Source organism: Dreissena polymorpha, chromosome 9, assembly GCF_020536995.1.
Source record: "Dreissena polymorpha isolate Duluth1 chromosome 9, UMN_Dpol_1.0, whole genome shotgun sequence".
Classification (NCBI taxonomy): Eukaryota; Metazoa; Mollusca; class Bivalvia; order Myida; family Dreissenidae; genus Dreissena; species Dreissena polymorpha.
This window is the reverse complement of record NC_068363.1, coordinates 54,792,936-54,865,024: the sequence shown is the minus strand read 5'-3', so window position 1 is coordinate 54,865,024 and position 72,089 is coordinate 54,792,936. Positions and strand designations below refer to the sequence as shown.

At 37.5% G+C, this 72,089-nt stretch overlaps 1 protein-coding gene and 1 pseudogene across 1 annotated transcript; one reads left to right on the top strand and one right to left on the bottom strand.

Annotated features, from left to right (window-relative positions):
- Positions 1-12,579: 12,579 nt before the first annotated feature.
- LOC127846057 (glycogen phosphorylase, muscle form-like) lies at positions 12,580-65,802 on the bottom strand (annotated as a pseudogene).
- A 1,738-nt stretch (positions 65,803-67,540) lies between these two features.
- LOC127846056 (glycogen phosphorylase, brain form-like) lies at positions 67,541-70,418 on the top strand. The gene is made up of 5 exons (XM_052377233.1): positions 67,541-67,645; positions 69,003-69,053; positions 69,253-69,308; positions 69,917-69,995; positions 70,278-70,418. The coding sequence occupies exons 1-5, from the start codon at positions 67,541-67,543 to the stop codon at positions 70,416-70,418; spliced, it is 432 nt and encodes a 143-aa protein (XP_052233193.1).
- The last annotated feature ends 1,671 nt before the right edge of the window (positions 70,419-72,089 follow it).

The window sequence follows — 72,089 nt, the reverse complement described above, 5'->3', positions numbered from 1 at the left end:
TCTTTTAAAAACTTGTTTATTTGTGTTGATCCGTTTCAAAATCCGTTGCTTAGTATTCACATTATTTTTTAATTACGTCTGTTGCGGGGTTTTCATGAAGAAAGTGTGTGGTACAAAGCGCTATTTATTACAGAACCTGAATCATTTATAAACTAGCACGGCGTTAAGTTCACCTTCTAATTCAAGTTTGATGTAATTCGACTCATTGCCACTGCAATACACGTTAATCAACGACCCGTCCCAGCAGCTATTCACATAATCACTGTTCAGCTCCATCATCTTCATGCCGTCTGATTCGAACAGGCGGTACCCGCTGTTGATTGTGTGTACCTTGTGTGATTGTTCCCTTAACATAACTTTCCATTTACAGGCATCGTACTGTTCAGGCGTAAGAGGCGAGGTTGGCTTCAGCTGGGACGTTATAGTACTACCCATGAAAGTCGGGGCCAACACGGACAGATTTGCGAAGGCAGTTCCTTTCGCAGTTAGTTGTACTGCTGAAACTTTTGACACGATATAAATAAACAAAAATACATTACAAACACTAAACACATATTAACTAGACGTGTTTCCGTTGGACACAGACGCCTCCACATTCCACCATTGTCGCAGAACTCACTTATGTACACACAATGAACCAAAAATACTGGTCATAGCGAACATGCCGTTTAAGATTTCATCACTATGCACCAATACGTTTTTAGTTACCTTTTAGCAAGTGAAAAAAGAATTTGTTTACTTATACTTTTTGTGCTTTAAGCGAAACAAGTAATAAAATTAATTTTGGCCTTTAAGGCCATAGCTCCAACTATATTGAAAAAATAACCAAAATATTGAGGTTCGCGCTTTCACATGCTGATTGATATAGTTCAATACTGTTTTACGTTCGCAATTGTTACAAATTGACATGTTTTGCTTGAAAAAGATCATTATTCCGGTTTTGTGAAAAAATCCAAACCAGAATATCGAAGTATGCCAGCTCAAATGCTGGTAAATAAGTTTATAAAGTTTCATCCATCTAGCACCAATACATTATGAGTCACACGTAATTCAAAATATATAATAATGAATAAGAAAGCATATTTAATACTGTCATATTAAATAATCATGTCATTATATAATGATATGCAATTTTCCGTAGTATGTATAAGCTACATCATTTCTTATCACACACGATAAGAGGTAGCTCCCCGTATTCCAGATCATTGTTATGCATTATTTTAATTTCATTATATACTAATACACAATAAAGTAAACTATTATTCCAAATTAAAAAAAACGTTCTTTCAGCCAACAGAAACGGGTATATTTTCTACGGAATGAATGCACAAGATTTCAAGGAATCTATGAAAGACACAATTTTATACTTAATTACCTTGTTGTAGTTAAATAAAAACAAAACGAAATGCTGCTGTTGTCCAAATCTAACATTCATGGCTTTAAATGTGACGGTAATGCTGCTTACTAATGGAGTGGTAATGGTGATTCATAAACCTCTAAAATTTGAATAGATATCCAGATGCAGATAATCGTATAAATTATACAATGAATTTTAAAGTTTAAACAATAATCCGTAAAAAGATTCTTTCCCTGCATATCCAGAAGTTTTGAACATATGCAATTCGCAGAAAGTTGCATGAAGTTATTGCACACATATGACAAAGCTAGTATTCAACTTATTTTTCTAAAAAGTAGTTTGAAAATGCATTTACCTTGACACAACAGAACAATGCCTATTTTGAAATATGCACGTTGTACAGGCCCCATGTCTTAAATAAATTCATCAGCCGATGCTCTCGGCTATACACGCTCATGTACGAGGAAATTTATTTGAAACTTCAATCGGAATTGAAATGCGTCAGCAATAAACAATTTACAATTAACAATAAACCATTGATCGTTGTGATTTGTGTAAAGTTATACTTTTCGACCAAAGATTATGGTTTGAGAATGTTTTCCTGTCACGAATATACATTGTGGAATAATCGTCGAGTGACTTGATTAGACGAAGGACAGCCATCTGTACAGCTGTTGGTCCCTCTGAGTACATTTCATATCAATAACAAACACGAACTCATAATCGTTAAGGACCTCAGTATATTTTCTCAAACCTACTTTCTGCGAGCAATAGTATAAATGCAATTTTTTAAAAAGAACGGCACAGGTTGAGGAATACGTGGTGCTTTTTGGTTGCTATTTTAATAATATCTTTACTAAATTTTCTTCAATATATTATGATTTTACATGATGGGCAATTAAAAGCAGACCGGTGTAGTAGGCCACAATCGTTCACCGCAGAGAATCCACCTCACACTCTCCAAATTATTGGGCGCAACCAGCTGTTTGCAGAAGGGAATAATGAGAATATGTGATCATTCGGAGTAGGGAAAAAATAACAGTTGTACCAAGGCAGCGCAATGTACGTAGCCGTTGCATCAGAAATAGCATCAGACATTGTATTTTTTGGTTCTTATTTTTTAATTACTATTATTATTTATTACTGCTTATTTTTGGAACAAGGCTTCGTTATGGAAGGTTAATGGCCATCTGACTGCGGTTTCTTATCGCCGGGTGTGAAAGTAGGTAAATATTAATAAACTGCTTCCGATTGGTTGATGTTTAATCACTATGTGGGTCCCGCTTTGGGAACGAGTGTTCTAGGATTTGTCTTACCATCGCCTTCATGAAAAACTGGTAACATTATTCCCGACAATTAAAAATGGTTATTGGCCTTTTAGGTATTCCGTCTACATTTACATTATAAACAGCCGATTGCAATGATTGTTTTGCCAATGTATCTTCCATTTGCAATGGTGAATAGATGAATGCCCTGTTTGAGAGTATGTTTGCAACGCCTGTTACAATGGTGGTCAAGATTCTGTATTTATTGGGCGTACTGTAATCTAGAAGTTTGCCGTAGCACAGAACTTCATTAGCAGTGGCGAGGTATTGAATGGTGAGCAATATTGGGATTTCACGACAGCGCTTCTTTAGGGATCCATTCCGTCGATAGAGAGAATGGTGTGTGTCTAGATGTGTGTCATGAATGACGTGTCGAAGGAGTTTGCTGTAGAAAAAAAAGGGCAACGGTATTGGCTTGAAGAGCTGCTTTCTTGAAAGCAGTAACCAATATAGTCTTCCTGTAGATTGACACCATAGCCTTTTAGAAGCGACGCCTCAAATACTGCACAATCATTTATATTCGCCGGGATGAAAATTCGTGCTTGTTCAAAAATGACAATTCATAGACATGTAAATTCGCGGATTTCTGATTATGCAAAAACTTAGTATTTGCGTCGGTAAGTCGGTTGATCTATTTTATGTTGATCCCAAAGATCATATATGACATATATGCATGCCTTATTTCAAATTGAACAAGCAGAAGCCTCTAGATTCATCAGCATCGCTTATCTAATGCACCGTTTAAGAGGAGAAGGGGAGATGCGGGGATCAGCGCAAGTTCAAACCTCAAATGTCAACGTATGGTTTTTTGTTCTCGCCGGTTTCATATACGATCCCGTTAATGCAGATGTTATTACATGCTTCGGAAAACGAAGCAATTTATTTATTTTACTTACGAGATGTAAGGTATAATGTTATATCATACAATATTAATATTCAAAATCAATAAATATGTGACAGTATGAGCATGGTATACTATTTAAATCAAGTTCAAAAAAAGAGAATATCACTGTATTTGAAAAATGGAATACTTTTAAGTGATATTTGGAACTTTTTTCGGCAAAGATATTGCATAAATATTTGGAAGTTTACCGCAAATGCACATGATCAAAACACGCACTGCTGGGTTGTGCGTGTTTTTGCGTTTGGTTCGCCTTGCTGATGTAGATGGCTTAAAAGGGCCTTAAATATTCTCACACGCGGTCTGTATGGCAACATTCGTTTGATGCATGTTCTTGCATGAAAAGAATGATTGTGAATGAAAGAATGAACACATTACTAAGTCAACGCTTATTGAAATCTAACCCACCATAGATGCCTATGTCGCCCCCCACCCCATCCCCCCTTTCAGGCCAGTCTTGTAAGGATCGTCTCTTTAGGTTTATCTTCGTCCAGAATTGCTTGTCACTTTCAGTGATGGTTTTTGTGGGTAAAGAAGTCATTTAGACTAGTGTTTTGTAAACATGAGGGTCTGTCTGTGATTAACAAAAAAGACCTTGTGTTCGCGCCAAATTTAAGGAAAACTAAACTTTTTGTTCAAATCCAATGTCAGATATCCTACATAATATACATAACATATAAACGTTGGATAACAGGGCTGTATAACAAATCAACCGTTATTTCTTGTACAACAATATGCTTAACAGTTGATAAAAATAACAATATATAGAAACTCAAAACAACAGAAAAGGGAGAAAATAAAGATTTCAATTTTATTTTACATATTGTAACAACAATCACATGTCTTGGGGCTAGATAAAGATAAAAAAAAATGCTTACAAAAATACATACAATTTATATAAATCTTTTATTGTTACGAAATAAAACATATTTCAGTGTGCGTTTTTTTGACGATGCGAACAGCATCGTCCAAGGTTTGATAACCATCCTAAGAAAATTCACAATGGCGGCCTATGTAAAAGACCGAGCCAGTCCGATTGAGATAACTCGATTTTTCAGTTACTTCCCTTTTGCATACGCCACTGCGTAGGAGCATTGATAACATTCTCCTAGCAGAGTTGTCTATCGTGTTTCAACATTCAACAATGGCCGCCTTAATGAGAGTCTCGATTCAAAACTTTCTTACTGCATACATTGGCTTGTTTCGCTATTTAGAAGCTGTCATTTAGGATATATGAATTATTTATTCAATAAATCTCCGCTTATGACAACAATAATTGGAATTCGAAGGATATATACTCGATGTGAATGAAGGACTTTCTGGATCGTAACAGCTTGACACGGCAAAACTGGCATACTGATTACTGGTATTTTTAGTTATCAATATAAGTCACATTGTGCTTTATAAATTGTATTCGAGCATTTTGCGACTTATTGAATGACTATAATACCCGATTTCAACATTTCATCGGGGATTTGCAGATCACCAAGCTGGTTAGTACTCTTTCTTAGACTAAGTAAGTGTTAGTACTTTTTATCATTTTAAAGTTAAATGAACTGTGTCACAGTAAAAGATACATTAAGGAGATTGTGGCCAGTTTGGATCTAGATCAGCCAGCAGTCGCTTGAAAGCTGTTTGCTTAAAAGCGTTTTTCTGACAATAACAAATAATTTAATTGAATACTGATTTGACTGCGCTTTTCCTGTGACCTGGCTAAAATAACAGAATTGTCATTAATCAAATTATTTATTTCGAACATTAATCAATTGTTTTTCTTGTCCCTCGGGATCAATGACTCCAGCACTTTCCTGTTGAGAACTGAATACTGCTAAAGGCGATGCTAGGGGGCGTGAGAGATGTTGCACCTTTCAGTATCGTTCGATTGTTCATTGTCGGCTCGGGTACTACGTACATGTAACCCGGGTACTCTTAAGTATACTTACATGTATCCCGGGTACGGTAAATATACTAAAATGTACCCGGGAAATTTAACCCTAAATCAGCCGTTGTCGACTCTTTTTTGTAATTATTATATATACACATTTATGTCAATTTTCTGTAGAATGGCCTCTATATTGTCGGAACACATACTCAAAAAGCATGTTGATGCAGTGTTTTTTGAAGAGAAGTGTGTTTAAGATATTCGGTTGCGCGTTTTACGACATCGGATTTTGGGTGCGAATACAACTCGGGTACAGTCTAATATGGACCGAGTACAATTACGTTTATTTACCGTATCTGGGGTACATGTAAGTATACTTAGAGTACCCAGGGTACATGTAAGTATACTTAAGAGTACCCGGGGTACATGTAAGTAGTACCAGAGCCGACAATGACCAATCAAGCTCCATTATCCCTCATGAACCGACTCAAAAAACCGAGTCGGCAATATTTGACTTAATTTTTGGTTTGGTTGCTCTCAAGGGATGGAAAAGTTCAGAATCTTCCTAAAAGCCCTACGGGTTTGATCCCCAGAAGCGACATTGAAAACTAGCATACTTTGTTATCTAAAAGGTTGCTAAACCTGATATACAATTATAATGTGAATTTTCTCTCACATGATGTTCATCAGTCATATTATATAAAAACTTACAGCAGTAGTAAACAACTGGACAATAATTAATGAATGCATCTTTAATTTGTCTTTGAAACTTTGATTTTGACATGGCCTAGATTTAAATATGTGACTGGACTTTACCAGCACTCTTGTTACAGAGCTAACGTTTAAATGTACCATTGAAGATCGCCTAAATCCAGAATTTCTATTATAGACGTGTGGAAAGTTTTAAGGGTGTGACAAGTAAGCAAAAATTGGTCATTACCCAGAGGCCACAACTGATCTATGACTGTATTAAAACAAGAAAAATCAGTGCCTGATTTAGATTTCCTTAGATAGTTAAAAAAAAACTAATTTCATAAGGCTGGTAACAGTTTAACGGTAATGCTACCAATGTGTCACACCAGGGCCTTGAATTTGAAATCTAGAACATGCATGGTCATTTCTTCATGAAATCAGGACACAAAATTGTATTTTAAGTCCTTAATTGACCTGGCTATAGTTCTCAGATTATTATAAGCTCAATCAGTATATTTATATCATTATTTATGCTTTGTGTATTGTAAACATATGCACAATCATGCAGTTACATGATAGCAATAAATAATATCAAAGCTACCCATACTATAAAGATCATTGACAAAGCCTATTGTCAAAATGTGAACACATTGAGTGTAATCGCCCTCTCGTGCCAGCAAAAACAACACGTTGACAGGTTGTCATTTTTGACAGTTCTACTTTCACAATATAAAAATATCGCCATTGCTTTTATGCTCCCGGTAGGGTGGCCTATATCAGTTGAACTGTCAGTCAGTCAGTCAGTCAGTCAGTGTGTCAGTCTGTCCGTCCGTCCGAAAACTTTAATGGCCATAACTTTTTTAATATTGAACATAGCAACTTGATATTTGGCATACATGTGCATCTCACGGAGCTGCACATTTCAAGTTGTGAAAGGTGAAGGTGAAGGTCATCCTTCAAGGTCAAATGTCAAATATAAAGCGTCTGTCTGTCCGAAAACTTTAACATTGGCCATAACTTTTTCAATTATGGCATGCATGCGTATCTCATAGAGCTGCACATATTGATTGGTGAAAGGTCAAGGTCATCCTTCAAAGTCAAAGGTAAAATATATGGGTTCAAAGCTGCGCAGCAGGGGGCATTTTGTTTCACAAACACAGCTCTTGTTTAATATATTTTCTGCACATTTCTTCAAAAAGCTTACATCAATACACGATTTTCTTCGTTAATTCAATCATTCCTGACAGACTTGCGTACATATTTCGCTTACATTTTGACGCGCGTAGGTAGGACCGCATTACCGCTTCCGAAATGTGTATTCATAATATTGCCTTCGATGAACTTATCTGATGTTTGACTGAAAGGGCCGAAAATGTGCGAGTGTGGGTCAAGTTTCCCACAGGTACTACTTTCCCGTTCCCCCAAATTTTTTTCCGTACCTACAATTTTTCGTACCCAATTTTTTTTCGTGACCAATTTTTTTTCCTACCCACGTTTTTTTCATCCCCAATTTTATTGTTCGTACCCAAATTTTTCGGTCCCAATTTTTTTGTTTCCTAATATTTTTTCGTACCCAAATTTGTTTTCATACCCAATTTTTTTTCGCAAAATTTTAGAACCAAATTTTTTTTCGTACCAACATACACAATTGTGGTGATTGTGGTGATGTAGATAAACTTAACTTGATGCTTTTATATCCATCCTCTCAAAAGCATCGTCACACCAGTACTGTCAGTACTTTGATTTACACTTTGGTTTTAACTTGTTACATTAACAGTAAAAAAGGATTTTTTTTTTTTTACTTTACTTACTGTTGTTCATGCTCCAATCGTCTTACATCCATTCAAGTGGTATATATGGCAATCATCAAAATTAAGTGTTTTCTTTTGTATGTACTTTTAAGTAAAGAAAAACAAAAATAATAATGGAACAGTTTTAAGTATAGATAAATAAAAATCACAGTGGAAGAGTTTAAAGTATAGATAAACACAAATCACAATGGAAGAGTTTAAAGTATAGATAAATCACAATGGAAGATAAAATATAAAAGTAAAACATAGATAATAAATGCCAAGTAAATAAGAGATTGACTCAATGGAAGAAACATCAAACGTTTGACAGTCTTGATGATTTCCTATTATGCTAAGTTTACATCTGGCCACGATCTCCCCGATTAGCCAAAGGCTAACAAATCGGGGAGCTCTACGATTAAATGGTATACTCCACGTTCTGTAACGCTTCCTTACGAAATCAGCACGTTTTGTTGCGCTCTACTCCGCTTTGCTACGATCGAGCCCACGATTTGCATCACGTTCTGTTACGCTTTGTTGCGATCAACACGAATTGGCTTCCACGCTCCACCACGTTCCGTTACGTCCCGTTAAGATCTCCCACGACAAAGCCGCTTTGTTGCGATCTCCTGCGATTTGACCTACGATTTGAGACAAATGACCACGTTTTACGTCACGATTTGATATTTAAACAAGGAATAATTCATTTTAGGCTTATTATTCGCAACAATTAACCAGCTGGATATAGACGATCCTGAATTTGCTGTTTTAATTTACGCATATATTGTTGAACGTAAGAAAAGGTCACAGCATACACGTGATATAAATATCGGATTAGAAGTCAGAAGAAGAAATAGAAAGCCTAGGTCATACTGGGTTAAGCAATGGTTAAGTGTTGAAAGTAGGCTTCAATATGGACATTACACACAACTATTAAATGCCGAACTCCGGTGTCGGGATGTCGGTGCATACATAAACTATCTAGGAATTGCTCCAGCCTTGTTTGACGAGATTCTGCAAAGAATATTGCCATTTATTGAAAAGCAAAGGACCAGATTTCGTGAACCAATTTGTCCTGGATTGCAGTTGGCGATGTCCCCAGACACCTGGCAACTGGGGATAAGTATCCATCACTGTCATATGCAGGATTGTTCCGACAGTGTGCAAGGCCATTGTAGCTGCGTATAAAGACGAAGTAATGACATGCCCAGTTTCAATTGAATAATGGAAAACTATATCGGACCTATTTGAGAAGCAATGCAATGTCCCCCATGCATTAGGGGCATTGGATGGCAAGCATGTAGCTATCAAGATGCCTGCGTCAGTGGATTGCTGAGAGATCAAGGAGACGTTTGATGTGGGAATCTTTGACTTGAAACTGACGACATTTCTGCGTTGAACGTCAATAATATGTGGATTGGTTCCACATATTATTGACGTTCAACGCAGAAATGTCGTCAGTTTCAAGTCAAAGATTCCCACATCAAACGTCTCCTTGATCTCTCAGCAATCCACTGACGCAGGCATCTTGATAGCTACATGCTTGCCATCCAATGCCCCTAATGCATGGGGGACATTGCATTGCTTCTCAAATAGGTCCGATATAGTTTTCCATTATTCAATTGAAACTGGGCATGTCATTACTTCGTCTTTATACGCAGCTACAATGGCCTTGCACACTGTCGGAACAATCCTGCATATGACAGTGATGGATACTTATCCATATTCTTGGTGAACTGGAAATTACCCCACACCCACTGGTCCGTCGCACTAAACACCTCGTCGCTCAGGCCAGACTTCTTTGATGCCTGCTTCAGCCTATAGCAAAAATAAAACACAATTCGGTTTACTGAAAATAAACATTAGTCAAAAACATTTTAATCATAAAACGTTTTATCATATACATAAGCATTTTTAACATGTGCATTTAACTACTGTAAAACGTTACCTGTCCATTTTTGGCTGTTATACCAAGTTTTCAGTTCAAGCACACTGGTCCCCATTTTATCAGCCTGTTGCTGCCACCAGCTTTCCTTGAGCTGCATATTTTTATAGTCAGCCCTTCTTTTTTTATATATGGAAGGGTTAGCTTTGAGAAAATCTTAAATTTCTGGTCAGTGTATGTTGTAGTTGTTCTGGGAAATTTCGTCTTCTTTGGAGCATCATCCTGGGGCGATGGGGTTTCCACCGGAAACAGCAGTGCTTGAAGTTTTGGAACCTTTTCGTTTCGCTGGCATGATTAAACTGATAGAGTACCAGTAGATAAAGCTGTTATGTATATGCAGCTTGCGTGGAAATCGTGGCTATCGTGAGGAAACGTGTTGGAGCGTGTCAGAGCGTATCAGAACGTGAACGACAATCGGGGATACCGTAGGAGAGCGTGACGGAACGTGGAGCAATAAATGATAGAAAAGTGTATATCGTAACAGATCGTGGTAGATCGTAGCAGAGCGTGGAGCTATCGTGAGACGTCGCAGCGAAGCGGGATGAAAAAATGTGTCCACGCTGGTCCCAATCTGTTGCGATTGTACTCCACGTTCTGTTACGCTTCGCTACGTTCCGTTACGTTTTGTTACGAAGGCCACGATCTGTCACGATTAGAAAATGAATCGGGGCAATCGTGGTAAAATTTAAGTTTGATTTAAAATCTGTCCCGATGCCCACGATGTCCCCAATTAAACCACGTTCCGTTACGCTCCCCCACGATCACCCCTATTCGACTCCACGCTCTGTTACGTTCGCCACGATGCTCTGTAATCGGGGACATCGTGGTAATCGTGGCCAGATGTAAACCTAGCATTATATAAAGTATAACAGGCAACTTAACAAAAAGTTACATTTCTCAAATACAAAACTTAAAACATTAAATTGTGTAAAATGGTACATTTATCTTGGTTATGCTAACAACAGCATTCGAAAAAAGTGTAGATATTTTCTTCATCAGACATATATATTCTAAATGCATTGTAAATTTGCCCACAAACTGGTATTATACCACAATTCATGCCTGCAATAGATCACTGAGCGTAGTAAAGTTTCTCTTGGTGGAATCCCAAAACATTGACCATGATTTTCACCCATAAGTCATCACAAAGTATATGCATTTGAGACAACAAGTGAACTATTAAAGATACTGCCTTTATTGAAACTGGCCACACAATTGTGTATTTTAAACACTTATTTATGTCCAATAGCACATGTCATTATCAAAGCTATGCAATGCTTGTACATTGAAGAGGCGCAATTAGAGCCTCGTTCTGGGAAAACCGTACACTTGTAAGGAAATGAAACAAAGAATAGTCAACAAAAAAATGCACTAAAAGATCAACAAAAACATTGCAGGAAATAATAAAAAAAGATCAGACAAAAACATTATAGGAAATAGTATAAGAAAGAAAGAACAATAATGCTTGATACAATAACTGCCTTCCATGGAACAGATACACAGCCCTTAGAGTGAAGGGTTGCAAAACTGAGAGCCTCGTTCTGGGAAAACTGGGCTTAATGCATGTTAACTAATTAATGTAAAGTGTTGTCGCACATTAGCCGGTGCAGACTGCAGGGACAACACTTTCCACTTTTATGGAATTTTTCGTTTAAAGGAGGTCTCTTCTACGCAAAAATACAGTGCAGGCAGAAAGTATCATCCCTGATTAGTCTGTGCAGACTGAATTAAGCCGTTTTCCCAGAATGAGGCTTCTGACATCTCAGAGTCAATGATATCCATGTGTTAAAATACAAACTACCAATGCCTGAGTTCACACTATAATACTAGCATTTACAGTCGGATACATTTGATATATATAAATATATAAACTAACAAAACCTGATTGATCAATGAATCTAATACAGTCAATCATGATGAACTTTTTTATGTGTTTTAAATACCATGCACATGCACCAATATTTTTATTTTTTTTCTTGAAATGAATCTGTTACATGAACAAAATAAAAACAACAGTTTGTTTCAATTTTCACACCAGTGATATTTTGGAAATCAGCCCCTAATTTATCTACTTTCATATACTTTAACTTATATCAATTATAGTGACAATCCATCATGTCATTGCTGTTTATAATTCTTTTGTCTTAAAATCATAAGCAATTCATGTTTTATTACGATATGAAAATTGTTAGCCTCAGGTTATCTTGTTACAACAGATTTAAGAATTTGGATAAATTGGGGCCAGTCTCCAACAAACTTTTTCAACAAAAACAGCTTTCTATAAACAAATCACAAATCAAGCACTGATTAATTATAATAAATGTACAAACACACACGACAGTCAACATAATTCTTCATCTACAAGGTTCTTTTAGTGTTGTTTTTCAATCGCACACACAATGATATGTTGACTTTCCTCAATAGGTACTTGTACTTTAATTAACTGTCAACCTACTACTCGACCACAAATGTTTGTTTTTCAATAACAAACATTATTTTATATTGACTTTCATAAATACTCAAACACAAATTCATAAATTGAGTTTACTTACTTATTCCTATATCCTATACAAGCTAATGCTCATCTTTGGCAGTCGAGTTTAATGTTGACTTTGATAAATACTTGAATACTTGTACATAAACTGTGTTCACTTACTAATTTCTGTATTCCTTTATCATGTAACGCTCATTTTTTGGGCGGTGCATTGTTGCTATCGTCGTATTCAAGCGGTCGTTCATGAGGCGCGAGCAGCTTGAACTTAGTGGACTCGGTGCCCCAAATGTCCTGAGCGTAATCAGATATAGTGCGGTCAATGGAGAACTTGCCCGACGATGCTATGTTGTGTAGACACATCTTGGACCATTTCATCTGGTCCTAGAAGGACAACAAAAATGGGCTTAATGCATGGGCGTAAAGCGTCATCCCATATAAGCCTGTGAAGTCAACACAAGCTTATCGGAGACAACAATTTCCACTTTAATGGAATTTTTGTTTGAAGGAAGTCTCTTCTAAACTAAAATCCAGTTAAGGAGGAAAGTGTTGTCCCTGCCCTCTGCAAAGGCTAATATGGGACGACACTTACTGCACATGCATTAAGCCCAGTTTTCCATGAACAATTTAAATAAATATTGTCAACCTATCAAGATTCAAATTACCTTGAACACTTCGCTGACTCTATCCTGGCACTTTACATCAAAGTCAGCAAATATCATGAACCTGAAAACCATGGCAACACACGAACTATTACACAAGTTATTGCATGATCTACAAGTTATTGCATGATCTATAGTGGTACTTTTTAACATGTATGCAAAGGATACAAAACTATTTCTTTCAATGCGTTGGTAATTGTTACAAGCAATATATGTCCCCTACCATTGTCAGATTTTTTCAAGTTTTTGTTTCCATAGCAACCAGACTTCTTGACTTAGGAACATAATTGAATAACGTGAATCTCCATATTGCCATCTGTCCATGTTTCAAGTTTCATGAAAAATTATGAAGAACTTATAAAAGTTATCGCAGGATCCAGAAAATTGTCACAGACTGACTATCAGACAGACTGACTGACAGATGGAGCGCAAACCTGTAGGGGACAAAAAAACATAAGAGGAAAACAGCACTTTGGAAAATAATCTCCAAGTTTAATACAAATTTGTATAGCTAAATTCATTTTAATTATTAAATACTTACCTGCTATCTAATAGCTACTTAATCCGAAAGGGTTGTTAGTTATCCGGAATTTCTGGAGCGCACCACCAAGATAGTAGGACGGATCTAGGTAACAGGTCAGAACGGTCACATAGTGCAGTGCAACCTCGTCACCAAAAACCGTCTACCCACAAATCACTCTTTTTCCAAAAAATAAAATAAAAAAAAATATTAGGCGAAGAGCGGGGTGAGAGGTTGGACTCAACGATAGCAGGTAAGTATTTAATAATTAAAATGAATTTTACTATAAAAATTTGTTTTAATATCATAATGCGTTACCTGCTATCTAATAGGTGAATTTGCAGCTGCGGAGGGAAGATTCGCTTATAGCTTTCCAATCCCTATCCGAGCAGAACACATATACAGGTTTATCAGCTAATGATAGCAGAACCCATATCAAGGGTTATCAGCTTATCTTTGTGATTACGGTATTGACATGACTTCTCGGATAAGAGTAAGTATGTCAATTTTGTAGAAGACATCGCCGTTTGTGGACCAACAAGGGGGCCCAATAAATACAAGTAGTCTTGTAGGCACTCAAGAGAACGTAGATAAAAGGAGAGGAAAGTGGTCGGCATCCTCCAGAAGGCATCTTGGAGCACGTCAGACAGTAAGCTGAAATAATTATACGCCCACGAAGATGACAGAGCTCGTCGTAATTCATGCGGTCTGCTCTTAAAAAGGGATGGATCCCTAGATGAGAGAACAGTAAGGCTTTAGTAGTTGAGGCTACCCAACGAGAAATAGAAGCCGAAGACACATCGCCCCCCCCCCTTTTTAAGGGAATGAAGATTATTTGTCGTAAATATCGAATGGACTTAAATCTGCTGATGTAGAACTCCAAAGCCCTGAATGGGCAGAGGAGTCTATCTTCATCTTTATGTCCACAAGTTCTAGAAAGAATTGGTACCTTGAAGGGTTTAGAAGCCATAGAGGGGAGTTGATATTTAGCAAGGAATCCTGGATGACACAACAAATAAACGGAGCCATCGGCTCAAAAAGAAAATGGCCATCTACGACAGAAAGAGCATGAATTTCACTTCTCAGTTTGACTGAAGCCATAGTAAGAAGGAAAACGGTCTTCCAGGTTAGGAACTGTTAAGAAGCCTAGTAAGCTAACAATGAACGCAAACCAAATCCCATTTAGTGGTAAGGGAACGAAAACAGGGCGTTGAAGTTACATGGCTTGGATCAGTTCCGAAATGGCTGGGTCTTCACAGACTTGTGATGAATTGCGAAAAGCCAAGGTATGCGAAAGCATAGATCTGTATCCGTTGATGGAGCTAAGAGAAAGTTTCTTATCATCAAAGAGATAGATTGGAAAAATCTCTTATGCGTCTAGCAGAGGGATTGAGCGATCAATATGCCCTCGAATACCCACAGAGAAGAGCTTCCAGACAGTTCGTAGACTGTTCTGGTGGACTTTCTCATTGCAGAGGCAACGAGGGTTGAAGCCCTAACAGAAAAAAAACGTTTCTTCCGTAGGGATGTCAGATAACGGCCAGACGTGTAGTGGAACATGTCTGGATCCGCATGAAGTCTGTCTCTATAAAATAGAAGATCTGACCTGTGATGAAGTTTCCTGTACAGTCGACCAGGAGACTGAGAAGGTCGTTGAACCAGAATCTCCTTGGCCACCAAGGAGAATCTGGCAAGAGTCCACCCTGATTTCTCAAAGATTTGGGGAATAATAATGGGTGAGAGATAGGAGCAAGTACCCAGTTGGTCCCAAGCGAACGAACGGGCGTCTACTGCCCATGCTGCTGGATAGTTAATTGGACTCACGTACAGAGGAAGTTTGTGGTTGTCTCTGGTCGCAAACAGATCGACCATTAGATAACCGAACGTGAGAAAAATCTGGTTGGCCACTTGCTGATTAAGTGTCCAATCAGACAGAAGGAACTGGTGTTTGAGATACAAACCGTCCGCCAGGTCGTTGAGACGACCTGGTATGTTAGGACGAGAAAGAGATGTTGAGGCTCTTTTAAAGAACGAGTTAGTTCCTGGTTTCCAGACACAGGGATTGGGAGTGTGTTAACCCCTCTGCCTGGATGTAAGCTACGACTGATGTGTTGTCGGTTGACACAATCACACAGGAGTCCTGAGGATGTGATTGGAAATGAGATACAGCTAGAAAAACTGCTCGCATTTCGAGATTGTTGATGTGCAGGTCAGACTCCTGAGGAGACCACATGCCATACATTATCATGCTGAGTGGTTCCAGGTGAGCGCCCCAACATTCCTTGCTTGTATCCGTATGAGATGTAAGGAAGATGGCGATGGAAGAAGCGGTACTCCTGCCTAGAGTCTCATAGTCTAGCCATCAATGAAGGTGGGGGCTAAGGACGGAAGGAAGGGAATCTGTGTAAGCAGATTGTCCGGAAACCATTTCCAACAAGCTGAGAGATAGTGCTGAAGAGGACGTAGGAAGAGACGTCGCAGAAAAATGACCGGTGACCGGTTAAAGACCGACCGGTTGCCGGAGACACGTGGTCAAGAACGGGTGGGGAAAAGTCACGACAAGCCGAACTGCCCCACTCTGACCAGAAATGAAAGTCGTTTCGACTAGAAAAGTGTTGAACACTTAAGTCTATGACTGGTCTCCTAGAGCCGCTTTCCTTATGAACCAGGAAAAGGTGACTGTAAAATCCTGGGGAACAAGGGTCGTGAACCCTTTCTACCGCCTGTTTTTCCAAGAGTCCGAGAATGGAATCTGGAAGTTGTGGATGCGGTGATACCAGATATATGGGGACGCGAGAAAGTGGGGGCCTTTTTCGAAATAAAAAATGAGGTTTTTTGTGACAAGGCAATGAACCCACGCGTCCGAAGTTATTTGAAGCCATCGATTTGCGAAGTGCAAAAGTCTGGCCCCGACTGGTACCTCCGGAAGTTGTGGCGGTAGAAAGGGGTGTGACCTAGGGCTGACCTTGGGAAGGTCCACCCTTGCCGGAAGAAGGATTGAATGACTTCTTGTCTGGATTGGGTTTGCCCTTACTCCAAGTTTGGCTAACAGACGGCTTCCGATAGGAAGATGTTCTGTTTTGAAAAGGTGGCCTATTAGTGGCCAGACGTGGAGTTGAAGAACGATTTGTAGGGAAACTGTTCCTATTAGCGTTCTTGGCCGGCGGGGCTGCCGGGGGCTTAGAAGCAGGGCGCCTAAAAACACAGGGCGCTGGCCAGAGTTGCTCCTAGCTAAGGAGGCAAGTATCTGATCTTCCCGATCAGCAGTTAGTGCCGCCTGTATTCTCCCTCCGAAAAGTGAATCTGCTGTTAAAGGAGCAGTTCGAAGGGAGTTAACGCCTGTTTCCAAAAGGAAAGTAATGGGCAAGGAAGAGAGGATGAGGTCTCTCCGAAGCCTAAACATCTTAGACATTGACGACGCAGCATTGTGGGATAAACACTGCGTCGTACGTGAAAGGTGTATCAACAAAGCACTGAGCTCCTCTGGGATTGAAACAGAGAGCTCCCAAACCATGTCTAAGGCTTTGGCTGGCATTAGATCTAGCTGGTTAGCCAGACCTATGGAACGGCGTTCTCTTAGCTCCCAATTTTCCAACAGGGAATACGGGACTGCTGTATGGGTAGATGATGAAGGCATTGTAAACGAAAGCTTACTAATGTCAGCATCAGGAACCGCTAAGGCTCCGTAAGCTACTTAGGGTCTTTTAATGGAGATAGCGAAGGCTTATTGGCTGGTTCAAGTGACTGGAACACAGCCATTGTGGAAGAGCCAATAGGGAGGCGGAGGTCAACTCGAGAAAACGCCTTGCTTATCCTGCCGGGCTCCCGTCTGCGGGCTACCTGTTATGTAACGGTAGCCGCAGATCCTGTAGGAGACAAGGAAGGGCGGCGGCAGAAGTCATCATCTAAGGTATGAAACATTAGTTCGTAAACCTGATTGAAAGAGGCCAAATATTAAGGTTCGGCCTCATTTGACTCCGAACCCGCCTCAATCGAACGCAGCCGAACTGGTTAGGTTAACCCATGCACCTGGAGCCTGATATGTATACGAACTAGTGTTTGAATGTAAATTAATCCCAGTGGTTGTAGGAACGGCTGAAGTGTGTGTTGAGGCCAAAATAGAGGCCGATACACGTGGAAAGGAGTAGCGAGATTCCTCAAAGAAGGATCGCCTAGGGGACCGAGGGGACCGAGGCCGCCTAATAGCGGACGGTCGATGTCCCTTATTCCTGCGATGCCGAGACACTGTTCGGCGACGCTGGGAATGATGTTTCCTGATGGAGTGTCTCCCCGATCGCTGGTGTGATCTCTCTTTACGAGAAGATCGACGCCGAGAAACACTCGGTGAGCGTGAACGACGTCCACTCCGATAATGATGAGGGCTAGTCGAAGTAAACGAAGAGTCATACGACGACAAGACCGAGGCGGAGGAGTCGCCGGAAACATCAGACACTAAGTGTTCACGTCTGTGACTCACAGTAGAAACGCGACTGCGCCTACCGTTGTGGAGCACTGACAAAGTTGTGTCAACATCTACGGTGACCGGAACGGTCAGTGACAGGTACCCGGTGACCAGACCGGTCATAGAATGGCCGGTGACTGGACTGGTCAATGACCGGTGACCGGACCGGTCATAGCATGACAGGTGACCAGACCGTTCATAACATGACCGGTGACCGAACCGGTCATAGCATGACCCGTGACCGGACCGGTCATAGCATGACCGGTGACCGGACCGGTCAATGACCGGTGACCGAACCGGTCATAGCATGACCGGGGACCGGTCAATGACCAGACCGGTCTTCGAATGACCGTTGGCCAGACCGGTGACCGGACCGGTCATCGAATGACCGGTATCCGGACCGGTCAACTGGTCGGTACCCGGTGAACGGACCGGTCATAAAATGACCGGTGACGTCACCTGGTAAAGACCGAAGTATGGCGGATGCCATATGGTCCGACGTCGATCAATGCAGAGCCAAAGCTCCGTGATCAACGTCCTCGGGCAAAGACCGACGTATGGTGGACGCCATATGGTCTGACGTCGACCGACTGACAGCATATAGCCCGTTTCGGTCAACGTCTTGCCCGGATAGCCTTGTTGTCTGACGTCGATCGATGCAGAGCCAAAGCTTCGTGATCAACGTCCTTTGGCATCGATGTAAACATCATCTCAACTCTTGTATTTCCGACCATCATGTAGATCGATTATGAAAAACAAGAGCAAAACATATTCATCAATAAACTTGTCCTTGAGCCGATTGTCATAAGGCACATAAAATCATTATTTTCCCATAATGAAAATAATTAACACTCTCTCAGTTACTAAGAGAAAGCCAATAGAACGTAGAATACCATTGCCGTAGAGCATAAATTAAACAATAGTTTAATTCGAAACAGATGAAATAATACAATGACCATCAACTAGATCGTCATATAGAACGTAAATTCATGATTTGCACACAAGCAAATGATAAAAATTCTTCAATGAATTAAAAGAGCACGCTTTTCACGTTCTCGCAATGTATAACAAGAACACTTTTTGCACGTGCTCGTTCGCGCCTGAAAAAAACAGCATGGTAGAAATAAACTATTGTTTAATAAAAGCAAGCATTGCTTACCTTTATATTCAAACAAAAGTATATTAAAGGCGCGAACGAGAAATACGAGAAATTCACGGTAACATATTTGTAAGAAAAATTGAAAAATCTATACAAAAAACCAGCGTAAACACAGAAACAAATTATTGTTTCTTCAAAATGGCTGTGTATTTATACTCATCCGGAAGAAGAGTGATTTGTGGGAATACGGTTTTTGGTGACGAGGTTGCACTGCACTATGTGACCGTTCTGACCTGTTACCTAGATCCGTCCTACTATCTTGGTGGTGCGCTCCAGAATTTCCGGATTTATAACAACCCTTACGGATTAAGTAGCTATTAGATAACAGGTAACGTATTTATGATATTTAAATGTTTTTAATATAATTAGAAATATTGACCTCTTTTATGACAAAAAAACAACAACAATTCAATAGCCTTGGCTTAAATGTTCCCAATATGACAGCAATATTACCTTTCATGATGTACTATAGAGTTGTATATATCCCTGAACAGCGCAGGCTGGTCGGGGTTGAAGTAGCCGTTGTTGATCTGATCAATGATCTGCCGAGTAGTGGCGTTGTTCGTGTAGTAGTCCTCCGGTTGTACCTGCAAAATAACACATTTTAGCCATGCTCTGAAAAATAGGTCCTTAGTGCTTGTACCTGCCAAATAACAAAAATATGTTGTGCTCTGAGAAGTAGGAGCTTGATGCATGTGCGTTAAGTGTCGTCCCCGATAAGCTTGTGCAGTCCACACTCTCGACACTTTCCGCCTTAACTTGATTTTTGCTTAGCAGAGACTTCTGTTAAATGAAAAATACCATTAAAGCGGAAAGTGATGTCCCTGATTAGCCTTTGTGGACTCATATAAAACAGTGTTTATTGTGCTTTATTATTTGTTCAGATTGATCGGGTTGTATAATATTATATCAGCAATGTAATGGAGGTCAGTTGACCTACTGAAATTTTTTTTCTGATGAAGTTTTGTCGGTCTAAGCAATAACTAGTACCAAATGCACTTATTTTTGCCAACTTAATAATTGAAATCTTTGATTTTTTTAATTCTCACTAGGGACAAGATTGTAACTAGCAATCATGTTTCCTGGCTGTGTCTTTGTTTAAATGAAGTTCTGTGGCATTTTGCGTACTTTATAATAAATACATGCACACATATAAAGGGACTGTAAACCACGAATGACGAAAAAAGAAAAGTTCTAAAATACCGTATTTTTTACAATAATTAGTTTATATTGATTAAAAAAATCACGACTGGTATATAACATTACTTGAAAAAGTTCATATTTACAGTATATTCGGTAATACAATTTTGCGATGTGAAATCGAAAGTACATCACGAAAATAGGTGACATAACGATATACACACTATAAATAATGCAAGTAGATTGATCATTTTATTTATAAAATATATACAATTCACAACGCATGCACAATTTGCATTCCTGGGTTAACCACGTGACGATGATGATCAATCTTCTTGCCTTATTTATAGTTAACTGGTAGTTACCTGGTAGACATACCTAGTAATAATAAATAAATAAAAAAATAAAGTAAAAAATAAATAAGTTATGTTATAAACCAGTCCTGATATTTTAATCAATATAAACTAATAATTTGAAGAAAAAAAACGGTATTTGAGAACTTTTCTTTTTTCGTCATTCTATTACAGTCCCGTTAAGTAAAAACTTGATTAATAATTGATAGCTGAAATTATATATTTAAAACATTACAGTCATATGACTGTGACCTTGATCTTCAACTGTATTAATAGGATATACAATTATTTGCATACTCCTTCTTGTGGAGAGCCTCAACCTCCTCCACAGTCATGCCGAAGAGGAAGAAGTTCGTGTAATATGATATAACATTATATGTGCCACCTTCTGGGAAAACTGGGCTTAATGCATATACATACATTGTTATCCCAGAAAAGCCTGTGCAGTTTGCACCGGCTTATCAGGGACAATATTTTCCCCTTTTATGGATTTTTTTAAAACAAAAATCCAATCTAAGAATTAAGTTTTGTCCCTGATTAGCCTGTGCCAACTGAACAGGCAAATCTTGAATAACACTTAACGCAGATGCATTAAGCCCCATTTTCCCATAGCGAGGCAAAATATTTGCATACCCCTTCTTGTGGAGTACCTCCACCTCGTCCACTGTCATGCCGAATAGAAAGAAGTTCTCTGCCCCCATCTCCCTCATCTCAACGTTGGCCCCGTCCAGTGTGCCGATAGTGAGGGCTCCGTTCAGCTGGAACTTTATGTTGCCAGTCCCTGATGCCTTGACAAACAAAGATAACACGGTGCTGGTGTGAATTAACTCTTTCAGCGCTGGAACCAACTTTTGAAGGCCTTTGCAAACAGTTTGGATCAAGATGAGACGCCACAAAACGTGGCGTCTCATCATTATCCAAACTGTTTCCTATTCTGATAGTATTCTTTAAAAAAAAATCGAAGAAAATGCTAATTTTAGAAATTCAGCCGACGACATTTTAGCAGACGACAAATTTCTAGGCATGCAAAGGGTTAATTTGAGAATCGCTTTAGTAAAACAGAGCTTAATGCATATGTGTAAAGAGTTGTTTCAGATTTGCCTGTGCAGTCTACTGTAGCGTAGTTCGTTCGATGAAAAATGCCATGCATAATTTGAAGTTATGACAATAAAGCAGAAAGTGTCGTCCCTGATCAAGGTGTGCGGATTGCAAAGGCTAATCTGGGACAAAACTTTATGCACATGCATTAAGCTCCATTTTTCCAGTGTGCCAATGGTGAATGCTCCATTTAGAAAAATAAGTGTTACCTGTCTCTAACACCTGTACAAATAGAAAAAAATGTTGCTGGTGTGGAAAGGATTTTTTGTGAATTAAGTATCGTCTTAGATTAGCCTGTGCAGTTAACACTTGGTCATCAGGGACGACAGTTTCCGCCGAGACTAGATTTTTGTTCAGAAGAGACATGCCGAAAACAGGTGCAGACCGCTCATCTATTTGTCAAAGTATGAATCAAATCTGATCATAAATAAAGACGTTATGGAAGTTTAGCAAAATTGTGGGGGGAGGGGGGGATGGTCATTAATTACATTATCTTTCAAAAATGAAAAAAATGGTGGGGGAATGGGGGGGGGGAATTCTTGGTCCGGATGGTTGGACGGTCTTTCAAAAATGATTTTTTTAGCCATGTTTCAAAAAAAATAGAGGGGGGTGAGAGGGGGGTATGGGGTGGGGGATAGTTTGGGTGGAGTCTATTGTGGTATGTCAGGTAAGTGTTGTTTTGTCCAAGTATGAATCAAATCTGAACATTAATAAAAAAGGTATGGCAATTTTAGCAAAATTTAATACTGTGACCTTGGCAGTCAATGTCATTCATAGGTCAAGGTCAAAGTCAACTTCCCAGTTTCAGTACCATCATTATAGTAAGAAAGTAATTTGAAGTTTTAAAGCAATAGCCTTGATACTTTAGAAGTAAAGTGGATCTAAACACAAAATTTAACCAAATATTCAAAGTTACTAAGTCAAAAAAAGGGCCTAATTCTTTCAAAATGCCAGTCAGAGTTAATTACTTTGCCTGCACAGTCCCCTCATGATAGTTAGCAAGTCTATCAAGTCCGAAACCAATAGCTATGATACTTTAGAAGTTAATTGGACCAAAGCACAAACCAAATTTTCAACTTTCTAAGTATAAAAGGGGCCTAATTCTGTCTAAATACCAGTCACAGTTACATATCTTTGCTTGCACAGTCCCCTTATGATAGTTAGTAAGTTTTGCAAGTATGAAAGCAATATCTCTGATACTTTAGAAATATAGTGGACCTAAACAGAAAACTTAACCAAATTTTCATTTTTTTAAGTATAAAAAGGGCACATACTTCTGTCAAAATGCCAGTCAGAGTTATTTAACTTTGCCTGCACAGTCCTCTCATGATAGTAAGTAAGTGTACCAAGTATGAAAGCAATAGCTTTGATACTTTATGAGAAAAGTGGACCTAAACATAAAACTTAACCGGACGCCGATCAGGTGATGACAATAGCTCATTTTTTTCAAAAAATAGATGAGCTTAAAATCCCATAAAACTGGAAAGTGTCGTCCCTGATTAGCATATGCGCACTGCACATGCATTTAACCCCATTTTCCAAGAGCGAGGCTCAAATGTTGAAATGTCCCATATCTACAATGCTCCTTAGTGAAATCTTATAACTTATCATTTTGCCAACACGTTCGCCCACCTCTGTTCCGGCCGTTGAGATCTGCTCACTGAGATCAGCCGCCGGCATGATCTTCTCGGCGAGGGAGACCCGGTAGTTCTCCAGGTAGATGACCTTCAGCTTGTCCCCGACAATGGGGTCGTTGTTGACCACATCGCCCACCGTGTTGATCAGCTTGATAATCAGCTTGGCCATGTGGTAGCCTGGGGCCGCCTGAGAGAGAAGTCAGCAGAGTATAATAAAAGTTCCTTTTGTCAAAAAAGTACTTTTGCCCAAAAAGTATATTCGTCCCAAAAATGTGTAAGTCTACTTTTCCCAAAACTTTCTTTTTCTAAAAAGGGAAATGCCCATTATTATTTTTGTTGCTAAATAACTGTTTCAAACCATTTTATATTATAACAATTAAAAATTATTATTACTGTAATCTCTTATGTTGTAGTTTTTAAATAACTTTTACATTTTAGGCGGAGAGAAGGGTCAGCGCTTGTGTGTGTGCCTTTCAAAGTTTGTAAGGTCTTTCCACACATAAGGCTGCATTATGTGAGGACCCATAGTGTGTCCCAGTAATTTTACCTAATTTTCATACTGGACAAAAAAGTTGGGATGATGTTTTTTCCATTATAGCTGCAATGCACAGCTATTTAGTTGTTACTGAAAGATTTTGAATAGTGGTGTAGACTTGTAGTGTGGGGAGGAGCCAGAATACGCTGATCACGTAGAGGAAGCCATACCTGTCCAGTAGGGTGACCACCAACCAAACAAACAAGCTTCCTGGAAAGGGCATTGAAACCCGGTCACCCAGGTGTCCTAACCACTGCACACTGTCCTAACCGGACAGCCCAGGTCAGTGGTTGTCAAACAGAAATTGCAAAGCACCAAATGTTTTTTTTTTAATTGGAAAATATTAGTGAATAAAATTGCTAAATAACTGTTTCAAACCATCAAACAAATAAAGATTACAGTAAATCTTCAAATTGCAATCTAGTTACTTTATGAAGTTCCCAAATAAATATTAAAGACTCTATACCTGTATGAAAAAGATTATCAAATATGCTGAATTCTAATTCTCGCGGTGTAGCAATTCTATTGTCGAAAAAACTTGATTATAAAATACATAACGTCCAAGGTGATGAATTCGGCAACTACATTAATTTAGATATGAATATTGGTGAAACAAGGCTCACACTGGCATCTATATACGGACCGAACTCTGACAGTCCCGAGTTTTTAATACCATATTGATATTATTGATAACATGGGAAATGACTCGTATTTAATTTGCGGCGACTTTAATTTGGTTCTAGATCCGAATATAGATTATAATAACTATAAATCAATAAATAATAAAAATGCCAGAGATTGTATTTAAAAAAATATTGAAGATCGAGTTCTTACTGATCACTCAATTGTAATTTTGACATTAAAATTTAATGATTTTAAACACGGAAAGGGTTTATGGAAACACAATAATATGCTTCTAAGTGATATCAACTATATAAACACAATCAATGATCAAATTATCGAGATTAAAAACAATATATGTTACCTGTATACAATACAGATAATATCGAAACAATACCTGACCAAGAAATACAGTTTGTTATTAACGACCAACTCTTTTTAGATACAGTTTTAATGGATATAAGAGGTAAAAACAAAATCCCGTAACAATCGGGAAAACCAAATAAAAGTAGAACTTGAACAACACGAGAAATTGTTTACACAGAGTAACGTGCTAATTATCGATGAATTAAAAAAAGAACTTACGAAAATTCAAGAAGAGATATTAAAAGGAGCAATAATAAGATCGCGAGCCGAATGGATACAATTTGGAGAAAAACCATCAAAACCCTTTTGTAACCTTGAAAAATAAAACTATTCAACAAAAACTATCACTAGCCTAACAACTGATGACGGACTTATTTTAGATAAGCAGTTTGATATCCTGAATGAAACCGCTTTGTTTTATAAAACATTGTATCAAAAAAACGACAGTGCAAACATTGATGATCATCTTAATAGCTTCATAGAGAATATTAAAATACCTAAACTATCGAACGAGGAGTCAAAACAATTAAAAGGGCCAGTTACATTAAGTGAAGCCTCTTATGTTTTAAAAAATATGACGAACAACAAAAGCCCTGGGTTGTCGGGTTTTAGTATTGATTTCTACAAAGTATATTGGCAAAAATTGGGCACCTTTGTCTGAAGAGCGTTAAATCCTGTTTTTGATAGCGGGAAATTATCTATAACTCAATATCAAGGAATAATTACTTGCATACCAATGGGAGATAAACCCAGACAATGTCTAAAAAAACTGGCTTCCTATAACAGTGTTAAACACTGTGTATAAAATTGTTTCTGGAAGTATTGCTAATAGACTTATTAAACAACATATAAACAAGCTTATTGATAATGACCAAACTGGTTTTATTAAAGGCAGATTCATTGGTAAAAATACTAAACTAATCTATGACATTTTAAAATATACTTAGGAAAATAATATTCCCGGTCTTCTTCTGCTAATTGATTTTGAAAAGGCCTTCGATTCCTTGTCATGGAGCTTTGTTAACAAAACACTCTCCTTATTTAATTTTGGTCCTGACATAAGCAAATGGTTTAATGTTTTATAACGCAACTCAACTCAACTCAACTCAACTCAGTTTATTAAGTAAATAAAGGCCGTTGGCCCAAAATACACAGTATGTGATATAAAATATAACACATGTTTGTAGTTGCGAACACATCATCTTAATACTAAAATATGTCAACATATTACATAGTGTTAATGCTACATTAAGAATATATCAGCTTATTCAATTTTGTTCAAAAGATTATACACATCATCTTAATACTGAAATATGTCAACATATTACATTGTGTTTATGTTACTTTAAAAATATATCAGCTATCCAATTTTGTTCAAAAGATGATACACATACAAACACAATTTCAATAGTGTGACATTATCTGTTTTGCTCATCAGATTATAAAAGTCACGTAAAGAATTTCCACCCAAATACCAGTTATATAGAAATTCTCTACGGACAACGTCATATTTACTACATTGAAAAAACGCATGGTATTCACAATAAATAATAGGTAAATGTTTCTCGATCAAACTAAAATTACAAATCCTCAAATTATATTCAAGATGCAACTGCCTACCAATTTCAATAGTTAATTTGTGATTGGAGCATCTAAACTTGGCAAAGGCTATCTGATATTTTAGCGGAATTTCCAACTGCAAATATCTTTCGGTGTTAAGTAGAGATTTATAGTTCTTATAATGGTTACCTCTAGGTGCATTATTTATGTCACTGTGCCAATTTTGTGTGACGCAATCAATTATACGCTGACGAAAATTACGCACTAATAAGTCTACGTTGCCAATATCCTGAGAGATCCAGACGAATCCGAAACCATATCTAAATATTTAAGATTTTACATGTGTTGCCCAGCAAGAAACCCCGGCGTTATCTATTGATATTAACATATTATAGCATTGTTTAGGAAATCTGTTAGGCATCATGAACAGTTTACACCAATATTTAATGCAATTAACAAAATATGTAACAGATAAGGGTAGTCGGCCACATTCGCCAAGGGCGATACATGTATTAGTATTTTTCCTTACATGCAAAATGCGTTTGCAAAATTTATTTTGGACAGTTTCAATGGCATTTACATATTCATATCCCCATATATGTGAGCCATAACACAATATTGGCTTTACCATGCTATCAAAAAGTAAAAAGAGTTCTTAAATAGGGAAGTTTCCAAAATTCCCCTTATAACTATAAATTGAGAATATTGCTTTTTGAGCTTGTGAACTAAGTTTTTCTTGCGCCGCGTTTCACGATAATTTGGGTGTAAACAATAATCCCACGTATTTATAAGCGGAAGTGGTATTTAATTTCGTACCCCGATATGTCCAGCGCTCGTAATTACTTAAAGGTCCGCCATTTCTAAAAACAATAACTTCAGTTTTATCTAAATTAATCTCCATTCCCGTATTAATGTTAATGCAAAATTGATCAACAACGTTTAACTGTTGTTGAAGTTTAAAGGCCGTTTCCGCACAGATAGCAATATCGTCTGCAAACATGAGACATAAAATGTCAGGTATTTCATTTGAAATAAAAATTCCTGACCCACATGTTTCACGTAGCATAACTGATAAATCATCTATAAATAGAGCAAATATGGTAGAACCGGTCTTGTCACCCTGACGGGTACCAATATTACATTGAAAAAACTCTGATATAGTAATATGACAGTTGGTTCTATACTTCGCCGCAGAATTAGTGTCGGTTGTATTATGTACTTTAACGCAGGAAAAGAGAGAGCTATACATATTGTTTAATACGTCAATGAATTTACCTTTAATTCCCTTTTTGGTAAGTGCTTGAAACATTACATTGTGGTTTATTTTATCGAATGCCTTTCTAAAGTCTATATATAAGCAATAGAATCTACCCCCCTTTTTTGACAAATATTTTTGAGCCATCGCTTGTAGGCAAAACACATTATCTATAGCTGAATAGCCGGCCCGAAAACCTGCTTGAGATTCATCAAATTTATTGTTTCTTTCCGCCCATTCATATAATCGTTTATTTAATATACCGGCAAATATTTTGTGCATTATATTAGTTAAAGAGATTCCACGGTAATTTCCAAGAATATGAGTAGGTCCAGATTTGTGTATTGGACATATTATACTCTGAACCCAAGTTTTAGGAAAATAACCAGAATCAAAAATTCGATTAAAAAGTAATGCTAAGAAGGGTGTTATATTGTTTAATGAATTTTTATAAAACTCAGCTGGTATTCCATCGATGCCACTGCTTTTAGTATTTTTTAAATTACGGATTTGAAATTCGATTTCTGCGAGTGTAAATTGCTCATTTAACGAAATCACATCATCGTTTATGGCATCTGCGTTATTGTTTATAACAATGCACGGCGCTTGATCGCTGTATAATAAACTACGAAAATAGTCGTACCATTCATTGGTCTCGATACTAGTAGTAATGTTTTGTTGCGGTTTAGCTTGCTTAATTTTTTTCCACAAGAAATTAGGATTTTTTCGATTCTGGAGTAGTTCCGCTCTATTTTTTATTTGTAACTCAAACATTTAAGCATTGCAATAATTTTTAAATATATTTCTGCGATCCTTATACTCATTTAGATCAAATGGTAAAATTGAAGCTCGAAATTTTCGTAAATATGTGTATTTTTGTTTCTTAAGATTATCACATTGTTCATCCCACCAAAGTGGCTGTAATGATCGTTTGTAGTTAGGTAATAAAAGCATATTTTTGCCTGCCTCATAGTATACAGCGTTAATTTTGTCAATCGCCGCTTCAATATTTGTAGTAATGAGATTCATTATTATATTACAATTTTCATTTAAGAGCGTATTTATATTAACGCGAAAGACATCAGCAAATATTTCTTGCCATTTGTATTTATTTACGCGCGAAACTTCTTTATTATTACCAAAATCATTGCGGTTGTTATTTATGTGTTCCAAGTTTATTCGACAGTTAATTGGAAAATGATCAGATTCTTAGCGGTTAAGTACTTTGAAGTCAATAATTCTCGAAAATAACTCTGATGAAGCAATCATGTAATCTACAACACTTGCCCCTTCGTTTGAAACACATGTGAAATGGCCTTCCTTATCGTTCGCGAATCTTCCATTTAGAATATGTACATCAAACACACAGCATAAATTGACTAACGATTTTCCAAAATTATTTCCCCTTAAGTTATCTCTATTCGCGTATTGCATATCAAAATCACTGCCTTCATAATCTATGTCTCCAAATATATAATATAAATCATCGCAAGGTATGAAATCTAGGTAATCTTGCGTTCTAGAATTTAAGAAAAATAGGGCATCGGGATATGTAAATTTTAGCTGTTCTAAGTTAGAAAACATACAATGTATACCATTTTATCCCATCATCAGACGTGCATTGTCGAAATAAACCACTGTGGAATAAATTTTCCTCTATTTCGGCAGTGCTGAAATATAGCTGTCACGCGCGGCGGAGAATGGTCATATTACTCGGAATCAACTATAAAGTAATCATTTTTAGTAAAATTGAATTAGATTCAACCAAACAGACAATTGATACCAAGATGTAATATGTTTTTAACACATAATGCAACTCAAAAAGCATAAAAACATTATTTACAAATATAAAGTGCGCGTACTCGTGACGTCATTATTGAAACGTCATACGACACAATTCATGTTCTATCACGCTAAAAGTGCGGTTAATTAGTGTGTTTTTTTCATTATTTCTTAAAAATCGGACACGTAGAGGTATGATAAACAGAAAAATAGGTTAGTTACTGATCATTTTGTAATGTATTAGGCTCGGCACGATTAAAATAATGAAACAGTGTTTGCTTAAAATAACTTTGGGATTTTCCGTGTAATTCGATTTTCCTATTCTATTTTTAAAGAAATAATTTACAACTAAGAAAATTGGTGGGATAAATCGAATACTAGGTCGGTGCCGAATAAAGCAAAGTTTATTTTGCTCGGCACAAAAATCTGAACCACTCGCCAAGGCTCGTGGTTCAGATTTTCTAAGCCTCGCAAAATAAACTTTGCTTTATTCGGCACTGACCTAGTATTCTCTATCTTCTCATCTGTTAGGTTATATATTGATGACCCTTCTGGAGAGATATAAGTGTAATACATAATGTATTGGTAATGTAAATGGTTAGAAATAAAAACACATATGCCTCCACTGTTACGTATACTGTTTGGATTTAACTCTCTGACATGATCATAACATGTGTAGGATTCTAATAATGAATTAAATTCACCACAACAGTTTCCCCAAGTTTCACATAGACTAACAATATCAAATGAAGATACATAAGTTTTAAATTCTAGATTGGTTATGTGTTTACGTAAGCCTGCAATATTCAAGCAAGCGATATTTATATCGAGCAATTTCCTCGTGTCGTCATTGTTTGTTGGGTTACGGCCAAATTTCTAGTCCATGAATGAAGTGTCGGATCGTACGTCATCCTCGTGAGAGCTTATATCGTCTCTGGTTGGCGGATTCCCATCATTGTGCGGGATGCGTTCACTTACGTCATCATTCACGTGGTTGATCCTGTTGTTACCATCCAATCGGTGATGTGCATCATTATTGTTGTCTGGATGACCACGTGGTATCCCACGTGCAGGACGTTGTCGAGTTGTAGGTCGCCGGGTACCAATGGGAACAATTGACTGTGTAATGTCGTTGTATTTGTACACCTGGTCATTCACTATTAATTTATCATAACGTATTACGGCATAGTTATCATTTCTTCTCTCTTGTACCATACGCTCTCCGAGAATGTGTCTATGTTTACGTACTTTGTCGCTGAAGTCCTGTTGAACAGAGTGTGACCGATTATGTTGTAACTGCCTGTTCGCCCGTCCTAAATCAGTTCACAGTCCTTGAACCGTGTAAACCGTACCATGATTGTACATTTGCTTGGGTCCCGAGATTTTATGCGATGTGCACGATCGATTTCGAACGTATCTGCTTCGTCCCCAAAATTCAATGTATCTTTTAGAAATGAGCGTACTTTTCTTTCCGAAACATCTCAGTTTTCATTTATATTTCCGTCTATACCGTTAAAGCGAAGATTGTTTCGTCGGGATTGATTTTCAATCTGATCCAACTTATTCTTCATTTGTGACATTTCCTCCCGTAGTAATAAGTTAGCACTACTAAGCCGGTCATTGTTTTGCTTTAATTCGCTGATGGTTGAAAAAATTGAGTCAATCTAAGTATTTATACCGCCGATTTCTGTGACTAAGCGTTCATTTTGTTTATCAAGGTCGATTTTCATATTTCTTAGAAAAGTAAACATTTCAGAATCATTACTGGAATCAATGGTTGACCTACTTTGGCTGTTTTGAGTAGTCCCGCTGTTATTCAATGGCGATAAGGATGGTATCTCAGCAGTAACGCAGTGTGGGTCCTTATCTGATTTTTTCCAAATACAACGTGGATGTCGTCAGGGTGATCCCCTCAGTTGTTATATTTTTATTTTATGCGCCGAAATCTTGTCTCTAAAACTCAGGGCAAATCCCAAAATATAAGGAATAACAATTAATAATACTGAATATAAGTTATCGCAATTAGATGACGATACATCTATTCTCCTGGATGGCTCTGCAGAATCCCTTAATGAAACCTTAGACGAATTGTCGCTGTTCACAATGTTCTCTGGTTTAAAGGTAAATTTTGACAAAACTAAAGTGGTTTGGATAGGAAAACATAAATTTAGTTCTGACAGTATCAAAACTAGATGGAAGTTTATATGGAACTAGCAGACTTTCGATTTGCTTGGTTTAACTTTTCATGTTGATCTTATGATGACCTTAATTATACGAATAAATTGTTTAGAGTTAAAGCACTGCTAAAAAGCTGGTCCAGAAGAATATTAACACCCATTGGAAGAATAAAAGTAATAAAAACCATTGTTCTCCCAGTCCTTACCCATTTGCTTGTTTCTCTTCCAAATCCACCACATAAAATATTAGTAGAGCTTAATGATCTATTTTTAAATTTTGTGTGGAATGGGAGTTCAAAATTTAGCAAAAATGTACTTATTAAAGAATATTCTGAAGGGGGTCTTAAAATAATCGACATCTTTTCTTTTATAGTTGCTCTGAAATGTTCTTTGATAAGAAGGCTCATCGCGGGAAATGGTCAATGGATAAATGTTATAAAAATGACAATAGATACCCAAAAACTGTACAACTGTTGTGTTCACTATCCGGAAAACATTATACACAAAACAGACAATGCTATTTGGAAGGACACTTTATAATCATTTGTCGATTTCCGCAAATCTGAATCATTAAATATAAAGTACATATTACAAACCCCAATAATTTATAATCCAGATATAACGACCGGTAATAAAAGTGTCTTCCTAAAAACATGGTTTAAATATGGTAACCAATTTATATGTGATTTGATAAAAAACCAAGATGATTTAGGACTGTATGGCTACGAAGAACTGTGTAACAAATATAATTTCTATCCAAACCACTTGCATTATATAGGTATTGTTAATGTAGTAACTAAGTACTTAAAGAACTATGGTTTGTTCGATAAATCCCCTGCTCTAAACACGATTGTAGTTTTTAAAAATATTGACTTTGTTAAGCCATTCGTTCCCCTACAAGTGATATCCATTTTAAAATATCAAAACGGTACACAATCTATGTATACAATTGTTAAAACTAACGACACATTACCTATATGTATGTCAAAATTAACGAGCACCTTTGAAAATATTGAATCTTAAGACTGGAACCATATTTTTGGAATGCGTATTTTTATTACAAGAGATTCTTCATTACAATGGTTTCAGTATAGAATAATTCACCGAATTATTGGTACAAACTACTTTTTTGCATATAATCAAGTATAAAACATCTGCAGAATGCTCTTTCTGTCATGATATGCCGGAAACAATCGAGCACATATTTTTGGGAATGTAAACATGTTAATTGTTTTATTGCAGAACTGTTTGAAGGTGTTGAGGTATTTGCTGACTTTTTAAATGCACCCTCGTTTATGTTTGGACATAAATGCACAAGTGTTCCTCTTAATCTTACAATCCTTCTCACAAAAAAATGTATATATAATTGTAAAATGAATCAAAAACTACCAACCGTTATCGTAGCAAAATCATATTTTTCAATCCAGTTTAATATTTTAAAGGAATTGAATGTCTTTTGAAATTTAGATTCTAATTTTATAACTTCAAATAAAGAATGGGGTATTTTGTTAAGTCTGTATCGGTAGAAAGTTGTGACTTGCATAATCTATCCTTATATTGATAATTTCACTATATGGATAATTTCACTTTATGTATCAAGTAGTATATTGCTATGTTTCCAATTATTTTAATTCTGTAATTATAGCACTTGTTTACTTTGCTATCCTGTAAATTGTGCATTGTGAGGTACATAATTTAGACGTGTTTTCATAACTTCGAATGCTATACATGTATTGTTATTTATGCAATTATGACAATATCTTGTATCATGCAGTTATTAACACTTGTCAAGAATGCAATAATGTACACCTTTTATTATGATATATTATATATACTGATGATGTACGGTGTGGACCCCCACATACCTATTGACGAGGAAAATAAAACGTATAGAACGGGGAAAAATATACTGAATTCAAATGACGTCAGCCTTTTGACGACATGAAATTGATATTCCACATAATTCTCAAATTAAACCCTTTTAACCTTTTCCCAAATAGAAGCAAAATGAAAGCGGCAATATTCAACCAGCATAAAACCAGACCAGTCTGTGAGTAACTTTCAGGCCGTTAAGGTTTTATGCTGTTTGCTGTTTATCACTAACTTAAGGTTGGAAATGAAGCCTTTAAAACTTGAATCTAGTGAGAAAGGTCTTCAATTTTATCTGATTTTCTAAGGGACTAAAATGGTGTCAGAATGCGTGTCTGAGTGGTAAAGGGTTAAACCCTTTAAATGTAACCAAACTGCGGTTAAGCATGAACACACATACCGTCATTTACGCGCGCAACTATCAGACGAACTGTATACAAAAATGGCGTCGAGAAGTTGTAACTGGACTCGCGAAGAGACAGATGTCCTAGTTGACGGTTATGTCGAGTATCGGGATATTTTCGGAAAATTCTCCGAAAAAGTCACGAATTAAGAAAAGGAGAAGAAGTTTTCCACTGTTTAAGAATCGTATGTATTGTTTTATGCAAGTTTGTTCAGTTGACAGCTGTCAATCAATGGGCCACTGCGAATATTTTGTGTTAAACATGTTTAATTTCTGTCATTTGTTTAAGTGATGCTCGCAGTTTTGGTTGCTTTGAGTACAGTGTATGTATAGTTTGTTTGTTTAGAAGAATAAATAGTACTGTAAATTAATGAAAAGCAAATCTCGATTCTCGATGTAGATATATCTATTAGTCCAACTTGTTGACGCACTCAACTATTAAGCTACTTTTTATATGGGTAATATTTGGACTTCTAAAGAATTTAGCCCGTATAAAAAATCTCTTAATTCTTGGCAACGTCTTATAAATAAGACTTATATATCTATGTCAAGGAATTTTTCGTATCTGCATCTGCGATAATGGATATGCTGGGTGTGCACGAAACCTTATTAGTTTTCGTTTTTGTTCGTGCAGGATTAATGCGGTCGGAGGAAACGGGAGGTCCATGGACGAAATGAAGAGCAAATGATCTGAAGGTAAATGCTATTATTGATATTAAAGATAAATGAAACAATGTACCCTTATCATTTAAAGTTAACTGGTTGCCAATAGACTGAAACCTGTGATATTCACTCAGATAAGTAGAGTTAGAAAATTTACATTATCATTTTGCCACAATTCTCCAAAGTCTTATTAAAGTACCCTGTTTAATTTTACTTTTGACTTTTTTTTTCTATAGGACTGTTTTCATGGAATTGTTTGTTTTATGGGCATATATAATATCAATACATTTTCGCAGTGCCGGATTGTAGCCCAGGCAAGACGACACAGAAAGGAACGAAAGCAAACGGGATGTAGGGATGCAGTTCCGGGACTAACTGCTGTTCAAGAAAAGGTTTGAAATTTTTAATAAAATGTGAACGAAAATGTACTTAAGCATACTTTCGTGGAAGTGTACTAATGCAAAATTAAGTCTTGATCCTTGTTTATTAAAAAAAAGATTAAACTACCAATATTGACTTATTCTTAAGATACCTAAAAATATATCATATCAAAAAGACCAAACATGTCTGCTTGTTTTTGTAAAAAAAACACATCATGTCATGTTCTTGAAGACAAGCTTTTGATAAACTTATAAATTTAGTGTCCATTCTACATCAAATTAGTTTTATATTAAATCATTTTCACATGATTAAAACCTACATGTATTTTACATATGTTGTATTTTTAAATGGTATGTTACCATTGTTTGCATAATCTTCTTTAAATATATGTTTTGCCTTAATTTTGTAACAGGAACTCTCTTATGTCCCGAACATTGTCCTTGATGGACTAGAAGGGAACGACACTGGTCAAATGGGTGCATATTTTTCTCTTTAAATTATTTGCTTCATTATAATAAATTTATTTTAAATTTGAAATAATGTCAGTTACTAGCTTACATATTTGCAGTAAGAATGTGCTTTAAGCAAAGTAATTGTATGCTGGTGATAATAACTTGAATTGTTATTTTCATTATCATTTCTATTTTGCAGAAACTCCTGAAAATGAAAACAACAGTGAAACAGGGTCTCCACCTTTGCCAGATGAAGGTACTGAACAGTCCGTATTTGTTGGCTAAAATGTTTTTTTACATGAAATGCATGATACTATGAATTAACGGTCCATCTAATACAAAATTTTATTAAACATAATGATTATCACAACAAATTAAAAATGAAGTGTATTTCAGATTTTACAAAAAGCAATAAGAAATATATTTGCTGAATGTATCATCTCTCTATACAAATGAATGTATGATCTTTTGTAAATCATCGTTTAAGTATGTCGCATAAATATGAAGTCATTTCCCCAAAATTCCAAAATCAACCTAACTCCTTTTCTCAAAATGGCTAAGAAAACACCTTCTATCGATATGTTCTCAACTGTTTTGATTAAATACTGATATTGATGCAAATGCTTATTTTTTCATAGAGGATATTGTATCCAGACCATTAAAAAAGAAGAAGAGAACCAATGCACAAGGTGATTGATTTTTTTATTTACTTATACATGTTGAATGTATTAGTAGATTCTTCAAATATGTCAGTTCAATGCAAGCAAGTAGTATACATATGAGCAGCTAATTAATGAACAGTAATTGAAGAACCATGAAGAACTATGAGAAATACAAGCCAATACTCAAAGATTATAAACAGTGTATATTCTCTGAGAAAATATCTAAACATCGACACAGGTTTTTTTCCTATATCACTTTTAAGATAAATAATTGAGTGACAAAAGGCCAGTAAATGACATCTTGTTCAAATTTGTTATTTTGTACAGAGTGCCAGTGTTCCGCTGAACTGGTGAATGTCCAGCGGCAGCTTCTTGCTGCATCTACAAGGAGCAACGAGTTGAACATGCAGCGGAATGATCTTGACAAAATCAGCACAAGTTTGTCAATAATGGCCAGTAAACATTATGCGGACAATTTGCTTTTTAAATTATAAGTGTTGTTAATATGTGTATGCCTGTCAAATCAATGTTATAACTATTCAATTTATGTAACATATTTCATTTTATGTAAATATCATCACATTTCTTGAACAATTAGGGTAATTGTATATTCACATTTTACAAAAACATATTTAAACAGGCATGTTGATATTTCTATAACAATTTGCCAAATAATTTACAAAAATAATAACTATGATGATGATTGTTAATTCTAACTACTTATATAGCAATGACTGTGTTGTAATTGGCCGACTGTGATATATTGATGTACATTATATGTTGTATCATATTGTTTTAATTAACTGGTTATGTTTATTGCAATGTACGGAAACATTAAAGACAGACATTACCATTGGTTGATTACTTCTCCTTTATCCATGCTCATTCAATTGAAAACAGCAGCAATTTTAAAGAATGGAGCATGTATTTATTAAACAACTGACAATTTTGGTACAAGAAGGCATGTTATTGACCAAAATATATGCATGCTTACTTGCAATGAGATTTGGGTATAATTTATGTCAATCACAAGCACTCTAGCTCTGAGTTTGACCCTATATATAGTATGTGGTATTATGTGCATGTGTTATTAAGTATGTGATATAAAGAAGTGCATTATTTTTGTCTCATGTTATATGAAATAATTTGGTATGTTGATTACTTATAATTGACATATTAAACACAGACAAAGCAATTTGTTTAGTACATGTTTTACACTTAGATTAATACAAATCAAATTTATGTTCTACACAAATATGGTTGATAATTATCATTATGACTAAAATCACTTGACACTACCAAACAATCAAGTGTTTTTTTCACTTATAGGGGAATGGTAGCGGGGCCCTTACAAAGGGGAAAAATGCGTCGTTTTTTTAGGATAAGGGGAAAATAAAAAAATTCACTTGTTTATATGTATTGATATTTATTATATTAATACACATGTTTGTATGAATTTAATATTCACAGCTGAATGTCTTTGTCCTTTTTCTTAAAATAAAAATATATATCAATGATTCTTTCAACATTAGTTTCAGACAGTTCAGCCTTCATGCACATTCTCAGTTTTCCAAGCCATTTTGAGTATAATTGGGGTCTTCTAAATCGATAAATGGCAAAATTGAGCATTATTTTATCAATAAATGGACCAAATTGGAATGATTTTATCAACAGATATTGACACAATATATATACATCAGGTCATTTCCTGGCCATTTTGGGAGCAAAATGCAATTAATGTGAAAAGTCCACTGATTTGGGAAAAACTATTTAATATAACTCTTTATAATAATTCAAAATAATATAAATTATAGTTATATACTTTGTTAGTTGTTTATGAAATAATTTTAGATATATTTATCATGATTATGGGACAGTTCTTTAAAAAAAAAAAAAAAAAAAAAATTAACTTCTGGAGGGGATTTTTTTTACAAAATGGGGGGAAAATATATACTCTTTTTTTGAGGGGAATGGGCCGAATATCGGTCCCGAAATTGCCATAAAAAACCACTGCAATCATTTTGTATTTTACTCCTAAATATTCACTTCAAACAATAGGAATAAAGTGTTGTTCGACAACAATAAGGCATTATGCCACACATGTCTAATTAACCATTTCAAACTGCATGTTAAATCAAACAAAATCAATGTTCTTAATTGGTTACATGAAAATGGAATGTAAAAAGTCATGAAACTGACATTCCAACTTTTAAACAAGAGCAAACAAGAGATGTGTTTGTCAGAAACACAATGCCCTAACTGCGCGGCTTTGACATAAAATTTCTATTTATCATTTGGCAGGTATAAAAATTATCTCCCTTTAAAGCTTATTTCTTCCCCTGGATTGTGTTTTTTGACCTTTGACCTTAAAGGATGACCTTGACCTTTAGGTCACGGGTTCACTTAGTGCGTTTTAAACATTGAGCATGGTGTCCGCTCTCTAATTCAAGTAGTTTTCATCCTATCTTTACCAAACTTCACCAAACTTGGTCAGAAGATGTATCTAGATGATGTCTTGATCAGATGTCATACATCGTCGGGCAGGCGAAATCCGCCAACGTCGCTCCAGTCGGCATCGTCTTGCAGCACGCTATTGGCGTCACTAACGTCACGCTCACCACAGGCTGCGCCCACTCGCCCGTCGTGTCGAAGTTCTGGTAGCTACCGACACCGCAGCATTTGAGCTGCGGAAATATATTAATGTATTAAAATGATGTATAAAAAGTTTCATTTTTTGACATTACATTTGTTATTTTCTATTTGGAAATCTCGCTAGATTTATAGCAATTATCTTCCTTTTTTAGAATCTGAAAAAAATCGTCACCAATATGTGAACAGGTCAATTTAAAACTAATGTTAAAAAGAAAGGCAGAACTGGATCGTTGATTGAAGTTCTATTATTTTAATGCGTTATTAATTGAGGGGGTTTAATGCAAGTGTGTAAAGTGTCATCCCAAATAAGTCTATTCAGTCTGCACGGGCTAATCAGGAACGACACTTTCCGCCTTAACTGGAGTTTCGCTAAGAAACGAAAAATAACCTAAAAGCGGAAAGTGTCGTCCATGATTAGCCTGTGTGGACTGCACGAGCTTATTTGGGACGACAGTTTATGCACATGCATTTAACCCCCTTTTCACAGAGCGCGTCTCAATCTATTTAAAGAAATACCTAGATCATAATGACGTTCCAGGCGAGTGAGTACACTTCCGAGACGCTAAACATTTGAACTTTGACATGGACGACTTAACGGGGCTTTTCACCTGTAACCATAAATAAATACAAATAAAAGATGAAAATAAGAAAACGATTTCTGAAAATAACAGTATAAGGAAAGCAACTCAAAATCGAACCTAGTAGCATTTGGTCCCGAGGAAGACAGATTGCGCTTTATGCTACGAAACATTGGAATCAATTGTTTGATGCTAAAATTCCTACTGAGCAGCGAGTATGTTTTAAAAATGGCATATTAATCATAAACTAGAAAATGTATAAACATACAATAAACAATTAAAAATGCTTTGTTTATTTTGAAATGTTTGGCCCATTTATGTATATTTATGTTTACAATTTTAGTTATAAACACTTTTGCGACATGTGTCAGAAAACGTCCAGTACAAATATATGGACCAATAAATTCAAATCAAGACCATCAGGAGTACTTCGGATGACCGTTATTTTTAAATTTCAAAAGGTATGACGTCCCTGAGCACCGTCTTAATTTCTATTTAGCAAATGAATATTATAAAATCGTATGAAGGTGACATCTAATGCCTCTGAAATATTAATGGGATATAAACTGGCATCGATTAAATAGTTATTTTTACTAAATAACCTTGTCAGTTTGTTTCGCATTGATAAGGATTTTCGTTGCACGTGTCCCTTTAAAAAAAGAAAACCTCAAACAAAATCTTACTTCAAGTCTGGTGAGGAGACCGCCTGACAATTAAGGGCATGAAATCCTTTTCTGCAAATGAAGACTGCTTCGTTCTCTGATGGTGCCACTATTGGTACTAAAGTGCCATCAACCGCACACACAATGTTTGGCAGCGAACACTTTCTGTAAAAGTTCCTTTTCATCTGCAGCAAACTCTGAGGCTGCGTGTGAAATCTGGATATGTAAAATTTTCAGACTTGTTTAATACAATTCATATATGTTTTTGAAAATAAAAAGTTATATCAAATCTATTTTTGAAAATAAAAAAATTAAATGTATTCAATCCAATTTTATTACTGTCTTTTATAACAATGTGGCAATATCAAGAATATTTTTTTTGCAGAATAACCTGGCAATTAGAGCATTAAATGGTATTAATATGACATTTTTTGAAAAATGAAAGACAATTATTAAAAGTGACATGTTACCGTTTAAATTGAATTTAATGCCCTTTTAGCAGTGATTTACCCAGTAGTAAAGGAGCTTTAGAAGAAATAATTTAAAAATAACAGCATGTTATATTCTCATTTCACTGCCACGTGCAATAATTACACTTATTTACAGTCTTGCTAACAGGTAGCTCACCTAATACTTACTAATTACAACTAAACAATACTATTATATTATAGTATAAGATTAACATTCAAAACATATACTTTAAATTATTTTGAAACAAATTAACTTTAAAATATAAAAGAAAGTTTATCAGACACATCATCCAATGAGGTGCAAGATTTTACAAGCATTTTCACATTCTTACAGACATTATTAAGGCACTTGTTTTTTTTTTCATATTCTTTGTAAAATGTTAATTCTCTGAGAGCGGCAAAGTTCATGCCATACATATGTTTTCATAGTTATAAAACATACCTAGGGAAATCAGACATAGACAGATAGATTGATGTACATGTAGTTAATCAGGTCAAATCAATTAAACAAGTTTAAGGTAATTCACCAAATAGCAATTAAACTCTATTTTTATTACCTTATATTGTCAATATTATCATTTATACTATTGACAACTCGGCCAATCACTCTGCACACTGTGCTTAGGCTTACACAGTGAGTGTCTGCGATTTCACTATAAAAGGCTCCTTTGGCCATGAACCTCGGACTCAACAGCAGCTGAAATTGAACACAGTATTGGCTAAAAACACATCATAAAGAAAAGAAAAAACCCATGAGAATAAATTTTCATGCAGAGTTAGTAATTACTGTAAAGCTGAGAGTATGAAAAGTGTCGAAACCAATCATTGTGTTTCTAAAAAACGCATGGCAGTTTTTTTGGTACTCAACAGTTTTAATCTTTTATTGAGCAATGTCGATTTCATAACGGTTGGCTATGAATTTGTAAAATAGAATCGATAAATTAAATAGACAAAACTTACTTTGATTGATCCACACTGCATATTCTTCGGGATATGAATGAATACAGTCGATTTTCGGTAAAAAAACATATAATTTTGATAACGCTCATTCCATCGTTATTTGTTTCATTCTACACCGGATGTTTCTACCGCATGTTAATATATCTACAACAACATATAATTTGGGTCAGGTTATTCCCTACTATAAAAAGAAAACAAATTGATAAATAGTTTTTATTCAACAAACACTTGTCTGTGTGTCTGGAGGTATGAAGTGTCCTCCCTTAATCCCGCGGGATAAATCCTGCCCAACTATTTCTAAAATTTCTTGGGCCGTAGCGCGGTCAACGCGATACCTTGACACAAAATCCATGTCCCGGATATTTGCGAACTGTATTCGCGGTCGGAACAGTCTTATATTTCGACGATTCCGTCGCTGTAAGCGCACACACGCATCTAGTTCGACCATTTTGTCAAGAGTTGCACCACCTTACAGGCAGTTGCAAACGCCCAATACAAATTTGCAACCAGCAAGTGCAACTGCAATTTTTTAATGAAACGGACACAAGGTTGAAATTTGAAATTATTACCAAATTTGCAACTGCAACTGCGCTGCAACCGTTGATGAAACGGCCCCCTGTAACATACCAATATATTGTACAGGTAGATGATATGCATACAGTTTATGAGCTGACGCTTGAACTCATGGATCCTCTTCACCTGTAGCAAACCAATACATTGTACAGGTGGATGATATGCATACAGTTCATGAGCTGACGCTTTTGCTCATGGATCCTCCTCACATGTAACATACCAATACATTGTACTGGTGGATGATATGCATACAGTTCATGAGCTGACGCTTGTACTCATGGACCCTCTTCACCTGTAACAGACCAATACTTTGTACAGGTGGATGGTATGAATACAGTTCATGAGCTGACGCTTGTACTCATGGATCCTCTTCACCTGTAACAAACCAAAACAGTGGGGTATTTTCACTCAAATTTGGGGCCGGTTTTTGGCCCCATTCCCAATGGAAAAAGGTATAAATTTTTCCCACATGGCATCAAAAAATTCCCAAAAGTTAAAAAAACAATATTTCAACATTAAGTTTATCTCCCATACACCTCTATAAGTTGAACCTTAGTAAATATAATCTTTAAAACAAGTTATTCTCTATTTTGAAGCATTTTTTTAAAAAGACACCAACTCTACTAATTTCCCAATTTTGGTCAAATGCCACGATTTTTCCCAATCCAGAGGGACCCAGCCCCATTCACAAAATGGTGAAAAAAAACTCCGCAATAAACAGTCTTTTAAATAAGTCATGTTTTGGGAAAACTGGGCTTTATACATGTGAGTAAAGAGTCCTGCCAGATTAGCCTGTGCAGTTTTCACAGGCTTATCAGAGACAGCACTTTCAGCTTAAACTGGATTTTTGTTAGGAAGAGACTTCCTTCTAACAAAAAATTCTATAAAAGTGGAAAGTGTCGTCCCTGTTTAGTATGCGTGGACTGAACAGGCTAATCTGGTACGACAATTTACGCACATTACTTTCAGCAAAGTTTTACCAGAACAATGCTCAAATATGAACATCTGAAAATACTTGTGTAAGTAATTATCCTAACGTCTCTATAACCATCCACTATCAACACGTACCTGAATGTCAAACATGTACGAGACGTTGACCTCAGTGTTGTAGGCCGTCTTGATGTACTTCATCTTGTTCTCCTAAAATACATGTGTGCCATGTTTTGAGAAAATTGGGCAAAAATGCATGTGCGTAAAGTGTCATCCCAGATTAGCCTGAGCAGTCCGCACAGTCTAATCCGGAACGACACTTTCCGCCTAAACTGGATTTTTGCTAAGAAAATACATCATTTAAACGAAAAATTCCATAAAAGCGGAAATTGTTGTCCCTGATTTGCCTGTACGCACTGCACAGGCTAATCTGGGATGACAATTTACGCACAAGCGTTTGGCCCAGTTTTCTCAGAACGCGACTCATGTCAACTGTCATCCAAACAGAGGCATAGAGTAGTATTCAGGGATTGACAAATTGTATGTTACTGTAAATGTATGTCTTGATGAACAATATAAGCATTTCTTAAGCATAATTCTGTGACAGTGGAAATGTTTGGTATTATTTTGCATGTCTGGTTAGCGATGTTCATAATGCGTCAAAAATCTGCAAATCATGTAAGGGTATATAGCTTTGTGGATGAGCATGTGCTGCCTCACCTGTTTGACCTTGGTAAGGGTTCAAAGAAATGCATCTCACCTGTTTGACCTTGGTAAGGGTTCAAAGGAACGCCTCTCACCTGTTTGAACTTGGTTAGGGTTCAAAAGAATGCATCTCACTTGTTTGACCTTGGTAAGGGTTTGAAGGAATGCCTCTCACATGTTTGACCTGGGTAAGGGTTTTCAGGAATGCCTCTCATCTGTTTGACCTTGGTAAGGGTTTGAAGGAATGCCTCTCACCTGTTTAACCTTGGTAAGGGTTCTCAGGAATGCCTCTCACCGGTTTGACCTTGGTGAGGTTTCAAAGGAATGCCTCTCACCTGTTTTACTTTGGTAAGGGTTCAAAGGAATGCCTCTTACCTGTTTGACATTGGTAGGGGTTCGAAGGAATGTCTCTCACCTGTTTGACCTTGGTAAGGGTTCAAAGGAATGCCTCTCACCTGTTTGACCTTGGTTAGGGTTCGAAGGAATGCCTTTCACCTGTTTGACCTTGGTAAGGGTTCTCAGGAATGCCTCGTTGGTGTCATACTGCTTCAGCTCTGTCAGCTTGTACAGGTCGGTCACCCAATCCTCGCCGATTTTCTAAAATCACATGATATAGAATCACATGGTAAAGTCTCTGGACACTTTGTAATATGAGTCGTGTTCTGAGAAAACTGGACAAAATGCATGTGCGTAAAGTGTCGTCCCATATTAGCCTGTGCAATCCGCACAGGCTAATCCGGGACGAAACTTTCTGCCTTAACTGGATTTTCGCTAAGAAGAGACATCATTCAAACCAAAAATTCCATAAAAGCGGAAATTGTCGTCCCTGATAAGCCTGTGCGGACTGCACAGGCTAATCTGGAATTACAATTTACGCACATGCATTATGCCCAGTTTTCTCAGAACGCGACACACATAACACTGTTTTAATTGGACAGCCATTTGAAAATATTTAACATAACACAGTTACATGAAAATATGTCACATCACACAATAACTGGACACAGTCACTTGATTTTATTCGCCCATGACTTAATGCAATCATCTGATATCATTTTACTAAACAAATAAAGACAGATTTTACAGTGCTCTCTATTGTTCCTCATAAATGAAACAAGAGATGTTTGTCAAAAATGTATGCTCCCTCACCTGCAGAAAAGCCACCCTGGAGGTTTTATGTCTTGGTTTTACAATTTTTGAGGTCATCCTTAGTAGAGTCTCACCATCATACTTATTTATATCATCTTAACAATTCTCTAGATATTGTGTGGAAACAATTTTAATGTTTCATGTACATGTGACCTTGATCTTTGACATGTTTACAAATGAACAGGCATCTTTCTATCCACACAAGTAACCAGCATAGCAATTCAGATGATCATAGGAAAAAGTGTTCTTTACATATTGTTAGGAAACACATTTTATTATAAAAGCCCCATATGACCTGGCTGTTTTATACCTCTTGACCATAAGATCAGTTGGCATTAATATATCTCGCAGGCTGTTCTAGTTTTATGCTGGTTGCATATATCATTTTCATTTTGCATCTGAGGGGAGAAGGCTGAAGGAATTTGTTGTCGCATGTATTAGTATTTTGGTCAAAACAGCTTTACTTTAAACAATTCACACTGAGTTGACTGGGCTATCTCTATTTTAAATAAGTACTAAGTGGTACTGTGCAAATGCTAAACTTAGTAGCTGACCACTGCTCGACTGAAAATCAGAGGTCAAAAGAGAATTAAAGACTTAGAGAGTCAATCTCTGTATCTGTCATCCAATTAACAATCATTTTTGAATATTGAGAATAAAGGCCTTTTTCTTATTTTTCTGAAAAAAAATTGTTTCTGGCAATTGGTGCAAAAACTGCCCTAGCCGTGAGTGCATAGTAGTGAGATAGCATTAGATAAGAACTGAGAACATGACTTGAGAACAAAAATGACAAGGAAAAAAAAACTGTTCCAAACTATTGTATATGTTTAACAGAGCCTCATTCTGGGATAACTGGGCTTAATTGATGTGGGTAAATTGTACAGGTAATCTCAGATTAGCCTAAGCAGTTCGTACTGGCTAATCAGACTGTATTTTTGCAAAGAAGACACCTCTTTTAAATGAAATTTTGCACAGGCTTATCTGAGACGACACTTTATGCACATGCATTAAGCCCAGTATTCCCAGAATGCAGCTAAATAAAAGCCCCATGTGCACAGGGGCGGACTTCATGATTGCTCATAGATGTAGATGCTAAGACACAGCAGAATCTGTAAATACGTCCGAGATAACACAGGGGCGGACTTACGTGTTATTCTTGATGATCTCAGAGTAGATGGCAACCACACCATTAATGGCATGTGACCCCACAATCGCCAGGTGGGCCATGTTGATCTTCTACTCCCCGTGTTCTTCCACGATCGACATTTGTTGAAGGCGATCATGATCGCCTGGGAAACGCTTCTTTACTTCCTGAAAGGAACATAAACTGTGGGTCAGCTGTTCTAAATGATACCCATGAAGTGTGAGCAGTTCATCATTCATTGTTATAAAACTTAAAATCTAATAGAATTAGCTCTTTTATAATGCATATTTCAATATAACTTGTACAATTGTACAAAACACTTCGAACCTCCTGCAAGAGGTGGAAATCCAGATTGCAAATTTTGAATAAAAAAAGAAGGTTCGAACCTCGAGGAAGAGGTGGTTGATTTAGTAGATGATCTGCAGGTGCCTCGGTAGCAGACTCTCCACCGGCCAGCGCTCCAGGGCCTCGGGAAGCACCGTGTGGTTGGTGTACGCGCAGGTTGCAACGGTTTCTCCCAGGGCTGGTCCTCAATGTCCACCAGGATACGCATCAGTTCCGGGATGGCCATGGCAGGGTGGGTGTCGTTCAGCTGTATAGGTACCTGTGGCAGACAGGCGTGAGGCATACATATCAACACATAAATATCAGCTCTGGGATGGTCATGGCAGGGTGTGTGTCGTTCAGCTGGATAGCTACCTGTGGCAGACAGGCGTGAGACATAAATTATCAACACATTAATATCAGCTCCTGGATGACCATGGCAGGGTGGGTGTCGTTCAGCTGGAAAATTACCTGTGGCAGATATAGAGACAATATATGCAAAAACAAATTTTTATAGTAAAATTCATTTTAATTATAAAATACTTACCTGCTATCTCATAGCTACTTAATCCGTAAGGGTTGTTATTTATTCGGAATTTCTGGAGCGCACAACCAAGACAGTAGGACGGATCCAGGCAACAGGTCAGAACTGTCAGATAGTGCAGTGCAACCTCGTCACCAAAGACCGTCTACCCACAAATCACTCTTCTTCCAATAAATATAATATAAAAAACGGGGTGGGAGGTGGGACTCAACGATAGCAGGTAAGAATTTAATAATTAAAAGGAATTTTACTATAAAAATTTTTTTTATTATCATAAATACGTTACCTGCTATCTCATAGCTGAATTTGCAGCTGCGGAGGGAAGGTTCACGTATAACTCCCCAATACCCATCCGAGCAGAACCCATATACAGGGTTATCAGCTAATGATAGCAGAACCCAGCTTATCTTCGTTAGTACGGTATTGACATGACTTCTCGGATTAGAGTAAGTATGTCAATTTTGTAGAAGACACCGCCGTTTGTGGACCCACAAGGGGGCCCAACAAAAACCAGTAGTCTTGTAGGCACTCAAGAGAACGAAGATTAAAGGCATCCTCCAGAAAGCATATGGAGCACGTCAGACAGTAGGCTGTAATAATTTTACGCCCACGAAGATGACAGAGCTCGTAATTCATGTGGTCTACTCTTAAAAAGGGATGGATTCCTAGATGAGACAGAATAGTAAGCCTTTAGTAGTTGAGGCTACTCAACGCGAAATATAAGCCAAAGACACATCGCCCCCCCTCTTTTTAAGGGAATGAAGAGTATCTTTCGAGAATATCGAATGGACTTAACTCTGCTGATGTAGAATTTGAAAGCCCTAAATGGGTAGAGGAGTCTATCTTCATCTTCATGTCCACAAGTTCTAGAAAGACTTGGGACTTTGAAGGGTTTAGAAGCCATAGAGGGAAGTTGATATTTAGCAAGGAATCCTGGCTGACACAGCAAATAAACGAAGCCATCGGCTAAAAAAGAAGATGGCCTTCTACGACAGAAAGAGAATGAATTTCATTTCTCAGTTTGACTGAAGCGATAGTAAGAAGGAAAACGGTCTTCCAGGTTAGAAACTGTTAAGAAGCCTGATGAAAGGGTTCATAGGAAGCCTAGTAAGCTAACAATGAACGCAAATCAAATCCCATTTAGGGGTAAGGGAACGAAAACAGGGCATTGAAGTTCCATGGCTTGGATCAGTTCCGAAATGGCTAGGTCATCACAGACTTGTGATGAATGACGAAAAGCCAAGGTATGCGAAAGCATAGATCTGTATTCTTTGATGGAGCTAAGAGAAAGTTTCTTATCATCAAAAAGAGATGGATTGGATAAATCCCGTATGCGTCTAGCAGAGGGATTGAGCGATCAATATGCCCTCGAATACCCACAGAGAAGAGCTTCCAGACAGTTCGTAGACTGTTCTGGTGGACTTTCTCATTGCTGAGGCAACGAGGATTGAAGCAATAACAGAAAAAACGTTTCTTCCGTAGGGATGTAAGATAACGGCCAGACGTGTAGTGGAACATGTCTGGATCCGCATGAAGTCTGCCTCTATGAAATAGAAGATATGACCTGTGATGAAGTTTTCAGGACAGTCGACCAGGAGACTGAGAAGGTCGTTGAACCAGAATCTCCTGGGCCGCCAAGGAGGATCTTGCAAGAGCTCACCCTGATTTCTCCAAGATTGAGGAATAATAATGGGTGATAGATCGGAGCAAGCGCTCAGTTGGTCCCAAGCGAACGATAGGGCGTCTACCGCCCACGCTGCTGGAACGTTAATTGGACTCACGTACAGAGGAAGTCTGTGGTTGTCTCTGGTCGCAAAACAGGTCGACCATTGGATAACCGGACGTGAGAAAAATCTGGTTGGCCACTTTCTGATTAAGTGTCCAATCAGACGGAAGGAACTGGTGTTTGCGAGACAAACCGTCCGCCAGGGCGTTGAGACAACCTGGTATGTAGGACGAGAAAGAGATGTTGAGGATCTTTCAAAGAACAAGTAAGTTCCTCGTTTCCAGACACATGGAGTGTGAGTGTGTTCAACCCTGTGTCTGGATCTAATCTACAACTGATGTGAAGACTGTTGACACAATCACACAGGAGTCCTGAAGATGTGATTGGAAATGAGATGCAGCTAGAAAAACTGCTCGCATTTCGAGATTGTTGATGTGCAGGTGATACTCCTGAGGAGACCACATACCATACATTATCAGGCTGAGTGGTTCCAGGTGAGCGCCCCCACATTCCTTGCTTGCATCCGTATGAGATGTAAGAAAGACTGCTGTGGAAGAAGCGGAACTTCTGCCAAGAGTCTCGTAGTCTAGCCACCAATAAAGGTGGGGACTAAGGACGGAAGGAAGGGAATCTGTGTTAGCAGATTGTCCGGAAACCATTTCCAACAAGCTGAGAAATAGTGCTGAAGAGGACGTAGGAAGACATGTCCCAGTATAATGACCGGTGTCCTGACCGGTCAAAGACCGACCGGTTGCCGAAGATACGTGGTCAAGAATGGGTGCGGAAAAGTCACGGCAAGCCGAACTGTCCCACTCTGACCAGAAATGAAAGTCGGTTTGATTAGAAAAGTGTTGAACACTTAAGTCTATGACTGGTCTCCTAGAGCCGCTTTCCAATAAACCAGGAAAAGGCAACTGTAAAATCCTGGAGAACAAGGGTCGTGAACCCTTTCTACCGCCTGTTTTTCCAAGAATCCGATAATGGAGTATGGAAGTTGTGGATGCGGAGATACCAGATCTATGGGGACGCGAGAAAGTGGGGGCCTTTTTTCGAAATGAAAAGTGAAGCCTTTGTGACAAGGGAATGAACCCACGCGTCCGAAGTTATTTGGAGCCATCGATTAGCAAAATGCAAAAGTCTGGCCCCGACTGGTACCTCCGGCATCGGAGGTTGTGGCGGTAGAAAGGGGTGTGACCTAGGGCTGGCCTTGGGGAGGTCCACCCTTGCCGCAAAAAGGATTAAATGACTTCTTGTCTGGATTGGGTTTGCCCTTACTCCAAGTTTGGCTGGCAGACGGCTTCCGATAGGAAGATGTTCTGTTTTAAAAAGGAGGGCTTTAGTGGGCTGACGTGGAGCAGAAGAACGCTTTGAAAGGAAACTGTTCCTTTAAGCGTTCTTGGCCGGCGGGGCTGCCGCGGGCTTAGAAGCAGGGCGCTTAAAATCCCCAGGGAGCTGGTCAGAGTTGCTCCTAGCTAAGGAGGCATGTATCTGATCTTCCCGATCAGCAGTTAGTGCCGCCTGTATTCCAAAAGGAAATTAATGGGCAAGGAAGAGAGGATGAGGTATCTCCGAAGCCTTAACATCTCAGACATTGACAACGCAGCAGTGTGTGATAAACACTGCTTAGTACGTAAAAGGTGTATCAACAAGGCACGGAGCTCCTCTGGGATTGAATCAGAGAGCTCCCAAACCATGTCTAAGGCTGTGGCTGCCATTAGATCTAGCTGGTTCGCCAGACCTATGGAACGGCGTTCTCTTAGCTCCCAATTTGCCAACAGGGAATAAGGGACTGCTGTATGGGTAGATGATGAAGGCATTGTAAGCGACAGCTTACTTATGTCAGCATCATGAACCGGAAGTTTGGAAAAAGTCCAAACCGGTAGAAGGGTCGGGTACAGGGGCCTTATAACTTTTCCCGCCGTCAATCTGTTTAGGCTCCGTCAGCTCTTTAGGGGCTTTCCATGGAGATGGCGAAGGCGTATTGGCTGGTACAAGTGATTGGAACACAGCCATTGTGGAAGAGCCAATAGGACGGCGGAGGTCAACACGAGAAGTCGCCTTGCTTATCCTGCCGGGCTCCCGTCTGCGGGCTACCTGCTCTGTAACGGTAACCCCAGATCTTATAGGAGACAAGGAAGGGCGGGGGCAGAAGTCCTCATCTAAGGTATGGAACATTAGTTCGTAAACCTGATTGATAGAGGCCAAATAATAAGGATCGGCCTCATTTGACTCCGAACCCGCCTCAATCGAACCGTCTGCAAGAGCATTGGATTGATTGAAACCGGTGGATACAGAAGTAGGAATACTAGATTCATACGCTTCTATCATAAGGGGATCGTTTTCCGGCACCATCAAAGATATAGCTGGTGAGTTAGGTCGATCAGTGATCAAGTCAGCAGACTCACTTTGAAAACCTGCGGTCGCTGGTAAAGGATCAGTCGTAATAGAGACGAAGATTCCCGGCGACTGTTGGATCCACAAAGTATTGGGATTTGATGGTGTAGCGGCAGACCGGGGTATGCTTCTTGGAAGAGATCCGTGGGGCTTAAAACGCAGCCGAAGTGGTTAGGTTAACCCCTGTACCTGGAGCCTGATATGTATACGAACACGTGTTTGAATACAAATTAAGCCCAGTGGTTGTAGGAACGGCTGAAGTGTGTGTTGAGGCCAAAATAGAGGCCGACACACGTGGAAGGGAGTAAGGAGATTCCTAAGAGAAGGATCCCCTAGGGGACCGAGGTGTCCGAGAGCGCCTTATAGAGGAAGGTCGATGTCCCTTATCCCTGCGATGCCGAGACACTGTTTGGCGACAGTGGGAATGATGTTTCCTGATGGAGCGTCTCCCCGAGCGCTGGCGTGATCGCTCTTTACGAGAAGATCGATGCCGAGAAACACTCGGTGAGCGTGAACGATGTCCACTCCGATAATGATGAGTGCTAGTCGAAGTAGACGATGAGTCATATGAAGAGGAGCCCGAGGTGGAGGAGTAGCCGGAAACATCAGACACTAAGCGTTTACCTCTGTTACTCACAGTAGAATCGCGACTGCGTCTACCGTTGTGGAGCACTAACAAAGTCGTGTCAACATCTACGGTGACCGGAACGGTCAGTGACAGGTACCCGGTGACCGGACCGGTCAAAGAATGACCGGTGACCGGACCGGTAAATGACCGGATACCGGTGACCGGACCGGTCATAACATGACCGGTGACCGGACCGGTCATAACATGACCGGTGACCGGACCGGTCATATGACCGGTGAACGGACCGGTATTATCATTACCGGTGACCGGACCGGTCATAGCATGACCGGTTACCGGCCGGTCATTGGCCGGTGACCGGACCGGTCAATGACCGGAGACCGGACCGGTCATAACATGACCGGTGACCGGACCGGTCATATGACCGGTGACCGGACCGGTCATATCATGAGCGGTGAATTGACCGGTCAATGACCGGCCGATGAATGACCGGTGACCGGACCGGTCAATGACCGGAGACCGGACCGGTCATAACATGACCGGACCGGTCATATGACTGGTGACCGGACCGGTCATATCATTACCGGTGACCGGACAGGTCAATGACCGGTGACCGGCCGGTCAACTGGTCGGTACATGGTGAACGGACCGGTTATAAAATGACCGTAGACGTCACGTGGTAAAGACCGAAGTATGGCGGATGCCATATGGTCCGACGTTGATCAATGAAGAGCCAAGCTCCGTGATCAACGTCTTTGGGCAAAGACCGACGTATGGCGGACGCCATATGGTCTGACGTTAACCGACTGACAGCATAAAACCCGTTTCGGTCAATATCTTGCCCGGAGAGCCAAAGAACGATATATGGCAGGATCCATATGGTCTGACGTCGATAGGTTCCTTGGCATCGATGTAAGCATCATCTGAACTCTTGTATTTCCGACCATAATGTAGATCGATTATGAAAAACAAGAGCAAAACATATTGATCAATAAACTGGTCATAGACCAGATTGTCATACGGCATATTAAATCATTATTTGCCAATAATGCAAATAATTAACACTCTCTCAGTTACTAAGTGTAAAAGAGAAAGCCAATAGTACGTATAATACCATTGCCGTAGAGCATAAATTAAACAAAAGTTTAATTCGAAACAGATGAAATAATACAATGACCATCAACTAGATCGTAATGTAGAACGTAAAATCATGATGTGCACACAAGCAAATGATATAAATTCTTCAATGAATTAGAATAGCGCGCTTTTCACGTTCTCGCAATGTTAACAAGAACACGTTTTGCACGTGCTCGTTCGCGCCTGAAAAAAACCAGCATGGTAGTAAAAAACTATTGTTCAATAAAAGCGAGGATTGCTTACCTTTATATTCAAACAAAAGTATATCAAAGGCGCGAACGAGAAATACGAGAATTTCACGGTAACATATTTGTAAAACAAATTGAAAAATCTATACAAAACCCAGCGTAAACACAGAAACAAATTTTTGTTTCATCAAAATAGGTGTGTATTTATACTCATCCGGAAGAATAGTGATTTATAGATGGACGGTTTTTAGTGACGAGGTTGCACTGCACTATGTGACAGTTCTGACCTGTTGCCTGGAACCGTCCTACTGTCTTGGTCGTGCGCACCAGAAATTCCGGATAAATAACAACCCTTACGGATTAAGTAGCTATGAGATAGCAGGTAACGTATTTATGATATTAAAACAGGTCTTATGACATGCACAGCAAGCGTAGCCCCAAACACGCTTTCGCATTAAATCAGTCTATTAGGAACTGCCTTGTTCACTAATCATACCATTAATTCTAGCATGTATTTTTAGCGGACAAAGAAGCATCAGGTCCGGGGTAGCCATGGCAGGGTTATTGTCATTCAGTTGGATGGCTACCTGGGGAATATGTATGTATATTTTGAAGTTTATTATGTGCTTCTGCTCCTGAGGCTGCATTATGTGAATATCCAGAGGGTGTTCCAGCACTCCTACCTAATTTGCTTACTAAACTCACGAAAGTTGATTGCATTTCATTTATAACTGCAATTTCAAGCTATTTAGTTGCTACTGAAAGATTTTCAACTTTGGTGTGGTCTTGTATAGAGGGAAGGGGAAGTCAGAGAACCTGGACAAAACCCCACCTGATCGCTATGGTGACCACCAACCAAACTAAAATGCTTCCAGGAACGGGGATAGAATCCTGGTTGCCTTGGTGAGAAGTGCATGTATTGACCACTGCGCTAGGCAGACAGCCATTTTGGGCAGACAGGTGCGAGACAGAGATTTGGAGCTCATCATTCAAAAATGGGTCTTATGCAATATTTGATTTGCGAAGTCCCAGGCCAGTCTGGTCAGGAGTTACCCTGTCAGCTAACAAGACCATGTAACCTTGCATGTCTTTATAGCAGACTGCATATCAAATGGTTAGGCTTTTTTGTAGCATCATATGCGATTAGTCCTATTTTCTAATGACGCGGCACAAACCTTAGTAAAGCACATATGAAAGAGTTGGAATGAAATAAATATTTACGAGAGGAAACAAGAGTTTTGTTTTGCAAATGAATCAGGAAAGTGTGAATCACTGGAGACTAAACAGTGTCTTGCATGTATTGACCGCAGAGTGATGACAGAATTGCATTTTAATGACATGAGAAATGGACAGTAGTTCACTTCACAAAATTATTACATTTAATGAGGACAAACTGAATAACTGACTTAGAGAATCCATGATAGCCCCTTCATACTGGGTAAAATTGAGCCTCTCTCTGGGAAAATGCATGTGCATAAAGTGTTGTCCAAGCTTAGTCTGTGCAGTCAACGCTGGCTATTCAGCGACGATACATTCCGCCTAAAGTGGACTATCCTTTTGAACAAACTTCCTTTAGACGAAAAATTACATTCAAGCAGAAAGTGTTGTCCCGAAATAGCATGTGTGCACTGCACAGGCTAATTCGGTTGAAACTTTACACACATGCAAAAAGCCTTGTTTTCCCAGAACGAGGCTCAATTTCACAGTTGTATACATATATGGTGAGATCAATAAAGAACATAATGACATTTAAAACAAAACAAATCAGCATCACAATGATATATTTAAAGCTGCAAGCAATAAAACTGATATATGCTGGATCAACTATATATTGTAATATAATTTGTAACTGAATTTGACTAACAATTCCGGCGAAGATAACTTCCATGATGAATTTTAAGTGACATGTATTCTACTCTGGAAAACTCATAAAAATCATTCAAACAATGAAGTGCTATTTGAGCCACATTCTAGGAAAACTGATCTTTATGCACGTGCTTTAAGTATCATCCCATACTAGCCTGTGCAGTCCACATAGTCTAATCAGGGACAACACTTCCCGTGTTTATGGTATTTTTCATGTAAAGGAAGTCTATTCCAAACATCAATCCAGTCTAGGTGGAGAGTGTCGTCCCTTATTAGCCTAGGCGAACAGCACAGGCTAATCTGGAAAGATACTTTACGAACATGTTTAAACCCAGTTGTCCCAAAACAAGGCTCATATATTACTCAAATGAGTTCTGCAAACTAGGCCTTACTTTGCCGGGGAAAGCGTCGAAGGAGCTGCGTACGGGGTTGCGACAACCGAAGCGTGACGACTTGAACCTGCGTATGATGTCTTGCAGGGTGGCTGCTACCAGAAAGTACTCCTGCTTGTCGAATGAGTTGCTTTCGAAGAACTGAAATAAGCAGAATATGTGGCCAGGTTAGCTCCAGACTAGCCTGCGCATGCATGCAGTCTGGTCAGGAGCTACCCTATCCGCTTATGAAAACCTTGAAGAACTGAAATGAGCTGTGTCATGCGAAAATGGGTCTTATGCTAGAGAAGTGTTCAGGGACGATAACTGGGCTTAATGCTTGTGTGTCAAGCGTCATACCAGATAGCCTTTGTTTCGAAAAAAAACTGTTAATACAATTTTATATAAAGCAGAAAATCGGATTGCACAGGCTATTCTGTGATGACATTTTAAACACACACATTATTAACCCAGTCTCCCAGAACGTGCCTTTGCCATATGTGGCCAGCTCAAGACCAGCCTGCCATAAGACCACTAAACCTTGAGTGACTTTAAAGCAGACAGGGTATCTCCTGACCAACTGCAATAATTTGCAGGCTTGTCTGAAGCTATATTAGCTGGATTTGGCATAAAAACCCGTTTTCAAATAGTGGAACAATTACTAAACATGGAAATACATATACATCAATCTTTAAGCAGACGTTAAAGGGACCTTTCCATGTTTTGATAAATTGTCAAAATTAAAAAAAAAATAGTTTTAGATTCGCAAATTTTGTTGTAGCTATTTATTTCTGAGGAAACAGTAAAACTGAACATTTACCATGCTCTAAAATATCCATTATTTGCATCTTTTGAAAATTTAAAAACACAGAAAATTATAAAGCGTTGCAACGTGCAACGATTGAATTATTTGAAGAGTTCTGTTCTTATTGTAATATATTGTGATACTATGAGGATTGCTTATATAAAGTATAAAATACACCTCTCACTGTATTAGCATGGATGGCCGCGTGGTCTAAGCGTTAGACTTTTATTCAAGGGGTCAGTGGTTCGAGTCCAGTTGCAGATTACCTTTTTTTCTTTCTTTAATTTATTTTTTGTTTTTATTGGAGCATTTTGGTTCCAATGTTTACATTCATCAATTTAAAGCATTTAATGACAAACTTCAATACATACCAAAATCTGTGAAAAGGTCCCTTTAAAGGTGAAGTGTCAACTATCAGTTTATATTTCAGTTGTGAAAAATAGCACAATGGAGGCAGCATAATCAAAGGGAGGAAGCACAATCCAATTACAGAAATGTTAAGCTTTGGACAAACAACTTAGACAAGAAAGGACAGGAACCCATGTTTTTACAAACGGAAACTTGGCTACATGTGAAACATTTGATTACTCCATGTCCACGGGGAGCAAATCTATTGTTTTTTTTTTTGTTAATGTTCTGTTCCATGTGTCTGTATAACCATTATGTACTTAATTCTCGCTCCATTAGAACTTGTAAAGTTGGACAAGTGAGTATAGTATTTGCCAAGCAATCAGGTTATCCTGTTTGATACGGTCTCTGAGAACAGTCTGAAGACCTCCCAAAACAAACCCAGTGACTGTTATACATAGGAAATGACTATGAGTGTCTTAATTAACAAACATAACAAAACATTTATGAAGTTAAATGTATCTTTACTAGTAAATCATTCTCTAATACTATGAGATAGCTTATGTCACAAGAGACATGACTCAGGTAGGTAATGTAACAACAGGATCACCTACGTTATCATTAGGGTACAGGACACGGGAACTGTTCTCTGCAATATTTCTGTCACATACTGCATGTATTCACCGCTGTTGACTGTAAAATAAATATCAACAATCAAACAACATAATTCAGCAACTAATGTAAAAAAAGTAATTTGTATGAGTTTATTACAGAACCATATCACTCTGTATTAATCTCCGAGGAAAATGGTTAACAATAGCACTGATTAACAGTCATAATGGATGAGTAAGACCCTGTATTTCCCAGATAACTTTCTAGTACAAAGAATACAAAGACCGAGCGTATTGATGCATAAACTTAACATATAGATATAAAACTGAACATATTGATGAAACAACTTTAACAATACCTATTAATTATATCTGATAAAAAAGGTTTATTAACAAATGAATGGAAAACATTGGGAAAACCAACCAAATCATATTAATACATATGCAGTTCTTTAAGTATAGTTTCCTATCACTGTCACCAAAGATCATTCTCTGTTCTGCGATGTGGTTCTTGTAAATTTCAGACTAAAAACATATCAGGTCTGTAATCTTCAAATGACTGAAACCTTGGGTGGGATAATGCAAAATGTTTTAATTTAAGCTCAATTTAATTGAGTTCCTTTCATGTAACATCTTATACTGAAGCTAAATTCTAATTATAAGTGCATGCTAATCGCACGCGGCTTTTGTTTGAGTACTTGTTACACATTAAATTGGTCTTACAATATGCAGCCTATCTAGCTCCTAACCAGTGTGCGCATTTGCGCAGTCTGGTCAGGCGCTACCCTGTCGGCCTATACAACACAAAACCCTGCATTTTTTAAAGCTGACAAGGAAGCTCCTGCACAGGCTGGCCTGGGGCTACACTAGCTGCATCTGACATTATATCCATTTTTGCATGATGCGGCCCATATACGTATAACAAAGACCTGCTCACAGAATCGGAGGTTAAAGCTGTTTGGTGCCTTAGCCGACCACAGTCTCATGGTGTTCAGCGTGTTGTTGCCGTAGCCGGGTATTGGACTGTCGTACGGCATCGCAAACACCACCTGAAACATGCAGTGACTTTGTCATATTACTTTTGAACCCTTTCTAACTCAGAAGCATATTGAAATGGTTATATGCAACAATGATAAAACCAGTGAGTAACCTCGCAGTCTGTTCAGTTTTTATGCTGTTTGCTGCTTATCAGTATCTTAGAGTTGGAAATAAAGCCTTTGAAACTTGAATCTTTTAAGGAATGCTTTTTATTTAATTTGATGCTTTTCAAATGGGTAAAAAAACGTATCTGAGCCGTAAATGGTTAAAACAATTATCAAATTATCACAAGCTTGTGCACCCTGCACTGGTATATTTAGAAGTGGGCTACCTTAAACAATTATTAGATTGTTCAATCTTCTATAGAAAGGCATCGGACATTTGCGCCTGCTTCCTTGCCATAATATGAGAACTCAGACTCTCTTGAACTAATTGCTACTAAAACGTAATACTTTTATTTTCTATTAAGTTACTGTCTACTTAACAGTGAAGCAAACCATGTATTCAGGATATACTCAGTTTAGGTATTCATAAACTCCACATTAAGGGCATGTGTACTTCAAAGCTCCATCTAAAAACATGTATTTGAGTAAGTCATTGACTGATTTCAATTAAGTCATTTGTACTCATCAGCTCCATCAGAAATCCATTTGAGATGTAATGAGGCAATACAAATATTTCTATTAACATAACCCAGCCATTTATCTTTAAGTATTTTATTTCCCTGTCATTTTATTTTCACAAGCAACAGAGAGTTGCTGTAAATCATTGTATCAGAACACATGGTGATTTGCATTTGATTGATTTTTTCAAGATTTTTTTTTTGAAAAAGATGTAGACTAAGGAAGAATAAATAAACAAAATAGCAGTGTTTCAAATCAAATCAAATCAAATTTTATTTTAAGTCGGTGCATGTGTAACAAAGAAACATAGGCTATAAATAGCTTCCCCTTCTCGAAAAGGTGTGCAAATTGTATGTTTAAAGTACGTTTTGCGTGCGTTTAACATTGCGGTATTGGCACTACGTTTTGTGTGCGCTTTCTCTTAACGCGTGAGCGTTTTACCAGAAGAAATGGCGCTTTATGTGGGTAAATAAGCGCTTTTAAGTGAGTTAAATGTGTGCATTTTCATAAGTGCGTTTTTTACTGCCATTTATGTGTGTAAAATGTGCGCTTTTATTGGGGTTTAAACTGCGCTCTTATGTGAGTTAAATGTGTGCTTTTTCTAAGTCATTACCTATACTAAGCGCACATTTAACTCGCTTAAACGCAGTTTAACCAACATGTGCGTTATATGTGCGTTTTATTGTGGGTTAAAACTGCGCTTTTAAGCGATTTAAATGTGCACTTTATATAAGTCAGAACCTATAAAGAGCGCACATTAAACTCGCTTAAAGCGCAGTTATAACGCACATAAAAGCGCACGTGTGTGCAAAAATGTACGCTTTTATGTGCGTTTAAACTGCGCTTTTAGGTGAGTTAAATGTGCGCTTTTTTATGAGAAAGTACTTATAGAAAGCGCACATTTTACTCGCTTTAAGCGCAGTTTTAACCCACATAAAAGCGCACATTTAACGCACACGAATGACAGTCAACAACACGCTAATAAAAATAATTATTATATAAAAATTTATATTGGTATCTTCTAAAAATTACACGATAGATCACTTTTATACTTAAATGCATCACATTATAACAATTGTCAACATACATGAACAATTTAACACAAATGATACGTTGGTAAAATAAATATTAACATTTTTAGTAGCAGCTCCCTTCATGGAGCATTCCACTAGCTGCTCCGGCGTAAATACTGCCCTCATTAGAGCTTTGGCATCCCAGTTTTCTGTTGCTATGTCTGCCTTGATTGTGTCCTGTAATCCATCATAAAAATCTGTGTTAAAAACATTAAAAATTATGTTCTACAGATTTATCCCTAATGGTCATATCAAATGACATTAGTATTTATAGCTAAAATCATTATTTTCCACCAATAAAATAACACCAATATGTAACAAAATGCGCTCGTATGAGGGACATTGATTAAGTTTAATAATGCTAGTGGACATCATTCACTGTCTTATATTTTAAAGATCATATACATTTTTTAATTAATAAATAAAAAAAAGATTGAATTATAATTGGTTAATGAAAAATGTTTTAATTGTAAACTTCTTTTTTGTAAGAAACTCACAATAGTTGACAGGTTCACTGCCACTGGTGGTGTTGGGGGTTGACAGTGCCAGGGTCCTGTTCTACTATTTAAGGCTGTGGTGCTGGCTGGTTCTTACTAGCATGTCTCTTAAAATTCCATACCTGCAATCACATTACATAAAAAAAACTTTTGGAACATTAAAACGCACACAAATTTCTTTACAAAAAACCCGAATAATACATTAAACTTTGCATGCCAGCTGTGCAGGTTTTGCATAGCCTAAACCAACCATATCTAATTCACCATATAGTTGGCCTAAAATTTCCTGAAATCTGACATCTGATGGCATTATTTAGGCATGGCTTCTATTAATGTTATAATGATTGCAAATACATTTTAAAAAATTATGCAGGGGATGTCATCCTTTGGGATGCTTGATGACCCTGTAATTAGGTCAAAAGGTCAATGAGTGCGTTTTGCTTTAAAAATTGATGTTACATTGCCAAAATTGTGTAATATCAGATACTATTACTGATTTTACTCCTGAACTGACTTATATTTGATACTTCGAGGGTTATCTCATTTTTAAACTGAATTTGGCTTTTCATTTTAAGGTAAAGGTCATTAAGTGCACTTTTATAACCCGTATTGAACGTATATTGCAGTGTTTGTTGAAACCAACCAAAGGTCCATGCATTATATATTTTTAGTAACCTTTCAATGAGAGATGGGTACTTTGATGATGAAAAAAGTATTTCTCTGTTGTATCATTAGTGAATGTTCCTAACTTTGTAAATAACGTTACCTATATTAAAAGAAAACAATTTCATTTTTAGACTTTCAATACTTATTGCGATTTATTATATACAAACTTTTTAAAATGAAGAACCAACATTATTTCTGCATTATCCTATAAATAAAATTACGAGACTTAAAACAATGAAAGTATAGTTACAAGTAAACATGTGTGATTTGCGTTACACTCTCTCTCTCTCTCTCTCTCTCTCTCTCTCTCTCTCTCTCTCTCTCTCTCTCTCTCTCTCTCTCTCTCTCTCTCTCTCTCTCTCTCTCTCTCTCTCTCTCTCTCTCTCTCTCTATATATATATATAATATATATATATAATATATATATATATTGTTTTATATGCATATTATGCTAAATACTATTTTTAAAAAAAAGATTTTTCAGCTCAAATAGTTTACTCTTATGAAGTTCTTAATACTGTACGTTCTATAATGTCATATTCATGCAAGATATGTTATTTTTACTTCACCAAATAAGTATGAATTGTAAAAGATATGAAAAATGCAAAACATAAATTATTTTACCAAAAACAGTGATATATTTATTAATATATCACAAAATCTTGAAATACCGTATATATATAATAAAACAAATGTTCATCTGACTTCAATGCACTATTATGACCTACTGTATCATCATGCTGAAGAAAATGTAGGTCTTGTGTGATTTCTTTTTTTAACATACGTTACATAAATTCACAGTTTTGTTTTAAAACACGAATTACTATGGCAGTATATGTATCTCCTTTTTTGTACCGTTTACAATAATAATCTAGAGTTTAAATAGCAATTCGCTTCACATGCGCATTCAAACAAGCATCCTTGGTCAGATCGATAGCACTTACATCGTGCTGTACTACACTTGGTTTAACAGCCACATAATACTAACTGGACACATGCTGCAGGGACCTTTTGTTTCCTCATCTAAACCGGTTTCAATGAATTTTCTTCAAGTGTTCATGCGCCAGTATCAAGAGGATCTTCAGGATGAAAATCCTTATCTGTGTCATTTAGCCATATCTTTGCCTGATAATTTGCCCGTTTAATGAAAAGTTCAAGCGCATCATTCGTAGGGGGTAACAAATCCAAACTCTTCCTGGGTTTCAAAAATAACCGAAACCTATATGTGTCAATGATAGGTGGGTGGTTCTGACAGCAGCCATATAGCACACACAGAAATTCAGAAACTGCTGGAGCATCATCATCTCTACCAACAACCTCAAATGTATCAGGTTGTCTGATATACTTCACCCAGGCGGTTGTCTTACTTTTCCCATTTAGAGCAGACGTGGTGTCGCATCCTGTCAATGCGTGAAACCCTTAAATGTTCCTTCTGACTTTGTCAAGTTTTTCAGATATTGTGTGCACAGGATAAAATTTTCTTTGTTTTCATGTACCAGATATCATAATTACCTCGGCGTTAGCTCCAATGTGGTATATTAACATGAGCAAAACGTCAGTGTCTCTACAATATTGTTCTAAACGCTTGTAGCCTATATCAATAGCGTCCCTTGAGTGCAATATCATCCGCGTATCTTCCTCCTAATGATTAACACATAGGTTTGACGCATCAATAACTCGACTTTGAATCAACATAACCTGGAAATCCACCTCCTACAACTATAGTTGATCTTGCTGGAAGATTTTCTAATTGTTTTAGCAATTCGTTTGAGAGAAATTCAGCCAAGTCTGCTTTTAGTCATCGTGTGTGATATACTGTTCCCATATTTGCGGAAGAGCAAGGTTTGTACATGTAATGAGCTGCCTAATAGGTCGACGCTTTCCTTTCCTCTTAACTCTCGTTGCTTCTTTGATAGATGTACTTACAAAGTATAGATTAAAAGTCACATAAACTCAGGTAGTGTTTGCGCTGAAATGCCTTAAAACAGATGCTACAAAAATAGTTGCATATTATCCAAATGTTTGACAGTCCTTAGGCTTACCTAAACTCTGTATTAGCGCTTGTCAATCAATTATTGCACATGTTTCTTCAGTCGTTGACGGAACAACTTGAGACGTCACTATGTCATTGTCCTTTTTAAGCACTTGGAGTATGTTTGATTTCCGGGTTTCATGCATTTACCCACTAGCCTTTGCAAATGATAATGGCACATCAGAAAGTTCATGTTCTAGTACAAATGATGTTTCTACGGCTATCACTGAATAAGCTGCGTTGAAAAGTTTCGGCATTAGGTTTCTGTCAGCCTTTAAAATCTTTGTCACTTTCTGCTTTTCACTGACTGAATCCTTATAGAGATATGCAAATGCTATGTACTGTATCTTTTGAGTAGGAGAATAACATTCAACATTCTGCTCTTTCAACCTTTCTGATATCATTGGTTGCAACGTCCTTAGATGCTATTGAAAACGGCTGTTCGCCTCTTCATGCACCCGAATATATCATATGAACCAAAGAGCTGCATCATTTTCTTGATGCACTCTTCCTCTGAAGAAACTCTCGAAAACGTTTCATCTGCTCTATTTTTGAATACTCCAATATCTCTGTCATCGTCATGTTGATGAACAATTTCATGGTTCTATTGGAAACATCAGATCTTAATGACCACGAAATACAAAACCTATCTCTTGCCTGCTCCTGTATTGTTACTCCAATAATACCCGCTGTTGCTTTACACATTCTGTGTACTGTGAAACCATTATTATTCGTCAGACATTATTTTTCGTCTTTTTCGTCCTTCGACCGATCGACGAATTCAAGATCCTAACGAACAATCATGTCCCATATTTGAAACAAATAAGGCTGAATTACCGTAGGCATGAGGCATTTAAATCCAGCGTTATTCACGAATATACACAGGGCTCGAAAGTAAACCTCGCACACTCGCAAAATGCGAGAAAAAAAGATTTCACGGTAAGTTATAAGCCACTAGTATTTTTGCAAGTAAAGAAATAGTGAAAAATAAAACGAGTTATATTGCTAAATGCGTTCGACGGCAAGAACGCTAAACCGTAGGTCCATTTTTTGAACGTCCGAATACCCATATGCGGAAGCGCGCACCTTGTTTGTAGACTGGTATACTTATAGTACAGATACCCGGATGGTATTGATACAAAGAACATGAAACAGTCGACTACTCACACTCAAGTTAAATCCGGTTTTGACACAAAGGGGTGTACATTATACAGTCTTCTGACAACTGACATTACCTGTAAAACGCGAATGCAATAAGGCTGTATCGAATGCGTCGACTTCGTTTATGTACAATAGTGCTGATTAGCGCTAATTGTTAACAACTTTATTACCAATTCTGTGTTTTGTGTTTTTCAGGGGTGTTTCAGATTATACAGCCAACACGCGGCGAATCCGGATTAAAGACAATGCTATTAAACGCAATTAAAATATGACAATGTGTGATTAACACCTGACTGAAATATATTCTGCGCTTTTATTACAAATTTATAAAGAACATATTGATTTGTGGTTGGTTGTCCGTGATTGTAATGGAAACAGACTAATTGGCAATTGGCTTCGTTGTTTAAAACAATCGTTAACGGTTATTCAGTCCCGCTTATCCGCTAATCATAACAAAGAACGTGTCAATGACATAAAATAATAAGGGACAGTTCCTATCACCAGAAATAACAGACTTGTTCATTGGCATATGCCAAACAAGGCCCACGTCCTGCAAGTGACTACCAAGTGTCACCCCTCTTTCCCAAGCACGATGTTTTCGCAACCGCGTATTACATGTAGTACAAACATTACAAACAAATCGGACGCTTTTTTTTCAAAACCAGAAATGAACGAATTTAAGTGCTGAAGAAATAGTCATTTTTTAAAAAGGACGAAATTTCGTGCTGACGAAAATAAATGGTTTCACAGTATCCACTTAGTAGCTTGTTCGACAGATACTCCGTCGAATGCTTTTTCCTTCGGACTGACTACAAGTGACCTACAATAAACTCTTTGAACACTTCAGGTGCTGTTTATTCTCATGTTTTATGTCTGCTAGATATACAGGACCCCAACGCGCATTGTTTGTGTTGTCGTACACCATTAGCCACGGTAGCATATCGGAAAAGGCTTCGATATGCAACAGCCAATCGCCTATTCTTTAGGCTTAAATGAACTTCATAAGGATGTCAACCAAATGGAGGTAGGAATTTCAAATAAAAAAAGTACTTCACTTTTCTCTTTGTCGAATTTATTAAGTAATTCATCTATCTTTTTCTCCTTGACTGCTTCAAGAAGATTACCATTTGCTTCACGAATATCATCTTGGTTCAAGCGACTTTTCATTTCCAGAACAACCTCTCACTCTCTTACTTCATGTTCAAGTTCTGGGATTTCTTCCTCTAATCACTGACGAAATTATCTTACTTTAACCTCCGAATCGCCTCGTATGCAAGCATATGTCCCATTACCGCACGATAATTTGCCTTTCCATCCATAACCTTAGTAACAGCATTTGGTCCAAATACACCTGCTTCACAAAATACGTCCTCCAATCCTGAACATTCGATATGTTGACCGATCGCGCGAAGGAAATTGAAGAATACATGCATACCTATTCCTCAAAATATATTTATGATAGTTACGATTTATGTCGTACTCATCCGCCGGTGCACACAGAATAGGTAGCATTCCTGGTCTGGTTACACTATGACTTTGTTGATATGTTGCTTCATTAAATGCGCCCCAGAGCGGTACAGACTGTTTTCCAGGTGATGACTGTCGAGAAAGCAGCCAGGCCAAAACTTTGTCATATGTTACTCATTTCGTATTGATTGTCCAAGTTTCCATTTCAAGAGCCTTGTGGGTTTCTGTTGGCGATGCACGCTTATTTACTGACATGTTGGAGTGTTCGATGGTTTTATATACATCCAGTAGCTCTTTGTCAATGGGCTTTGTGCTATCAATGTTTTCAACAAACTCTACTTTCGAAGTTTCTTGGTCATCTGTTTGAGGTTTCCATGCCATAACTTGAGTGCTGTGAAATGAATTTTTTCCATCAAGGATACACTCCAGTACATCTATATTGTCACAAGAGTAGTGTGTAAAGACACCCGGCGGGATTGATGACGGAATTAATAGATACTCGTTTTGTCTGTACTTCTCTAGAAGGTTATTAGCAAAAGCATTGTCAAATTCTCTTATTGTTACTATCGGAATACACTGATTGGCTGCATGGAACACATTTACAAGTTTCTGAGCGAGTTGCTTGGTGCAGTGTTAGTCAAAGTCCAACGTGTTTAGGAGTCAGTTTCGTCCCTTAAGAGACACCGTAAATAATATCCTCTCCAACACTCAAAATATGTTGAATATTTGTCTCACATTCTTCATATGTTTCTGAACTCATAATTTCTTCCACTGCCGACATACCTCCAAACAATATAACGAGAAACAAATACAAACTATGTGAACTAATGTTCTTCACACTCTCTCCGTTTTTGTTTCAAATGTTTCAAATTAGTTTCAATCTTTTTTAAGCGTACGTTGTACTTTATTAAATATATAATGAATCCTTATAATTTTTCTTTTGACTTTTAAAATATCTTTAAATAGCTAACAAAAATTAGCAAACACTATTCCATTGTTTAAAACAAATACTTTTTTGAACATAATATTTTATTCTGTTGATTTTAAATGCCAGTTGTCCTGTTTATTTTGGCATAAAAGTGCACTAAATGACCTTTTGACCTATATAAGTGAACACTAGAATAGATACAATTTTAATTAGATCCAAGAAGGTTCATTTTCAGACAATATTACTGCCTTAAACTTTTAATTATAAATCACAATGAGATGTATTTCATCTCCTAATAACTGAAAACTGTACCCCGTGACCTTTGACCTAATTTAAAGGATGTCAAGCACCTGAGAAGGTGACATCCCCTCTAGATTTTAAGCAGATGGTGTGTAGATACCTAAAAAGAAGCCGTTCCAAAACAATGCCAACCAACTTGTTTTCAAGACACATTTCTCAGATTTGTAGGTTAAGTAATAGGCTTAGAGCTGTTGTATGGACGTATTAGCACACGCCTGCAATTTGTGGTAATATTTTTGAAGACTTTATTAAAAATGACAAATCATTTGCATGGTTTTAACTGTAAATGTTTCAAATAACTAATGGCAACATTACGCCCTTTTGATGTCATAAACATACATAATTATGACAAGATTAAAAATCAAAATGTCTTTAGAGCCGCAGACATTTAAACAAATGATTCATTCAAGTTTGAAGTCAATAATCAAAATTTGATACATTCTCTATCCTTAATCTATGGATGCATCAGCTTTGCTTTGGAGAAAAGTTTACTAAAAAAATAATGTTTTGTCGAGCGAGACATACAATTAATATATTACATTACGGGGGAGAACGTCCGAAACAGTTGCCTCCAATCTCCATACAGTCTCACATGAACGGCATGCGTGGATGGCAGCACCATTTATTGACTTATCCGTCTGTAATTTAATAAGCAATTCTGTTTTTATGTTACAGTTTGTGAATGAATGCCTTGCAAATAATATAAAGTTAGTTGAACTCTGTTTAAGATTGTTTCTATTTTTTCAAACACCTGTTTATTTTAAAACACTGTATTTCTTTTTATTTTTTTCTAAATTTTCAGACATGAAAATAAAATAAAATTGCAAGTGTCCGTAATTGGAGTCATTCTGGTACTTAAAGATTTCTTTCAGGCGGCCCCCCGGCTACCACATGGCCAAGCTGATTATGAAGCTGATCAACACGGTAGGCGACGTGGTCAACAACGACCCGATAGTCGGGGACAAGATGAAGGTCGTGTACCTGGAGAACTACCGCGTCTCCCTCACAGAAAAAAATCATACCGGCGGCTGACCTCAGTGAGCAGATCTCAACAGCCGGAACAGAGGTGGGCGAAGTTTGGTCAATTGGTCAGTATGATCAATTGTCTATATTATATGATATTATGTTATATTGCGCTCAATATGGTGAAATGAGCCTTGTTCTGGGGAAACTGGGCTTAATGTATGTGCGTAAAGTGTCATCCCAGATAAGCCTCTGCAGTCCGCTCAGGCTAATCAGGGACGACACTGTCTGCTCTATTGTAATATTTTTTCATTTAAAGGAAGTCTCCATACAGCAAAAATCAGTTAAGGCGGAAAGTGTTTTCCCTGATTAGCCTATGTGGAATGCACAGGCTAATCTTGAACGATACCTTTACGCACATGCATTTACTCTAATTTTCCCAGAATGCGTCTCAAATGTTGATATGTACCCATATCCACAATATCCCTTAGTGAAACCTTAATTAAAATTCTGAAAATCAGGTATTAAAGTTTTAAAGTAAATTTCATTAAACCATACTTACTATTTCTTCATTAAATTTCTTAGAAGTATGCTATTCCTTCAGTAAATTTAATAATTTCATATAATTTAAAGTGAATTTTATAAATCATATAAAATCACATTTCTTAAAATCTATAAATTCCTTATGTTATTTCTTAACACAACGAAATTTGTTAAGTAAGTAATTACACCATCATCATGTTTTCTCTGAAGGCTTAATGCATCTGCATAAAGTGTTGTCCCAGATTTGCTTGTTCAGTTGGCACAGGCTAATCAGGGACGAAAATTTACTATAATTTTTTTTATCCTATTACTACAGCTGAATGGTGTTTGTGTCAAAATATGTAAAACAACACAGATCTTCATAAAATATTTACAATCGTGTGCCTAGTAAATATATTAAATATAAAAATAATTTATATATTTCAATTTTTAAGTTCGCAAAATAAGTGCACTGTGCTTTTCAATTGCTTAGACTAACAGAAACACAATAGACAGTATTTTATATGAGCAGCGCTCTGGGAAAATGTGGCTTCATGCATGTGAAGTCTGCACAGGCTAATCAGGGTCAACACTTTCCGCTTTTATGGATTTTTGTTTGAAGAAAGTCTCTTGTTAGCCAAATCCAGATCCAGCAGACTGCACATGCTAATCAAGTATGGCACTAAACGCACAAGCCTTAAGGACCTATTTCTCAGAGCATGGCTCTTGTGTTATTTTTGCAGGTACAAGCATTAAGGACCTATTTCTCAGAGCATGACTCATATGTGTTATTTTGCAGGTACAAGCATTACGGACCTATTTCTCAGAGCATGACTCATATGTGTTATTTGTATGTGTTATTTTGCAGGACCAAGCATTAAGGACCTATTTCTCAGAGCATGACTCATATGTGTTATTTGTAAGTGTTATTTTGCAGGACCAAGCATTGAGGACCTATTTCTCAGAGCATGACTCATATGTGTTATTTGTATGTGTTATTTTGCAGGAACAAGCATTAAGGACCTATTTCTCAGAGCATGGCTCATATGTGTTATTTTGCAGGTACAAGCATTAAGGACCTATTTCAAAGAGCATGACTCATATGTGTTATTTTGCAGGTACAAGCATTGAGGACCTATTTCTCAGAGCATGACTCATATGTGTTATTTTGCAGGTACAATCATTACGGACCTATTTCTCAGAGCATGACTCATATGTGTTATTTGTATGTGTTATTTTGCAGGAACAAGCATTAAAGACCTATTTCTCAGAGCACGACTCAAATATGTTATTTGTATGTGTTATGTTGCAGGAACAAGCATTAAGGACCTATTTCTCAGAGCACGACTAGTATGTGTTATTTGTATGTGTTATGTTGCAGGTACAAGCATTAAGGACCTATTTCTCAGAGCACGACTCGTATGTGTTATTTGTATTTGTTATTTTGCAGGAGCAAGCATTAAGGACCTATTTCTCAGAGCACGAGTCATATGTGTTATTTGTATGTGTTATTTTGCAGGAACAAGCATTAAAGACCTATTTCTCAGAGCACGACTCATATGTGTTATTTGTTTGTGTTATTTTGCAGGAACAAGCATTAAGGACCTATTTAGCACAGCGCGGCTCATATGTGTTATTTGTATGTGTTATTTTGCAGGAACAAACATTAAGGACCTATTTAGCACAGCTCGGCTCATATGTGTTATTTGTATGTGTTATTTTGCAGGAACAAGCATTAAGGACCTATTTTTCAGAGCATGGCCCATATTTGTTATTTTACAGGTACAAGCCACAGGACTGCTACAAAAACAACCAACTTTACTATGTAAAGTGCCAGGATAGAGTCAGCGAAGTGTTCAAGGTAATTTGATATGCTGACAATATTTATTAAATTGAGCGTTGATCTTGGAAAACTGGGCTTAATGCATGTGCTGTAAGTGTCGTCCCATATTGGCCTGTGCAGTGGGCAGGGACAACACTTTCCCCCTTAACTGGATTTCAGTTTAGAAGAGACTTCCTTCAATCGAAAAATTCTATTAAAGCGGGATTTGTTGTCTTCGAAAAGCTTGTGTTGACTTCACAGGCTAATAAGGGATGACGCTGTACCGCCCATGCATTAATCCCATTTTCGTTGTATTTTTAGAACCAGATGAAATGGTCCAAGATGTGTCTACACAACATAGCATCTTTGGGCAAGTTCTCCAGTGACCGCACTATATCTGATTATGCCCGGCACATTTGGGGGCACCAAGCCCACCGAGTTCAAGCTTCCAGCGCCCCATGAAAGACCGCTTGAATACGACGATAGCAACAACGCACCGCCCCAAAAAATAGCGTTACATGATATAGGGTATAAGAATTAGTTAGTGAACACAATTTATGTACAAGTATTCAAGTATTTATCAAATTCAACATTAAACTCGACGGCCAAACTAAATGAGCATGAGCTTGTATAGGGTATAGGAATAAGATAGTAAACTCAATTTATGTACATGTGTTTGAGTATTTATGAAAGTCAATATACAATTATGTTTGTTAATGAAAGCCACAACACTAAAAGAACATTTGTGGATGAGTATTATGTTGACAGATGATAAAATTACAAGTACATAAATATTTATGATAGTCAACATACAATTGAGTGTGCGATTTATAAACAACACTAAAAGAACTTTTGTGGATGAAGAATTATGTTGATTGTCATGTGTGTTTGTACATTTATTGTAACAAATCACTGTTTTATTTGTGTTGTGTTTATTGAAAGTTGTTTTTGTTGAAAAAAGTTTGTAAGATATTGACATTCTTCAAAAAACATGTAGTGATCTGGCCCCAATTTATCGCAAAGTTTCTGATCTGTTAAGGCCAACAATTTTCATATTATTAGAAAACATGAATTGATTATCATGTAAAGACAAAATAATTATAAACAAAAATTGTATGATGGATGGTCACTTTAATTGAAACTCGATAAATCAAGGGCTGGTTTCCAAAATATCACGGGTTTTAAATTTGAAACACACTTTTTTATTCTGTTCATGTAACAGATTCACGAAAAGAAAAAAATATTGGTGCATGTGCATGGTATTAAAAAAACATAAAAAAACAAGTACATTTTGATTAACTGTTTGGTCAATCAGGTAATGTTAGTTTATATATATCATATGTATCCGATTGTAAATGCTATTACTATAGTGTGCACTCAGTATGCGTATAATGCCTCGTGTCTAGAAAAAAGGCATTGGCAAACAGCGTAAACCCATATGAGACGCCGCATGATGCGTCGTCTAATCGGGGTCTGCGCTGTTTTCTAAAAGGAATTTCTTACAAAGAAATTCCTTTAAGCAAACAGCAAAGACCCTGATGAGACGCCGCAGAGGCTTTTTTGTCTAGACGCTAGGCATAAATGGGTTAATTTCCAAAGTATTCTTTGAAAGCAAGTTTTACTTTTATAAAAAATATGGGTAATCGGGGATTCAATCCCGTACTAAGCCGGCGTTCGCGCCATACAGACAGGCAAGAGCAACATGAGAGCCCCGGAAAGCGAACAAATCGGTTGATGGAACATGCGCGGAATGTCATGGCGCAGTTCCGACACGCAGTCAAGTCAAACGTGCTAATAAATTAAGCACCGGAAATACTTTTTTTCAAAATAGAGGGAAACACTCTTGTCAATGTGTCGTTAAGTAAACTACCGAAAAAAAATTAACAAGACTTAACTATATTTGGAACGCCGTCCCAAAATCTGTTTTTGTGTTAAATAATATTTCACCCCGATTAACTAGCAACGGCACTTGTGGTTCGGACCAGGTGAAATATCATATATTATGTTTCTTGACAAATTTAATATAACGTTTGACCCGCAAAATATATATATAACCATAGACAAATTCGAGTTAATGTATTTTTTACTATCTCACTCACTATTCTCTAGCGTAATTTAGTTTCTCTACTTCAT

What these genes read in the sequence shown, in the direction of transcription:
- LOC127846056 (XM_052377233.1), top strand. Translation starts at nt 67,541, where the DNA reads ATGGCCAAGCTGATTATGAAGCTGATCAACACGGTAGGCGACGTGGTC. An exon ending in ATGACTCATATGTGTTATTT is followed by an intron (nt 69,054 to 69,252) that starts GTAAGTGTTATT and finishes GTTATTTTGCAG; the next exon opens with GTACAAGCATTGAGGACCTA. An exon ending in GAGTCAGCGAAGTGTTCAAG is followed by an intron (nt 69,996 to 70,277) that starts GTAATTTGATAT and finishes TTGTATTTTTAG; the next exon opens with AACCAGATGAAATGGTCCAA.